The following is a 71,885-nucleotide window of genomic DNA, read 5'->3' on the forward strand; positions in this document are numbered from 1 at the left end:
GCTCGAGGAGTCTTCTGTCGCCACGGAGGGGGACTACGCGGAATTCCAGTCCTTCCTGTCAAGCGAGCACAACGAGCATGGCCCGACGAAGATCCTAGTCGGGTCGGCTACTGCGCCGGCCTTGACGATGACCTGCTACCCCTTCTTCCTCCACAGCATCTCCGTTGGGCTTGTGCCGCCCTTCTCTGAATTCTTCTATGCCATTTTGGACCACTACCAAGTGCACGCCCTCCATATTCAGCCTCGCTCCCTCCTCGTCTTGTCGCTGTTCGCCTTCTATTGCGAGGCGCTCGTGGGGGTGAGGCCGACTGTCGCCCTCTTTCACCACCTCTTCACCGTCCAGCTGTACAAGGAGGGCCCGTGCTCGGCGTGCATCTCCTTCGTCTTTCAGCGCAAGGGCTGCCGGTTGATGAAGGCGGGGAAGAAGATAGACACCCATCGGAAGAGATGGGTCTATTTGGATGCTCAGCGCATGCACCCGTTGCTGGCGCTGCCTACCGCCTGTCCGCGGAAGCGCGCCTGCTGGAGCCATGTGAAGATTACTGATCCCGAGGCTGGGCCCGTCTTGGCGAGGATCGAGGCCGATATGGCCTCGAGGCTCGAGGGGGGACAGATCGTGAAGGAGTTCCTGAGGCAGCGCCTGGCGCCACTCCAGGCGCACTCGCGTCCCATGTGGGAGCTGATGGGGGATGACGGCAAGCTCCGACTACGCTCGGGGATGCTGCCCTCTTCTGATCTGGACCTCACTTCAAGCATTCTCCTGGAGACGATCCCTGCGGACCTTCCGGTGGCCCACCTGCTGCTGTACCGTCGTCCTGACAAGGCCGAGCAGTTGGAGGCCGTGTCGGGCTATGTCGAGGTGGCCGCGCCTGCTCTGGCCACGGTTGATGTGTCTTCTAGTGGCGAAGAGGAGAGAGAGGAGGAGGAGGAAGACTCTGAGAAAGCCCTCGGGGACCTGGACCTGAATCTTGATGACGCCTCCTCCGCAGAATCCGTTGAGGAGCTGCCGCCGAGGGCTGGAGTCATTGGGCAGCCCAAGGCCGTCACCCCGCATCGATCTGGACGCTCTTCGTCCGGAGGGGGCGACGCAGTGACTCCCGGGCAGAGCTCTGCCCCGGCAAGGCCAGCGGCCACTGTTGTGCCCAAATCTTTGGCCTCGCGTCTTGCCAATGTTCGGGGCAGCGGCGTGCCCCCGGCGAAGGAAGCCGCCGCCGATCTGCTGGCGAAGAGGAGGGCGCGCCAGGCCTCTGACGCGGGAGTGCAGGTTCTTCCGTTGTTCTATTGCCCGTTGCGCTTCTGACGCGTGTTTCTTGATGCAGTAGCATTGTCGGCGTGCTGAAGAAGATGAAGGGAGGGGCCACTTCTCGAAGTCCCACCCCTCCTGCTGCTGCTGCCGCTCCCGCCGTGGTGCCACACGCGTCAGCCAGCCAAACTGCTGAGCGCGTGGTGGCGACGCCTCAAGTGGACTCCGCTGTAGCCCCTCGCGAGGGCCGGGTGACCCCTACTCCCGCCGTGCCAGCGAAGGGACCGGGAGCCCCCAAGCCCTCAGCCGAGCGGGCGATCGTGGTGGCGCCTCCTCGTCAGCAGGTGAGGTCTGGTCCCAAGGCCTTGGAGGCGGCCTTCGCTTCGCTGAACCAGCTCCGCGTTGTCTTTCGGGACGGTGATGCCCGTGCGGTGGATGCCCACTTGGGCCTACTCTCGGGGTGGCTGCAAGCGGAGGAGTCCGTGCAGGCCACCTGGAGTCAGGCTTCGGCGGCCATCGCCGAGGGTCGGGAGGAGGCTGCCTCGGCTGCACGGGCGCGGGAGACCACGGAAGCCTAGGAAGCATCCTCCGAGAAGCGTCGTCAGGAGGCAGAAGACGAACTTAAGACCCTCCATGAGGAGAGCGCGAAGCACGCCCTAGAGCTTGAGAGGTTGGAGAAGGAGCTCCAGGGCGAGAAGGCCGAGACATCGCGGTTGCAGAAGGAGCAGCTCGTGAACCGCGCGAGCCTGGAGAAGCTGAAGACAGAGGCCGAGGAAGCCAAGGCGTCTCAAGCCAAGCGCGAGGGCGAGCTGAAGGCCAGGGAGGACGCCCTCGCAGCCTCGGAGAAGATGGCAATGGTGGGCCGTGAGGCCCTCGCCGCCTTCAAGCTCGAGGCCCGCTGGCTGCTGCAGATCGCCTACGGGGAGGGGTTCGAAGAGCCGCTGGCCACCCTGAAGGATGGCGCCACCGGGCTCCTAGCTGCGCTCGTGAAGGCCCTGGGTGACGTGGCATCTGCAATCGGTCAGTTAGCTGATACCGAGGGCCGATCGCTTCTTGCCTCTACCTTGGCGCAGGTGTGCGGCCATCTCTTCCTTCGTGACCCCAGCTTCGACCTGGCCACGCTATCCCAGCCGCTGGCCGCAAGCCTGGGGGACGCGGCTGCTGAGTGTGTGGCGGAGAAGGTCAAAGAGCTGTTGGAGGCGTTCCTTCCGGCTGCTGCTGATGCGTCTGAAGAGGCGGAAGCTGATGCCGGCGTGTCCGGCGATGTCTGACCTGTTCCTGCTGAGGAGAATGCGAGTGCCTCGGGGAGGCGTGAGACTTGTTTGAGTTTGATGAACTTGAGCTTATTGTAATAGCTAGGCTTTGAATTCTGTGATTTCCGTGCTTGCTTCCATTCATGTTTGCTTAAGTGCTCTGTGTCGGCAGGTCCCAGCCCCGCGCATACCTCGATCGCCATTGAGCCCTCCGGGTCACCAGGGCAGGCTCAAGGAATGAGGGGCTACGTGACTAGTGAGGCCCCTGGGTTGCGATGCCCAGGGGTCCCCCTTAACGCTCAAGCGACCCGTTTGCGTTCTGCGTCGGCAGGGCCCAGCCCCGCGCATACCTCGACCGCCGTTGAGCACCGGGCCCAAGGAGTGAGGGGCTACGTGACTAGTGAGGTCCCTGGGTCGCGATGCCCAGGGGTCCCCCTTGACGTACGAATGACTCTCATGAGGGAGAACGAGCACCATACCTTGCTCACGAGCCTTCACCTAGGATGGGGGCGCGAGAAAGCCAGGTGTCTGGGCACCTGGTAGGGTGGCGTCTGCCAGGCGTGACCTGAGCATAGCCCCCGTGCCTAGCCCCCCTCGCGATACCCTTCCAAGGAGAAGCTGTGAGCGTCGTGAGCTGAAAAGCTCCCTAAGGTTGGTGTGACTGCTGGGGGCCGCCCTCAGTTGTTTATAACTAGCACGGAGCATAGAGCTACCACACTTGCACGGAGTGTGGGCATAACCGCTCCTCGGTCGTATCGGCCAGCACGGAGCTTGGTGCTTCCACTGGTTCGTGGGCACAACCGCTCCTCGGTCTTGCCAGCGCAGAGCTAAGCATTTCCACTGGATCGTGGGAGGGGAGCCTCCCACCGGGAGAGACTCCCGGGCGTGTACAGCCCATCCAGACACGTGGCTTGCATGGCGGGACAGCCAGGGTGTATATGGGCCCTCCTCTAGACGAGCTGAACGACTCTGAGGAAGTTCTCGCGAGCTTACGCATCACTCACGAGACCCTACCCTGAAGTGGGTTGCGCCTAAGTCTTCTTCTGCAAAATGTGAAAAGAGATGGGTTGCCTAGACCTGCGCGGAATGCATCTCCAGAGGGCATTGCATGAGAAGGCCGCAGCACCAACAATCCCAGGAGGTGAGGTTAGCGGGACCGACCCGTAAGACAGAGCTCAGCCGCTGGATTTATCGACGCTGCAGGGACGGACCCGAGCACAGACGCCGTGCCCAGTCTTCTCATGCTATAGTCCAAAAGATAAACAACCAGCGCGCGGTTCCCGCGGGAGCGAGGCACCTGCCACGGGCCCCTACTTACCCACCAACGATTAGCCCATGCGAGAACAAGTCACCAAGGACCACGGGAGGTGACGTCACGGGAATGGCTCGCGAGACAAAGCTCAGCCCTTGGGTTTAGCGACGCTGCAGGCACGGACCCGAGCACAGATGTCGTGCCAGTCCTTAATCATGGGGCGGTCGCAGATGGGCTCACAAGGGCTCATGACCTTAGTGGCGGTGAGGGTGCCAACCATATAGATAATGCGAAAGGAAGCAACCAGTTCTGATTCATGCACAAAAAGAGACAGCTATGGGGGTAAGCCCCCAGCCGCTCGAGGATGATGCAGCCCGAGGCGTGCCATCGACGGAATACCTGAGACATCACCTGGTACTTGCCACTGAAGAGGAGTTGAGGTAGCTAGAGACGCGAGCCATGCGGGTTGCTCCTGAGGAGAGCCAAGCTCCCAAGGCCCAGGGGCTCCGGAGGCCCTCAACGGTCGCGGGGGTCCTGGTCCTGCTCCGTCAGGACCGCCTGCCGCTGAGCCTCCTGAGCCCTCACGGCCTGTTGTACGAAGTGTTGGTATGTGGCGGCCGTGTTGCGGAGGCCGGAGGGGAAGACCCTCCAGCCGACCGCCATCGGCTAGAAGAGGCCTTGGGCGACAGCCCTGTTGAGGCTCGGGATGTCGATGCAAACGCGAAACTGGTTGCTTGGGTCTTGAGTAGGTGGGTAAGGTTCCTTGGTAGCTTGGTCGATGGGTTCCTGAGCCCCCAGCGTTATGAGGCTCATGCTGGGCTCATGACGACGCACGGCGGGGCGCGCCCGCGAGTGGTGCCCGGGCACCTCCCTCACGACCAGGTCCGGGGTCCCCCTGAGGGGAGCCCTCGAGCCCGTCCTGAGAGGGGCGCCGGGCGCGCCTCCCTATGCGAGGGTGGAGGGTGCCTCGTCAGCAGGCGTGGAGCTTGAGGTGGTGCCGTCGGGATCCCCCGAGGCCTGAGAGTCGGGCAGTTGCTTCTTCTTCTTGGGGGCGGTCATCAGGGCGAAGACGGCTCCGTCTCCGTCGGAGCTCTCGATCGCCGCAGTCTGGTAGGCGCGCTCCAGAGAACGTACTGCTTCCTTCTCGTCGCAGGCGATCGTGATGACTCCGCCGCTTCCAGGCATCTTGAGGACGTTGTAGCCGTGATGGGTCGCTGCCATAAACTTGGAGAGGGCCGGATACCCTAGGATGGCGTTGTACGGGAGGTTGATGTTGGCGACGTCGAAGTCGATGAGCTCGGTGTGGTAGTTGTCGCGGTCGCCGAAGGTAACGGGGAGGCGGACCTGCCCCATCGGGAGGGTGGAGCCATCTATGACTCCGTAAAATGGCTTGGTCGGGTGCAGCTGATCATAGGGTACTTGAAGAGTCTCGAAGATATGGACGGAGAGGACGTTGAGCCCTGCCCCACCGTCGATGAGGGTCTTGGTCACGCGGACGTTACTGATGGTCGGGGTGCAGAGCATCGGGAGAGTGCCTGGCGCGGCGGTGCACTTGAGCTGATCCTTGGGGTCGAAGGCGATGATCTGCTTGGCCCACCTGAGGTTGCGCACGGCGTCAGGCCTGGGGAGCGCCATGTTCACCTCACGAGCGAACTGCTTGAAGATGCGGTGAGAAGCCGGAGCGTGGGCTCCTCCCAGGATGCTCGCGACCCCGTGTGGCTCCTGGAAGCCCCCCGCTTCGTCTCCCCGGCGGTCGCCGTTGTTCCTTCTTGGCGGTGGTGACAGCGGAGGCAGGCCCGCGTTGCCCTGAGGGCGACCCTCACGAGGCTGGTCGCGCCAGCGGGCGTCACGAGGCTGCTCCTGCCAGCGGTCTTCACAAGGCTGATCACGCCATCCTTGGCGCGAGTTCCTGCCGTCACAGCGTCCTCTGCCACGGCCTCCTCCGCGGCTGTAGCCATGGTTGTCGCCCTGAGCTCTTGGCAGTCGTTGGTGTTATGGCTATGGACATCATGGACGATGCAGTACGGACGGTTGTCTCTTGGAGGGTCGTTGTAGCCGCAGCCGCGCTTCACTTATGGCTCCACGACCAGCACGGCAGGTCCCTTGCGCTTTGCTTCATTGGCCTTGGTCTTATTGTCATCGGCTTCCTCCTCAGGCAGTTCCAGGAGGGAGAGGCAGCCTTCCTCTGCCCTGGCGCACTTTGCCGCGAGATTGAACATCTCGAGGGCCGTGCACAGGTCCTCGTGGATAGCAAGCTCCTCCTTCATCCTGACGTCACGGACACCGTCGGAGAACGCCGAGATGATGGCCTCGTCGGAGACCCTGGGGATCTTGAGGCGCACGGTGTTGAAGCGTTGGATGTACTTCTGCAGGGTCTCCCCAGGCTGCTGCTTCACGCGGCGCAGGTCTGCGGCCGCTGGAGCTCGGTCACGGGTACCTTGGAAGTTGGCGATGAAGCTCTCGCGAAGCTCCTCCCAAGAAGAGATGGATCCTGGAGGAAGGTTCAGGAGCCAGGAGCGTGCACCGTCCTTGAGGGCCATGGGGAACCAGTTCGCCATGACCTGCTCAGTGCCGTTCGCCGCCTCGATGCTGAGCTCGTAGAGCTAGAGGAACTCCGCCTGGTCGATGGTGCCGTCGTAATGCGGAGGCAGGTCCGACTTGAACTTGCCGGGCCATACGAGGCGCCGTAGCTTAGGAGCTAGGGCGCGGCATCCAGCCACGCTCATGATTGCTAGCGCCCCCTGCGCCTGCGGTGCTGGATCTTGGGGTGCGGGCGCCACCACCTCCTGTGGGGCGCGGTTCTCGTGCTGCTGAGTGGGGAGCACGCGCGCTTCTGCCTGGGGGCGCGGGACCACCTGGCAGCTCTCCTCGTCGCGCGTAGGGGCCCCGCGGGGCTGTTCACGCCGTGGAGCCTCGCGCCTGAGCCCCTAGCCGGCGCCGCGCGGTGGAGGTGGGGGCGGAGCGCCGTGGTCTTCGTTCCCCGCCATAGGCCACGGAGGGCGAGAGGAATGGGTTGGTGCGGGCGCCTCGCCGGTGGCGTTGACGAGCTCGGTGATGCGATGGAGCCACTCGTCGTAGAGGTCGTCCGCCGGACGGTAGCGTAGGAGCTCCCGCACCATCAGTAGCGCAGGCTGCTGGTAGACCGGCGCGCGGCGGACCAGCGAGGACGACACCGCGGCCGGCGAAGGTGACGGGGTCGCCGTGCGGCCTTCGCGCCACACAGACAGCGGCAGTGACGAGTCCTGCTGCTCGTGAACGGCCGGGTCCGTGGCCACGTTGGCGACCGGCGAGTTGGGGCGGAGTGGTGTGTCGTTACCCGCGGGCGCCGTCTGAGCGACGTTGGCGGCACGTGCTCGGCGAGTGTCCACCATGGCGGTGAAACGAGGTCGACGGAGAAGAGCGGAGCGAGGTCATCGGAGAAGCGAGATTTCGACACGCCCCCTACCTGGCCCGCCAAGTGTCGGATTTCGAGCTCCGCAAAACCCTTAAGATTCGAACACAGGGGCGTGACAAAGATCTCTCCCACTACACGTCTACCTAGCACCTCCCTCTTCTCCTGGTGGTGGGAATGGAATGCAAGCAAGCAAACAAGTAGAGCACACAAGAGTTTACCCAGGTTCGGGCCACCTTGCGGTGTAAAACCCTACGTCCAGGGCTCGAGTATGAACAAGTACAGTGGTTTCCTGAGCTCAGGAGGCGAGCTCAAAGAAGGGTGAGGAGGCGGATGTTCTTGCTCCTTTGCTATGCTAAGTCCCGATGAGTCGATCCCTCCTCTATGATGGGAACCCTAACTACTTATATAGGCAGCCAGGGTCCTCTTCCCCCGAAATGTTTAGGCGGGAAGGAAATCCCACAACGGCCATTTGAGCAGGAACACAAGGATGCTCACATCCTGACAAAAGGTGGTCTTCGCCTGCAAAGAAGGCAAGCGGTGACGCGGTGGTGGGCTCGGCGATGACATCCTTCCTGCCGTCCTTGCGGTATTTGGTCTTGTTGCACCAAAGGGAAAACCTTTGTCTCGCCCCTCGGGAACCTGTGCTTGTGCGGTCTCCTTTGCACCAATATGGAAACTGCGCCCGCTGGCGCGCGCTGGCGCCCGCTGGCATGGTTCGTCATGGCTTGCGTCACTGCCTCCTCCTGAGGCAGCCCTTGCCTTGAGATCTCCGCCCTCCCGAAGCAGCCCAGCTGAGGCCACTCTTGGGAGAGGTCTTGGTCGCCCCTCCGGAGCAGCCTAGGTGAGGCCGCTCCCTGAGGAGGTCTTGGTCGTTCTCCTCGCTAGGGCTGGCCCCCTCGAGAGGGTCTTGAGCAGCTGGTCGATCAGCTGGGCCCTATCGGGCCGTACCAGGAACGCGATGTGGGCCGCAGACAGGCAAGTCTGCATACCCTGGTTCCCACTACGCTGACACCGGCACGTTTACTTTGATGAGCATGTGTTTCCGTTTCACCAGGTACCCCCGGCTGTTCCTCCCGCCACTGATGATGCGGGCTCCTTGACGCCTCTCCAAGGGCGCTCGGGCGTCTTTCTTGGCCCGCCCTGGCTTTGAGGCGCGCCCCCCGCATGCGGCGCCTCCTACAGCCACGACACTAGCACCCTCGGCGCCCCCGACGTTGGCGCCCGCGGCCCCCGTGGTGCCCCTGACGCCCCCGGTGCCTGCGACGCCCCCGACGTTGGCGCCCGCAGCTCCCGCGGCCCCCTCGGCGCCTGTGGCCGGTCCGGTCACCCGCGCCCGTACGGGTGTTTTTCGCCCGAGCTTGCGCTACGCCTCGGCTGACTACATCCATGCGGCATCCACCTCTGAGTCGTCGCCATTGCTGTCCTCCGTTCGAGCCGCTCTTCGTGACCCGCTCTGGATTTCTGCGATGCAAGAGGAGTTTGACGCCATGTTACGCAACCAGACGTGGCAGCTTGTTCCCCGTCCCCGGCACGCCAACGTGATTACCGGGAAGTGGGTCTTTAAACACAAGCTCCGTCCTGATGGTACCCTTGATCACTACAAAGCGCGCTGGGTCGTTTGTGGCTTCCGACAGCGTGCTGGCATCAACTTCACCGACACCTTCGCTCTGGTCGTCAAGCCCGACACGATACGCATGGTTCTCCACCTTGCGGTCTCCCGTGCTTGGCCAGTGCACCAGATGGACGTCTCCAACGCCTTCCTCCATGGTCACCTCGAGGAGCAGGTCTTCTGCCAGCAGCCCACTGGGTTTGTTGACCCGGCGCTTCCCGACCACGTGTGCCTGCTTTCGCGGTCCTTATACGGACTCAAGCAGGCTCCACGCGCTTGGTACCAGCGCATCGCGGCGTTTCTCCACCAGCTTGGGTTCCGCTCTACCTGCTCGGACGCCTCTCTCTTCGTCTATCATCAGGGCTCTGACACGGCCTACTTGCTGCTCTATGTCGACGACATCATCCTGACGGCATGTACGACTGGTCTTCTTAGTCAACTTGCGGTTCGTCTTTGCGCTGAGTTCACCATCAAGGACTTGGATCCTTTGCACTACTTCCTCAGTGTCGAGGTGGTGCGCCGTCCGGATGGATTTTTCCTTCATCAGCGGAAGTACGCTCATGAGCTCCTCGAGCGCGCCGGCATGCTTAACTGCAAGCCTGCCGCTACACCTGTTGATACGAAGGCCAAGCTTTCTGCCACGGATGGTTCTCCTGCTTCGGATGCTGCTTTCTATCGGTCTATCGTTGGTGCTCTCCAATACCTCACTCTGACTCGACCGGAGATCCAGTATGCCGTGCAGCAGGTGTGCCTTCATATGCATGCTCCTCGCGACGTTCATTGGGCTGCCGTCAAGCAGATTCTCCGCTATATCTGTGGCACTATGGATCTTGGCGTCACACTTCATGCCTCCGCCGACACCGCCCTCACCGCCTACTCCGATGCAGACTGGGCGGGCTGCCCTGACACTCGTCGCTCCACCTCAGGCTATTGTGTCTACCTTGGACCCTCACTCATCTCATGGTCGTCCAAGCGGCAGCCTACGATCTCTCGTTCCAGTGCTGAGGCTGAGTATCGTGCGGTGGCCAACGCCGTCACTGCTGTACTGGACTGCGCTTGGAGCCTCCTTGGAACGCCATAACACAGGATTCTGTAAATAAAAAAAGAACAGGGATAAAATGTAGCATTTTGAATGCCAAACCTTGTCAAATTCTATAGGAGAACCTCAAGATTTTGTAATGTGTACAGCTACACCCTAGTTGTGGTGGAGCTTGGGAGAAATTCTTGGAGGGGCGAAGTAACCAACCACTAGTATTCATCCGTGGTTGAAAAAAGCGAAGATGTAATATTAGAATGAAAATTATGCTTAAATTTGAGTAATCTTTGAAATTTAAGCCCAACAATTAAGACTATTCTAAAAGAATTTCTAGCGCCAGCTTTGGCCCTAGCCGGCAACCATAAGTAATGCTGCGACTTGGGCCAGACATGAAGCCCGAACACAAGGCATGCCTCGAAAGTGGCCCGGACGTGCTTCAATACTCCGACGAGGCATAATAGGCTGCCTGAGACCACCGGCCTGAACTCGACAGGGCCGTGTCATGTTAGCCCGACCCGACCCAAGTCTCAACACTAGCCGAAAGTCAAGAAAGCATGCAAAAAATAGGAGTAAAGCTAAAGGGTAACCATAAGGTGATGACGCCATGCCACAAGTTGATGTCCCTGATAGTATTCCAAATCCAAAAAAACGAGTCGACGGGCTCATGCTCTCCGGCCCCATCCACCAGCCGCCAACGGGATCCCTCCCGCATCACACCCTCCCCATCGACTCTCGCGTTGCCTCCTTAGGTCATCGCGCGACTGCCAGGAACGGGGGTGGCGGGGAGGTTCGCCAGGAGCAGAGGTCATGGTTGTGGAGGGAAGGTTGAAGAGTCATCACACGATTACGACCCTCTCAGTGATTGGAGTGCGATGGTTCTACATGGAGAGATGGACTACCTCAACTCATTGACTGGCCCCAAACAATGCTTTGGCATCCATGGCAACATCAACTTTCTGCATAAGGTAGCTGGAACACCTGGTTGTGCTCGTCGGGGAGCGGGCTACATGCTCCCAAAGGTGGTGTCGTCTCCCTTGCGACTATGGCTTGGGTCTTACTTCGTGCATGTTGTAGTCCGGCACATGCAGTGGTTTCAAGTCATTGTGGCTTCGGGCTCGAGCCAAGGTAGGCATAGATTTGGTCAACGGAGCCTGCATTCTAGGGAGGAGGAGGTCCGAGCGGCTTCTGTGATGGTCGCCCATGGCTCTATTTATACGTGTTTTTAGAGCTCATTTGTTGCATATTATCTTCATATATCATGCCTCACTGAGCCATCTACATGTCCATTATGCATAATTTCCCGTACTTACTCTTTTCATTGCGAGCATTGGATAACCTTTAATATTTGTTAGCTTTTATTAGTTTGTTTGTTTTTGTGTGTTGTAGGTGTTGTGGAACTCCCATGGACTTACCACCATGAAAGGGATCAAAATGGAGGATTTCCAAGCGCCAGACTTAGGCATTTTGGAGTGTCAAAATGACAAAAGATATATTCAAATGTTCAAAATGAAGATCTAGTACCACACGTGCAGCAGTGTCGTTCATACGAATCCAACGAGCCCAAAAATGTTAAAATTTGAGGTTGCTAGAAGAAATGGCAGCCATTTTACTAAATGGGTCCACAACGTTTGACGACGCACATTACGTCCGCGCTGGGTCATACCGGCGGTCATACCCTGATACGTCCATTTTGTATCATGTTTTTTTACTGTTATTTATTATGTTTTGGGTCATTATTTCACTTTATGATACTATTCTAATGCCTTTTCTTTCTTATTTTGCAACTTTCACATGAAGAGGGAGATTGCCGGCAGCTGGAATTCTGGACTTGAAAAAGCTACAACGGAGATAGATATTCTCCATAGCTCCAAATGACCTGAAAATTTACGAAGAATTATTTTAGAATATATAAAAAATACTGGAAGAAGAATTACCAGAAAGGGGGCACCGAAGAGCATCGAGCTCAGGGGGCGCGCTCACCCTCCAGGGCGCGCCGTATGAGCTCCTGGCCCCCCAGCTGGCCTCTGGTGCCCATCTTCTTCTATAGGAGGCCATTTGTCCTAGAAAAAAAGGAAAGACTTTCAGGTACGAAGCGTCACCATCTCGAAGCGGAACCTGGGCAGGAGCACTTTTGCACTACATTCATGAGACCAAGTTGCATGATGAGGAGTTTGACAAATGTGATGAAGATGAAGATTATGTTCCTGATGAGGACTTGCAAGTACGGTCACTACAAAGAGATAGTGTTTATGCGAGACTTGACATCGTCGACATGAACAGAGTTCGTGATAGGATTGGTAACTCCTTGATGAGCTCGAGTGGAGAGAGTTGTTCCATCTGCTCATGGAGGAGCTACTATTCTAATATGTGTAGAAGTGTATATAATATTTTTTGCTGCTCCTAGTAATCTAGTTGTTGGGCCGTCGTTTCTAAAAAATGCAAGGGTTTTAATGTACTGATGTATTGATCAATGATGAAATATTTGGGTCAATTGCTAGTTCATTATGTAATAACTAGTGTGCTTTTTCTATTTCTGCGCTACATGTAATGATCCTTATAAAAATGCTATCGCTATGTCAAAAATATAAAGTTGGTCATGGTATATAGTTGAATAATTATTTAATTATGTATTATTAGTGCTCCAAATCAGTATGTAATATTGTTATTATCATTAAACACCATGCAACCAATCTCTCATCTCTTAGGGGTATTTCAGACATTTATCTCCACAACCACAACTCATATAGCTGGTTTGTTAAATGGCCTACAACTTTTCCACATCAGATTTTTTACAACTTCTTTTAGAAATCCACAACTGAACCAAACACCACCATATGGCACAAGTCGGTTTATTCCCCTCAATGATAAAGAGTGAAGACGGTTATTTCCGGCGTTTCTTTTTCGATGGATTTGAGTTGTAGGAAAACTGTACTATTAAGAGGGGGTCTGCTTTGGAAAGGTTAGGTTGGAAACAACACACACATACCCATTTGCACCCACATAGCTTTCCCACAACTTTGGAGTTCCTACTATTTTCTGCCTTGGGAGTTTTTGAAGCATCCTTGCGGTAGTACCCCCTGGACAGTGGTAGTACCGCTTGTGCGGTACTTCCGCAGTCCAATGTCGCAGGCACTACCTCTTATCTTTGGGCTTCTTTGGCCATATTTTCTTCCGTGGTAGTTGGGCGGTAGTACTACGATGCCAGTACTACCCCACTACCGATGTCTTCTCTATAGACCAGAGGAATTAGCGGCTCTAGGGCGGTAGTACCGCTTGTGCGATACTTGCGTATTCTGCTACCGCACACACTACTGCTTATTTAGATACTTATGTATCCCATTTCATCTCCACGGTGAGTGGTAGTACCGGTTGATGTGGTACTTCCACCCTACCCATGTGTAACGCCCTCGATGCGGCTATATCTCCCATGTGTCGAAGCACGACTTAGAGGCATAACCGCATTGAAAGCAATGTCGCAAGTGAGGTAATCTTCGCAAACAACCCATGTAATACAATAAGGGAAAAGATACATAGTTGGCTTACAATCGCCACTTCACACAATTACATGAATAAAGCATTACATCAACCAGATACACACAAGGTCCGACTACGGAACCAAAATAAAAGAAGAACCCCAAAAGCGACAAGGTCCCCCGATCAACCCCAACTGGGCTCCACTACTGATCAACTAGAACGAAACAACACAAGGACAAGATCTTCATCGAGCTCCTCCTGAGCTTGGTTGTGTCATCTGCACGGACTCAACGGCACCTGCAAGCTGGTTTTGAAGTAAACTGTGAGCCACGGGGACTCAGCAATCTCGCACCCTCGCAATCAAGACTATTTAAGCTAATGGGTAAGGTAAAGGTATGAGGTGGAGCTGCAGCAAGCGACTAGCATATATGGTGGCTAACATACGCAAAAGAGAGCGAGAAGAGAAGGCAAAGCATGTTCGAGAAATCTATGATCAAGAAGTGATCCTAAAACAACCTACGTTAAGCACAACTCCAACATCGTGTTCACTTCCCGGACTCCGCCGGAAAGAGACCATCACGGTTACACACGCGGTTGATGCATTTTAATTAAGGTCAACTTCAGGTTTTCTACAACCGGACATTATCAAATTCCCATCTGCCCATAACCGCGGGCACGGCTTTCGAAAGTTCAAAACCCTGCATGGGTGTCCCAACTTAGCCCATCACAAGCTCTCACGGTCAACGAAGGATATTCCTTCTAGCGGGAAGACCCGATCAGACTCGGAATCCCGGTTACAAGACATTTCGACAAGGTAAAACTAAACCAGCAACACCGCCCGAATGTGCCGACAAATCCCGATAGGAGCTGCACATATCTCTTTCTCAGGGCACACCGGATTGTCCAAACTTCCGGTAGGCCAGCCTAGAGTTGCCCCTGGTGGCCACCGGCGGCTGACAAGTTGGACCAACACTCAGAGGAGCACTGGCCCGGGGGTTTAAAATAATGATGACCCTTGGGCGCGCGACCCCCAAGGGAAAAGAAAAGGCTAGGTGGCGAAAAGTAAAACCAATGTTGGGCATTGCTGGAAGAGTTTTACTCAAGGTGAACTGTCAAGGGGTTCCCATTATTACCCAACCGCGTAAGGAACGCAAAATCCGGGAACATAACACCGATATGACGGAAACTAGGGCGGCAAGAGTGGAACAAAACACCAGGAATAAGACCGAGCCTTCCACCCTTTACCAAGTATATAGATGCATTAATTAAATAAGATATATAGTGATATCCCAACAAGTAAACATGTTCCAACAAGGAACAACAACTCCATGTTCCAACAAGGAACATACTTCAATCTTCACCTGCAACTAACAACGCTATAAGAGGGGCTGAGCAAAGCGGTAACATAGCCAAACAACGGTTTGCTAGGACAAGGTGGGTTGGAGGCTTGGTTCAACAATATGGGAGGCATGATAAGCAAGTGGTAGGTATCGCAGCATAGGCATAGCAAAAGAGCGAGCAACTAGCAAGCAAAGATAGAAGTGATTTCGAGGGTATGATCATCTTGCCTGAAATCCCGCAAGGAAGAAGAACGAGTCCATGAAGAAGACAAACGGACGTAGTCGAACGGTTCCTCACAAACGCGACGTTACCGGAACCAACCCGAAGAAGCAAACACCGGAAAGAAGCACACAACATAGTAAACAACCAACACATGAACATGATATGATATGCGGGATGCGGTATGCGATGCATATGCATGATTTGACAAGAGATGAATGAACCTGGCCTCAACTTGGAAATCCAAGTGTGCCACTGGAAAGGTGAGATGAAATCGCTTGAAAACGATATAAAGAACGCCGGAATCGGAGTTACGGTTTGGGAATGGCAAGCAATTCAAATATGGCACCGGTCTGCGATTTACAGCGAGTAGCCAACTAGATGCAACAAGATGAACATGCTACAGCACTCAAACATGACAACAAAATACATGGCAGGGATCCATTCATGATGCTTAACAAAAGAGGAACACTGAGCTACGGCCAATTCATCCATTAACAGGTTCAAACAAGCATGGCAAAAGTGCAATTGATAAACAGGTTTCAGACTTAGTGAAATTAACACAAGCCTGGAATTTCAGATCAGGTAGCACACTTTGGAGCATGAAAACTATATGCTACAGGAACTTAACATGGCAAGGTAAAGCATGGCATGAAGCTACTCAAAGAGCTTAACAAAAGTCCCTTAGTGACCTTGAGCCAAAAGGGATCAGACAATACAATTGCAAGCATGTGAACATGGCAAAAACACAATCAGATCACAGACTTAGTGAAAAACTGGAGCATGCAAATCAGATATCAAGTAGGTATGTTTACGAGATCGATGCACTCACTACGGAGCAAGGCATGACAATCTAAGCATACACCCATCAAGAATACACATTATACAAGCTAGAAATGGCAAGAACAATAACATAGCATGCACGGATCAACTACAACCTCCTCGGCAAAATCGCTAACAAGTAGACAATCTGCCCAGATTCACAAAATAGCAAAAGTAGAGCTCGATTGACTCAAGCTAGGGTGCTCCATAATTGCAAACAAATACATGGATGGATAGAGCACTACAAGATTAACAAATCATCCTTACTTATCATCCTCAAAAGAGGCACGGATCACTAGGAAACAACATGAACATATGGCATATTGATAAAAACAGATCAAGGGCTTGGAGAAATTCTAAGTCCCTGAAATCAATATTAACGAATGCACCACTTTGCAAGCTTGTGCTAGTCACCACACACATCACAAAAATACATGGATAGCACCTCTGGAAAGATGGCAAAGCATATAACAAAACATATGTAGAGCTCATGGGCATATCATGCACACAATAATCATGGCAAAAATGACAAATAGCTAATTGGAGCAGCAGATCTGGCAACTATCTCAAATAGCACTCTTCCAACAGCATTTCGGGCATCAAGATGAGCTCAAATGAAATTTATGCAATGAGATGAAATGATGTGCTCTTTGAGACGAACATTTTGATATGCTATATGCACGAATCGGAGTTACGGATGCAAAGTTACGATGCGATGAACATGGGCATATGAAACATGGAAAACTCGGGGACTTAGTAGAAATTGGACCTCCAGATCTAGGGTTTGTGCACGTTCTTCGAAGTTCGTCGGGTGAGCTCGCCGGAAGATCGCCGGAAAACGCGAGGAGACGGCCAGAGCTGAGGGAGAAGGCCGGAGACGAGGGGGGGGGCTCGCCGGATCCGAGCCGGCGTCGAGGGCACGGCCGGATGGGGTCGGCGACGTCGGCTGCGCGGTGGTGGAGCGCTTCGGCAAGCGGCGGCCGGAGCAGCGGCGAGCTAGCGCGGGGCGGCGGCGCTAGGCGTCGGAGGAGCAAGGGCGGCGGCGGCGCCGTGGGTCGGAGGCGCGCGCGGCGAAGGAAGCAGACGGCGGCGCGACGAGGTTGGCAGGGCGCGGCGGAGGTCGGCGGCGAGCTTGTGGTGCGGTGGCGGCAGCCGGACGGCGAGGGTGGCGGCGGCGCACGGCGGGGCAGAGCGGGCTGGACGGCCGCGAGATCCGGGCCCGCGATGGGCTTCCCCGGGCCGCGCGGTGGAGGAGGGAGGCAGCGCCACATGGCGGCTTGCGAGTGGAGGAGGGAGGCGGTGATGACGACGTGGCGCACTCCTATTGGTCGGGCGACGTGGTAGTGCGGCGGTGGACATGTCCGGTTCCGCCCGGACGTGTCCAGCGGCACGGTGGAAAAGAGGCTAGGGTTTAGACTGCGAAAAATTCGGGGAGGCACACATATATATAGGTAGAGGGAGCTAGGAGAGTCCAAATGAGGTGCGGTTTTCGGCCACGCGATCGTGATCGAACTACCGAGATGATGGAGGAGGTTTAGGTGGGTTTTGGGCCAAATTGGAGGGGTGTTGGGATGCAACACACACGAGGCCTTTTCGGTCCCTCGGTTAACCGTTGGAGTATCAAACGAAGTCCAAATGGTATGAAACTTGACAGGCGGTCTACCGGTAGTAAACCAAGGCCGCTTGGCAAGTCTCGGTCCAATCCGGAAACGTTTAAACCCCACACACGAGAAGGAGGTAAAATGACCACCGGAGGAGAACGGAGCGCCGGAATGCAAAACGGACAACGGGGAAAATGCTCGGATGCATGAGACGAACACGTATGCAAATGAAATGCACATGATGACATGATATGCAATGCATGACACACAAGCAATGACAAGGCAACAACAGCGAATAACTAGACGACACCTGGCACATCGGTCTCGGGGCGTTACACCATGCTCTACTACCACTGCTTCCCCATGTCGACATTTAGTGGTAGTACCACTGGAGATGATGGTAGTACCGCTCCGGCGGCAACCGCTCTTGTACTTATGTACTCTCAGTGCTACACCTGGAACTACCGCACCAAGCGGTAGTACCGCCCCCTTAGAATACCTACCTCTTACCCCAAGCTCGATTGTTGCCCTAAGCTCTATTTTTGCCCGATGTCTCTCCCTAGCCGACAAAACTTATTGTTGCTCTAGGGTTTGGAGGAGAAGGCCTTGATCTATACTTCCACCTAGAGATGTTTGATTCCCCCCACTAATCCCTTGTGGATCTTATTACTCTTGGGTGTTTGGGCACCTTAGATGAAAGAGGTCACCTCAGAGCCACATTCCATTATGGTGAAGCTTCATGGTGATGTTGGGAGCCTCCAATTAAGTTATGGAGAGAGCCCCAACCTTGTTTGTAAAGGTTCAGTCATTGCCTTCAAGGGCAGCACTAGTGGAATAGGCTGTCCACCTAGTACCTATTTTGTTGCTAACCCAAATTTATTAAAAGAGCTAAAAATTGGTAGTTGCCTATGCACCCCCTAGTTAACCATATCGATCCTTTCAACTTGCAGGACATCAGTCGCATAATTTGACTGCAAGGACGGCGCGATGGCCTGCCGTGGTGGTGGCGATGCTGGATTTGGGCATAATCATCTGGATTTGCCCAAAGGATGTGGGCCCACATGGCCGATGAAGCAAACTGGTTGGAGCATAATTATAATATGGTATCAGAGCATGTTATAGCTCCAAAGGAGCATAGGGGTGAGGGGATGTTGGAGTATAATGTTCAGCACTCTACCATAGTTCGGACTGATGAATGAACTGGTTAGGTGCATACATCTTGCAACCAAGAGGGTTCGGGGTTCAAACCCTAGTAAATGTAACAAAATAATTGCAGCGTGCCTTCGCTTTCATTACCACGTCATAACTCCAAAGGAGCATCGACTTGAGGGATATTGTTGGAGTCAAATGCCCGACCCTCTCCCACAATTCAAACTTTTGGAGTACCTAGATAGAGCATGAATTCAGTAAGTACTGGCATTTTTAGCGTGTAGGAGAGTAGAAAAAATGTCGGAGAACAACATAGAAAAACAAAATTGATGTTCATCAAAAAGAATAACGAAAAGGACAAAGTTGCGAAAGTCCCAATCTTTGGAATCGATCTCAGGTTGTAACATACCAAGAGAGAAAATGGGTTGTTGAACCTCCCACACAAATGTCCTGATCGGGGTATTAAACAAACGATGGGGTTTCAATTTCAGTTCTTTTTTTTGATTAAGTATGGAATTTATTAACTCAACATGAAGCATCAAGGATATACAAATACAACGAGTATACACACTGTCTCTGCATTAATAGGATACACACAACCAACATCAACGTGCACAAACAAAAAATCACACCGGCAAATAGCAAAGTCATACAAAATTGAAGCTATACCTAGGTGGAGTTAAAAGGAACTCAGAGGTGATAAAAACAGTAAAGAAAAACCTACAATGACCATATCCACACCAACCATGTCTCGACATCAAAAGTACAACGAGTACACACATGATCTCTGCATTAATAAGATGCACACAACCAACATCAGCGCGCACAAACAAAAATCACACCGGCAAATAGCAAAGTCATATAAAATTGAAGCTATACCTAGGTGGAGTTAAAAATAACTCGGAGGCGATAAAAATAGTAAAGAACAACCTACAACGACCATATCCACATCAACCATCTCTTGATGTCAGAAGTATAATGGGGAAGGTTCTACAACGGCAAAGCCTTCGATGAGGGAACGACGCTCAAACACAACCATCGCCAGATCCAACCATCAAACGTCAGATCTTGAGTTTTCACCTAGAAGATGAGCAATACTTCAACAAGGTATGATGCAAGAAAACATTATCATTGCCATATATAACCAATTAGGGTTAGACCACGAGTTTTCACTCCAGAAATCAAAACCAGTTCTTGAGAAGCACCATCGCATCAAAGTCATCATGTGTGATCGTCACCACTTTTCATGATCCCAGCAGTTACATGATCATAATTCCAGTCCTGTAATGCTCGATAAATAAAGAAAATGACTCCCTTAGATTTTATCCAACCAAAGTTACATGATCATAATTCCAGTCCTCTAATGCCTGGTATATAAAGAAAATGACTCCCTTAGATTAGCCCCCTTGTTTCTTTTGTCATACTTTGATCATCTATATTACAAATAAATTATAAAGTATATTCTACAAAAAGTATATTGTTGGATTTGCATTTCCATGATATAATTTTTATGACACGTAGTTCATACTTTATTACTCCCTCCGATCCAAATTAATTGACGCAACTTAGTATAACTTCATGAACTACATTGACCTACTCCCTATGTCGGTGTGGAACGACTATCTATGGGGTGATCTAACCCCTTCGTGGTTTGACGAGGGGGATAGATAGAACGCAAAGCGCAGGTCCAGCAAAAGACGCAAGGACTTTTACCCAGGTTCGGGCCACCTTTGCGGTGTAACACCCTAATCCTGCTTTGGTGTATTGAGAATGTGGGGAGCACAAGTACAATGATGCGGAGCATCCATCCCAAGGTCATCCCCATGGACCTACCATCGTCTCACCAAGTGCCTAGCGGACCCATGACACGAGCACGTGCAAGAGTCCTTGAAATCGAGGTGACATCTCTCCTCTCACATTTCCACGTTGACGCACATGAGACATGGCTACTACCTCATACGGACACATTGTGCATACTCAGGTATCGTGGAGAAGCTAAGGAGCAAGGAGAAGAAGAAGAGGAAGATGGACGAGAAGACAGAGAAGAAGGAGGGCTACAGGAAAAGTCCTAGCCACCGGACGACCGGTCAGGACCGGATGTCCGGCACCTAATGCTCCAGCCGAGCCCCAGCGAGCGGACGTCCGGCCCAGACTGGACGACCGGTGTCCCTACACCCGAGCCAAACGAGCGGACGTCCGACGTCACCGGACGACCGACGACTGGACGACCGGCCCAGACCGAAAATCCGCTACACCGGCATCTGAGCCAGAACGAGCGGACGACCGGCGCTTACCGAACGTCCGGCCGCCCATGAGCCACCGGACGACCGGTCCCCAGCGGACGTCCGGTACCTGTCTGTGCACAGGATTCGGGCCCGAGGCCCATGTACCCCCCACCTCGCCCCCTTTTGCACTAAGACTATAAATAGACCTCCCATTCATCCTAGCTAGGGTTAGCAAAGGATTAGCTCATATTTCGTGTGAGAGCTTTGCTCATCCACTTGGTTACCTTCTCCTCGGAGATTGCGCCTCCTACGAAGAAGATCCCCCAAGCGGATTCAAGACCCCTTTACGGGAAGAACCTCAAGACCTCCTTTCGGAGAAGACCGACTACCTTTGTATCATCCCTAGTTGATCGTGGATCCTGTATCTCTTTGTGTTTCGAGGATCTAGCACATGTGTGATCGTTCTTGTTGGTTTGAGTGATTCTCTCATGTTTCCCCTCGTGTTCTTCGTGTTCTTCGCGGGATTCGCTCCTTTCGTGAAAGATCGGCCGATTAGGGTTCCTACCCTACATCATCTTGGTATGAAGAGCCTCGTTGATCACGATTTCGGAGCCTCCTCGTTGTGTTGCTAGCCTAGTTTTTGTTGATTTTGTCCCAAATTCGAAAATTCCCCACAAAAATAGCCCCAAATTTTTTTTGTGATTTGTTGGTGTGTTGAAATTTTGTTGGATTTGATTCATGGATTTGCTTTGTTTTGAGTGGATCTAGCTTTCCCTCCCTTTCCCCACCTTTTCCATCCACAAATCCGCCCAGATTCGACGAATTTCGAAATCTCCATCACGAACACCACCAGTTCATCCCGTGCCCGAGATTTGCCCAGGCACCGGACGTCCGACCGCCAACGGACGTCCGACGACCGGACGACCGGCCCAGACCAGACGTCCGACCAACACTGACGAAACTGAATTTTTTTAGTTTTGTCACCACCACTGCCCCACATTTTCGTCTTCGCACTCCTACCACCTATACACCATCACCACTTCCGCATTCCACCACCACTGCTTACCCGTTTCGCACTCCGACACGTGTTGCCACTTCGAGCTTTGAGAATTTGAGTTGCGGTTCCGTATCCTTTTGTGTTTCAGCTATCTAGGTATGGTTCGACATCAACATCACCACCGCTCATCTTCGCCAAGGACACGTCATCGACAACGACCATCTCGACTACATCTTGGTATTCGTGCCACCATTTTGACACCATACCGTAAGCAAGAACGGTAACCTCATCTTGGTATCGGACATATCACTCTTGCCATTACATTGATAGCCATCATAGCCTTACTCCTTTGCGTTGCTTACCCATCGAGACTAGCCATTGATTATTGCTGGCAACGAGACTTGTGCACATTAGTGATCATACTTCCCGTATCATACATACATCATTGTTGCATATCTTGGTATCATCTCTTGTGTCACAAGGTTGTCATCGCATACGCACTTGCTATCTTGGTTCGTCAAGCATTGCATGAGAAAAGAGCTCAAACATCAAAGAGCCAAACAAGCTTTTAAGCAAAAGGGAAAGATAAGCAAAGAGCTTTTAAGCAAGAACCATAGCATCATACAACATTAAGATTGTCATACTCGATCATCTTGGATCATATCATAGAAACACCGTGCATAGAGCATACTTGGGATAAAAGTCGTTGCATTTTTGCTTAGTAGGTTGTGCACAAGTCTTTGTATCCGCCTATTGTGCAATCTGCTAGCGTCTCTCTAGTGTCGTGCAACACAAGCATTTTTGTGGATTCCACATTTTGGCTCATCCTTGGTTGCCCAACCCCACTTATCTTTTTGCGTGTGTGTGTTTCCGTGTACATTACATTGCTTGGTCTACTTGTTGCATTGCAATCTTGCGAATCTTTTCCAACATTATTGACTCACTTACAATTGCATCAAATTTTGTGCCACCATCCTAACCAAGCTCCACCATAAGCTTTTACTTGTGTAGGTGTGAGAAACCGACAAGAATTGGTACCAATTGTGCTATTTCCTTGTCCACATTGGAGTGATCATTGATCCACTTTCAACTTCGGTCAAGGTACATTTGGTATTTGTTCTTCTCTTTCTACCACTCACATTTTTTATCTTGGAATGATGGATAGGCCAAGTACTTCTACCGACCCACTCTTCATTGAGCACGACGACGACATGAACTCCTATGTCACCAAGAGCCACCTCTTTGGTGCACAACGTGCTTTGCATCAAGAGCAACAAGCAATGAGTGAACGCATCGACAACCTCGCCACTGATTTGCGACTTTCTGAGCAACGTACAAGGGACTACTTCGACCACAAGCTCAACAATCACAAGCAAGAGAATGACACAAGAATGGACGAGATTCGTGCTTTGTTGCTCAACCGCTCTTCTTCCACTTCGTCTTCATCAAGAAGGAGCCGCTCAAGTCGACACTCCGACTTCACCCTCTCCGGCTCAAGTACACTGACATCGAACACTCTACGCCGTGCCGCGCGCAACGATCGTCAATCAAGCCTCAATCCTCTACGCGACACCAACTCTCAAGAGCACCGACAATGTCAAACCGAAGAGGCTTTTGCGCTAGTACGAGAATGGCAACGGCAACATCAACATGAAGAGGAAGAGCGCGCGCGCCTACACCAAGATGCACAAGACGCCGAGGCACAACGCCAAGAACAACAACTCCGTGAAGCTCAAGCACTTGAGGCGTAACAAGCCCTCCAAGATTCAAGTTGAGCTGTAGCCAACCAAGGCCGACAAGCTCGTGAACATGAAGAAGCACTTCGCGAAGAAGTTCAAGAACGAAGATTTCAAGCTCGCGTGCATCGTCAAGTTCCTCAAGTTCCTCCTCGAGCTCGACAAGCTCCTCCACAAGCTCGCCAAGAACATCAAGTTCATCAAGAGCATGACGACAATGGAAATCCTCCACGACAAGAGCAACATGAGGTTGACAACCCTCCTCACCAAGAGCAACACGAGCTTGACAATCATCGACAACATGGGCGTCATCATCCCCGACCCCAACACAATGAAGAGCAACGCTACGACAAGCTCAAGTTCACCATGCCCAAGTTCAACGGAAGCAACGATCCCGAAGAGTACCTTTCATGGGCATTGAAGGTCGACAAAATCTTTCGTTTGCACAACTTTGAAGAAGAGAAGAAGATCGCAATGGCATCCCTTGAGTTCCAAGACTATGTCCTCATTTGGTGGGAACAAGTTATCGAGCGCCGAGAGGCAAGAAGTGAACCACCCATCACTACTTGGGCGCAAATGAAGGATGTCATGAGAGCACGCTTTGTGCCTACCTACTACAACTGCGACCTCTTCAAGAAACTTCAACTACTCAAGCAAGGAACCAAGAGCGTTGAAGAGTACTACAAGGAGATGGAGATTGCCATGATACGAGCCAATGTCACAGAAGACGATGAGCAAACTATGGCACATTTCTTGAATGGACTCAACCATCCTATCAAGAAGATCGCCGACTTCCAACCATACTTGAACCTCATCGAGCTAGTGCATCAAGCTACAAAAGCGGAACATCAAGTGCAAGACGATTTCAAGTATGCCAAGTTCTCATCCAAGTCATACGGCTTCTCCAACACCCAAGCTTCAACGACTCCAACACCGTCTACCAAGCCTTTTACAAGCAACGTCGACAAGTCGAGTTCCAAGAAAGCTTCGTCAACTACAAGTCATCCTCCTACTACAAGCAACTTCAAGCCGAGAGCTTCATCATCATCCACTCCAACCGATGAGACCGTCAAGACGATTTCCTTCAAATGCTTCACATGCGGAGGTCGAGGCCACAAGTCCTACGAGTGCCCCAACAAGCGAACCATGATCCTCAACGACGACGACACTTACGACTCAATGAGTGAAGGAGAAATGGACGCCATCGAGCAAGTCGCCATGCACCGGCAAGTGAACGATGACGAGGAACAAGTCTTTTGTGATGAAGATTCAAGTCCTGCTCTTTTTGTCTCCAAGGTCTTGACTCTCCAACATCACCAAGAAGAAGACCAAAGATGCCACATATTCCACACCAAGGCCGGCATCAACGGAAGATCCGTAAAGGTCATCATCGATGGAGGGAGTTGTCATAATATCGCAAGTGAAGAACTATGATCCAAGCTCCAATTGCCCAAGACGATGCACCCACATCCATACAAAGTGCAATGGCTTAGCGACTTCGGCACTATCCAAGTTGAGCATTGAGTACAAGTATCCTTCAAAATTGGTGCCTATGAAGACACCTTAGAGTGCGACGTTGTTCCAATGACCGTTTGCCACCTTCTCCTTGGACGCCCATGGCAATTTGATAGAGGAGTCATCCACAACGGTCGAACGAACCACTACATCTTCAAGATGAAGGGCAAGGAGTACGTACTTCATCCCATGTCCCCAAGCCAAGTTGTCTCCGACAAGCAAGCCACCCATCGTGGAGATAATAGTGAGAGAGCGAGCCACCAAAAAGAGAGTGAGCGCCACAAGCCCAAATCGAGCACCTCCACGATGAGCGAAAAGAAGAACTTAGTCCTAGTTGCCATCAAAAGTGAGATACGAGGAGTGTGTGAGAACCCATCTAGTGTCCTACACTATGTCCTTTTGTGCAAGGACGATGAACCACAAACTAACACCTCTCACACTCTTCCTCTAGTGTTGTCTTCTCTTTTGTAGAAATTTCACGATGTTTTCCCCGACGAGCTACCTCCGGGACTACCTCCACTACGAGGCATTGAGCACCGCATCGACCTCATCCCCGGAGCACCACTTTCGAACAAAGATCCCTACCGCGTCAACCCCGAAGAAACCAAAAAAATACAAAGGCAAGTAAATCATCTCATAGACCATGGACATGTGCGTGAAAGTTTGAGCCCTTGTGCCGTCCCGGTCATTCTTGTGCCAAAACGAGACGGTAGCTTTCGCATGTGCTCCGATTGTAGACCTATCAATGCTATCACCGTTCGTTATAGGTATCCCATTCCACGCCTTGACGATATGCTTGATGAACTTAGTGGTGCCACTATCTTTTCAAAAATTGATCTTAAGAGTGGTTACTATCAAATCCGCATACAAGAGGGTGATGAATGGAAAACCGCTTTCAAAACCAAGTTTGGGTTGTATGAGTGGTTGGTCATGCCTATGGATCTATCGGAAGCACCGGGTACTTTTATGCGTCTTATGAATCATGTCTTTCGCCCTTACTTTGGTGTGTTTGTTGTGGTCAACTTCGATGATATCCTTGTTTTTAGCAAGTCTCTCAAAGAGCATGTCACCCATGTCCGAACCGTTTTACAAACTCTTCGAAAAGAGCATCTCTATGCTAATATGAAGAAATGCCTTTTTGGCGTTGACAAGCTCGTTTTCTTGGGTTTTGTTGTATCTTCTAAGGGTGTTCATGTTGATGAGTCCAAGATCAATGCTATTAAGACTTGGCCACAACCAACCAACTTGCAACAAGTGCGTAGCTTTCTTGGCCTTGCGGGTTTCTATCGTCACTTTGTGAAATATTTTAGCACCATTGCTTCGCCTTTGCATGCTTTGAGCAAGAAGAATGCACCTTTTGTTTGGGGACCATCCCAAGATACCACTTTCAATGAGCTTAAGAATTTGCTTACTCATGCTCCCGTGCTCGCTTTACCCAACTTTGACAAACCCTTTGAGATTCATTGCGATGCTAGCGGTAATGGCATAGGAGGTGTGTTAATGCAAGAGAAGCGCCCCATAGCTTACTTTAGTGAAAAACTTTCCGGAGCGCAACTCAAATACCCCATATATGACAAAGAGCTATATGCTTTAGTCCGCATTTTGCATGAATGGGAACACTATCTTCGCCCTCATGAATTCATCATTCATACCGATCATGAAACACTCAAGTATCTTAAGGGCCAAACCAAGTTGAACAAGCGTCATGCTAAATGGAGTGAATTTATTGAGTCTTTTCCTTATATCATCAAGTACATAAAAGGTAAGGAAAACATTGTGGCGGATGACCTTTCCCGCATATGCATGCTTGTTACTCAACTTGAATTGGATGACATTGGTTTTGAGCATAGAAAAGACTTGTATGAGCATGATCCTACTTTTGCTACTCCTTATGCCAAGTGTTTGACGCACACCTCTTGGGAACGCTATTACATCAAAGATGGATATCTTATGAGAGCTAACAAGCTTTGCATCCCCGAGTCTTCTCTTCGTTTGTTGCTTTTGTAGGAATCTCATGGAGGAGGCTTAATGAGACATTTTGGACGCGGAAAGAATTTCGCCACGCTCTCCAAGAACTATTTTTGGCCCAAGATGTTTCGCGACGTCAACCGCTTCACCAACCGATGCTCTACATGTCGCAAAGCTAAGTCCAAAGCTTAATCCCATGGCCTTTACATGCCTCTCCCAATTCCATATCAACCATGGGAAGACATTAGCATGGATTTCGTACTTGGATTGCCTAGGATTAGAAATGGAAAGGATTCGGTATTTGTCGTTGTGGACCGTTTGTCTAAGATGGCACATTTTATTCCTTGCAACAAGATAGACGATGCTTCACATGTTGCTAATCTCTTTTGTAGGGAAATATTGCGTCTACATGGAGTGCCAAAGACGATCGTCTTGGACCGCGACGTCAAGTTCCTTAGCTACGTTTGGAAGATCCTATGCGCCAAGCTCGGAATCAAGCTACTCTTCTCCACGGCGTATCACCCACAAACCGACGGCCAAACGGAGGTGACCAACCGCACACTCTCAGCTCTACTTCGAGTACTCATCAAGAAGAACATCAAGGAGTGGGAGGAGTGTCTACCTATCGCCGAGTTCGCCTACAACCGAGCAAGACACTCAACAACCGACAAGTCCCCCTTCGAGGTCGTCTACGGATTCAACCCATTGTCACCATTGGACATTCTTCCTCTACCACTCCAAGAGCGCACCAATTTGGACGCAAGTGCACGCGTGACACATCTCAAGAAGGTGCATGAAGATACAAGAAACACCATCGAGCGCCAAGTTCAACGCCTTGCGACCAAGCTCAACTTCAACAAGCAACCTATGGTATTCAACACCGGAGATCTCGTGCGGCTACACCTTCGCAAGGACCGCTTTCCCCAAGAACGCAAGTCCAAACTTCGACCACGAGCGGAAGGACCCTTCAAGGTGCTTGCACGCTACAACGACAACACCTACAAGATCGACATTCCACGCGACAAGTACTCCGTGAGCGACATCTTCAACGTCAAAGATCTCTCTCCCTACCATGGTGATGAAGAATTTGGTCCGAGGGCGGATCTTCCCCAAGGGAGGGGAGATGATGCGGAGCATCCCAAGGTCATCCCCATGGACCTACCATCATCTCACCAAGTGCCTAGCGGACCCATGACACGAGCACGTGCAAGAGCTCTTGAAACCAAGGTGACATCTCTCCTCTCACATTTTCACGTTGATGCACATGAGACATGGCTACTACCTCATACGGAGACATTGTGCATACTCAGGTATCATGGAGAAGCTAAGGAGTAAGGAGAAGAAGAAGAGGAAGATGGACGAGAAGACGGAGAAGAAGGAGGGTTGCAGGAAAAGTCCCAGCCATCGGACGACCAGTCAGGACCGGATGTCCGGCGCCTGATGCTCCAGCCGAACCCCAGCGAGCGGACGTCCGGCCCAGACCAGACGGCCGGTGTCCTTGCATCTGAGCCAAACGAGCGGACGCCCGACGCCACCGGACGACCGACGACCGGACGACTGGCCCAGACTGGAAATCCGCTACACCAGCATCCTAGCCAGAACGAGCGGACGACCAGCGCTTACCGGACGTCCGGTACCTGTCTGTGCATAGGATTCGGGCCCGAGGCCCATGTACCCCCACTTCGCCACCTTTTGCACTAAGACTATAAATAGACCTTCCATTCATCCTAGCTAGGTTAGCAAAGGATTAGCTCATATTTTGTGTGAGAGCTTTGCTCATCCACTTGGTTACCTTCTCCTCGGAGATTCAGCCTCCTATGGAGAAGGTCCCCCAAGCGGATTCAAGACCCCTTTATGGGAAGAACCTCAAGACCTCCTTTCAGAGAAGACCGGCTACCTTTGTATCGTCCCTAGTTGATCGTGGATCGTGTATCTCTTTGTGTTTCGAGGATCTAGCACATGTGTGATCGTTCTTGTTGGTTTGAGTGGTTCTCTCATGTTTCCCCTCGTGTTCTCCATGTTCTTCGCGGGATCCGCTCCTTTCATGAAAGATCGGCCAATTAGGGTTCCTACCCTACATCATACAAGGAGCGCTCTCCCCCACAAGGTGCAAGGAGGAGGCAGCTACACGAGCAAGTGTGTGTGGAGTTTGAATGGGTTCGAACCCTTTGTAAAGGTTGGCATGGGCCTCCCTTTATAGCTCAAGGTGTTACCACAGTGGCAAATAGGTATTTACACGATGATTAGATAGCAACAGTGCTATCATACCCAACTCTGCTAGTTGGTACAAAAAGCATTAAATGCACTGTGAGGTGTCGCGAGGAGGAGGAGCCCCGGCAAGGATATAACACCGCTTGTCCAGCTAACTCCTATTAGCTTGACATCATTTGGACGGGTGTCGATAAAGGTAATTTTCCTTCCAGTGTGCCAACACGTGCCGGCAAACTCCACCTAACTGTCTGCGGGCTCAACACCTCACCGTTCAGCGACCAGCTGGCTGGTGAGGTGGAGCGCTGGTAGTTGGCGGGGGTTTGCTAGGCGCGGGCTTTGCCGGGCCTTTGCCTTGCCGGCTCGGCCGACTGCTGGTGGCTGTTTCTGTAGTTGGTGGCTGCTTCTGTAGTTGATCTTCATGCTTGTCTTGAACCTTGGTCTTCTTAATGCGCTCCTTGATCTCTCAAAGAGCAATTCTCTTGATTTATAGGATCTGCTGGTACCTCGACAGTCCTTCATAGGTTCTCCGGCCAGCATAGGAGCTGCTACTTGTCTGTGCATAAGTAAGGGTGTAAAACCCCATGTTTTATACACCGACACACTCCGCTTAAAAAATGTAAGGTATATTTTATCAAATATCTATGTTTGACCAAGTTTATAAAAAATATTAAACATGTATAATAATAAATAAATAAAATATGAACATGTATTATATGATGAATCTAATGATATTAATTTGGTATTTGTAGAAAATTTCAGAATTTGCAGTCTCGTCTATTGAAGCGAATCATTGCATGGGGGGACACACTTGCAGGAAAGGAAGCCATGATTAAAGCCATTGCCCAAGCCATTCCAACTTGTATAATGGGGGTCTTCAAACTACCCATGTCAGTCTGCGACGACTTGAACAGAATGGTACGGAATTTCTGGTGGGGCTCGGCGGAGGGCAAGAGGAAAACGCATTGGTTGGCATGGCCGAAAATTTTAGCACATAAGACCAAGGGAGGCTTGGGCTTCAAAGATTTCCGTCTCTTCAACCAAGCTGTCCTTGCTCGACAGGCGTGGCGCCTCTTAATTAAGCTTAACAGTCTATGTGCGCAGGTACTAAAAGCTCGGTACTATCCAGATGGTCGCCTTGAGGATACAGTGTTCTCCGGGAACGCATCCTCGACCTGGCAGGCCATACAGTATGGCCTCGAGCTCTTGAAAAAGGGCATCATATGGCGTGTTGGAGACGGCCAAAACATCCGGATATGGCGTGACCGATGGGTGCCGAGGGAACCCTCGCGCCAACCTATCACGCGGCAAGGCACCTGCCGGCTGAGGAGAGTGGCGGAGCTTCACGCGGCGGATGGGTCCTGGCGTATGGATCTTCTCCGCCGACACTTCCTCCCGGCGGACGTCGATGCGATATCCAACATTCGCACCTCGCCCCGCTGCACTGACGACATCATCGCCTGGGCGCCGGAGAAGAACGGTATCTTCACCGTTTGTTCCGCCTATCGGTTTGCCATGGACGAGCGCGAGCGTCCATTGGCCACCGCCATGAGCAGGGCACCAGATGGTCGTCGCGCCATCTGGAAGACCATATGGGGGTGCCCTGCTCCCCCGAAGGTACGCGTGTTTGCTTGGCGGATTGTGACCAACTCTCTAGCTACTTGGGCAAATAAATTCTCACGTCATCTTGAGCTTTCTGACATATGCCCCATTTGTGGTGTGGAACGAGAGGATGGGTTCTATGCGATGTGCAGGTGCCCCCTTGCGAAGGAACTTTGGCATGCCATGGCGCTAGATTGGGTCATCCCGAGGGTTGAATCCGTTCGCAACACGGGGCCAGAATGGTTGTTCACCCTCCTTGAGCCTTTGGACGAGACGACGCGTATGATCGTACTGATGATCATGTGGAGGACTTAGCACGTGCGGAATGAGATCACACATGAAAAACGGCCACCTCCAACTGAGTCCTCTCGGCGGTTCCTACATGGATATATCAGCTCTTTATTATGCCTCAAGCAGTACCCCAATGGTGATGTTATGAAGGGGAAAATGGTGATCAATGCTGCGCCACCAACACATACAGCCAGCGCCCTAGCTAAAGAGGAGCTGAGCTGGGTTGCTCCTACTACAGGATGGACCAAGTTGAACACGGACGTAAGCTTCATACCGGCTACAGGTATGGCAGGAGGTGGGATGATCCTCCGGGACACTCAGGGAAACATCATTTTTAGCGCTTGCCATGAACTCCGTACTTGTGGTAACGTGCTGGGCGCCGAGCTCGCGGCGTGTAGGGAGGGGCTGGAGCTAGCCCTCCACCGGACGATGCTGCCAATTTTGGTAGAACTAGATAGTTCTGAGGCAGTGTCGCTGATCATAGCAAATTCCGATAATAGATCAGTACATCGCTTCGTGATCCAGGAGATTAAAAGCTTGGCCTCAACTGAGGATAGAGAGATTTCTTTTACTTTTTGTCGTCGTTCGCAGAATAAGGTTAGCCATGAACTTGCTGCTTATGGCCGTAGTACCCCCCGAACCGCAGTGTGGTTGTACTCGGGGTTAGACTTCATTGTAAACTTGGTTGTGGCTGAGAGGCCCCGTGAGTAATGAAAATCTCCTTTACGTCCCGTCCACCCCCCCCCCCCCCCCCCCCCCCGAAAAAAAGATATCGATAGTTCTCTATAAAATTGGTCAAACATACAGAAAATTAACTTCAAAAAAATACACATTATAGAGTACTTTGTAATAAATGGTGCTAATTCAAACAAGAACTACATCTGTTCTTCGAAATTAAATCGTGCTAGTACAAACAAGTCATAACATACCATGCAGCTTAAAAACACACTAGCAGCTCGTACAACATAAATGATGATTCAAAAGAGAGCTTCAGATAGATGTTATAACAAATCAAATTCTAGAAGTGCATTACAAATTTGATAAGCATCAGCAACTCATCAACCATGATGTGTTTACTGAACTCGGTGCCAACTGTGCACATAGGATGAAATAACCAGGTGGAAGTTTTGCGTCATTGAGTATCACATCACTAACATGAATCCTGCCGTAGGCCCCGCTTCTCCTCCCAGGACACAGTTAGACGAATCAGATCATCGTATCAACCGCAGAAAGGTCAACCACCATGCCAACAGCAGGCCTTTGCTCATGAACCTGCGGAATTTTTGGTTAATAAGCAATTGCATCAAGAAGCTGCCAAAAAATTATGCATGTAAAACTTACAGTAGCACAACTGTTGCCTAGTGATTTTGACATTTGTGGCTTTAAAGGCTGGAGCTGAAAATCACAATTCGCACTGCTACATTCCACTTTATCGCATACTCGAACCTTCTGAGTCAAAGAGATACCAAAGATTTTGCAGCCATTTGTGTGAACATCCTTGTCATTTGGTTCATGCTCTGCACTGCCGATGGAGGGCAACTTTTTAGTTCCAGCACAACTAGCTACTGCTTTGCCTGAAACAAGACGAGGCCAGAGAGGTAATGTATGACTGGTTCTTCCCATATCTTGAGTGGCGTTGATAGTAACATGTCTAATATTATCATCCTTATCCAGGCTTCTGCATACGTATTCAAAGCCATGTATCTTGGAACTAGTTTGAGGGAACATTAGCACAGATAATGGAGAGGATGCTTGAGGCATTGCTGGTGTTACTGGCCCACGATAATCGCATCCCTGTGACATAAGCCATTTATATGTTGCACCAGATGTATAGTTGCCATCAGGTTGACAGAAGCTAGAACCTCTTATAACAGCATCAGACAAAGTTCCTCCATAAGGACGAAACACTTCTTGACCTTGCAAGACCTTTTGGAATCTTTGAGACTCCCCAAAGCCTGAGCAGTGGTAGGAAAATCCATGGTTTTCAGGCGGGGTTCTAGCACCAAGTCCTGGAACCCCTGGAATGTTACACATGTTGATAGAGCAATTCCGATCATCACTGTACTGAAAATTTCTTGCTTCAGACGCCTGAGAAGCCTCAGAAGCTGAATTAACAGTACCATCATGGGCTTTAGAACCCAATAATTCTTGACCTTGCAAGACCTTGTGGAATCTGGCAGATTCCGCAAAATCCGAAGAAACACTTCCACCTGCCAAAATGGCTAAAAAAAGTTCAGTAGGGCACAACAGTGTATCAAATGATTATCTCTTCACTTACAACCCAACCTACTTGGAAGCAACATGTCTGGATTAACTTGGGGGAGGCATGGCTTCAGCCGTTTTGAATGGGGAGAGGACAGATGAGATCCCGAAACCGATCCAGCAAGTTCAATCTCCCAAGGAGATACCCTATTAGGGCGACGGCACTCTACATCATCATCCCATCTCACCTGTCAAGTTTTCCATCAGTCATGATTTAAGGACAAGGAATCTAATGAGAACAGATAAAGTAAATGACTAAGATTCCTTGTTCAACACGGCATGCAAAATATGGTTTTAAATTACATCCTATGCAATCCTGGAAACCAACTAGCACAATGCTAAACTCCAGGGTTCACATATCCTTGACTCCTTGTGAGAACTTTGCCATGGGACATTATAGTATATTGCAAGGTTTCAAACCTTGTTCCACCATCGGGAATTTCCAATCACATTAACTTGAAAAAAGTAAAACTGCTGATTTCATCTATGACAAAGAATTTCAGCGAATATTTTATGGAAGCTCGGTTTCGGCTAAATTAGATGCATCCTACCCGATTAATAGCATATATACAAATGTTTGGCAGTCGTTATATGGACATTCAGAAATCTTTCTACTTTGATCTATTATAGCATGGTTCAAACCCAGTAATCCACAGATGAGCCCAGGCTCATCAACTCCCGATGAACAGTAAATTCCAAAAACTCTAAAAAAATTTGGCATCCAAGACGCTAGAGTGCACTAGTAGCATGCAAATTTTCATGGTAAAATGACATCCGAGGAGCTCTAGAAAAAAAACAGTTCTCCAAAGTGCCATTTTCCAAAACTTCTGTGAGAGCCGATTTTTTTTTGTCTAGAGCTCCTCAAACGTCATATGTTCAGGCAATTTTTGCATGCTCCTAGCGCACCCGAGTATCTTGGATGCCAAATTTTTTTTAGATTTTTTTGAATTGTTTTGCTATTTTTTACTGTACATGGGCGGGTGTAGATGGCCCTGGTTACCAAAACGCCGCCCTTGGTTTAAACCAAAGTAAAAAATACTAAGAGCACAAGCTCCAATAGTTAATCAAGGAGTAGGACAAGTATACAATTGAGTAGCTGCCGTTAGGGATGCAAGCGGATGGCGTCCACAACCATCCCCAAACAGGTAAATTAAACTAACACGATTATTAAAGTAATGAGGATTATTGCAATTTTGACTACGCGGATGCATCCGCCTGCATCCCCGGCTGCAGTATGAATTGTATCTTTGAGTGCACTATACTTCTACTCTGTTATGCTGCTCCTCTTACTAGTAAACCACAGTTGTATAGATTAGTGCAAAACATTGGAACTTAATGAGGGCATATTCTAATGTAGTAATCTTGATTAGGACAAATGGACAACGCTTCACTTTTCTTCACAGGCATTTACATTATTTTCCAGAAATGAAACGACAGGATTTCTTTGGCCCTTGATGCTTTGAAATGACCAGCATCTATTCAAAATTCAAGCTGGGCATACTGTAATTCGCCAACTGATGAAAAGTTACACATAACACAAAATGCTGAAATCGAAGACAGAGAACCACAATGCTTTTGTTGCATTTAATTAATAAAGATAGATGGTCATACACCTAGAGTACTATGCACATGCATCGATACCAACATTGGTGCAAATATGATGTGTCAAGCATGAGAAAGCAGAACATACCACCAAACATTTCCACTTCGAACCATGCGACTTCAGGTCTGACTCTCTGCTCCCAGTTATCATCCCAGTTGACCTGAAAAACAAGAATAGTTATGGCATTGTGAACCCAATCACAGAGAAATTTTTTTAACTATTGCACCATACCTTCTTTCTGAAGCATCTTCATTTTCATATTTCATTTTAAACCTCATTCCAACAGAAAAAGGTTGACTGAAGCTTCTCATGAACTTCCAATATGGTACAATGAACTCGACTCACATAACCTGTCAAGTCCAATGAACTTATTCAATACAAATGAACCGTCCAAGTTGCACAGGAGAAATGCACAAATATTATGAGAATCAAAGCAAATTATTACCAATCTGAATTATCTATCTGAACAGGGTGCTGACGAGATTCTATTTCTTTCTTTAGTTTAATTATTATCAATAATGGGATAGAGCACTTTCAAAATAGTTGCATTGATGCTAAATGAGCATAATGAAAACGTCCACAAGTAATAAACAGAACATGTCAATTCCCAAATATCAAATTCAGACATGACCAAACAAATCTGAATGGCTGCCCCAAATGTGTAGTATGCCACAATTAAATGACCTTTGAGAATAACATGTAATGTGATAATTTAGCATTTACGAGGAAACATAGATGGCCAGACCAATGAGATGAGATACAAAATGTTGGATTGGGGGAAGCAACAAAGAACAAGAAGCAACTCAAAACTGTCTTCACCAGGGAACTGAACCTGACTGCTGAATAAAAAATGAGTCGTACGGTATTAAGAACGAGTATTCAAAATAGTTAGCACAGGACTGACAGGTCGTAAAGTTTAAGATACCATAGCCGACAAGTATAATTTGTTCTAGGAAGACACTATAACTGATTCGCCCAACCTTTTCTTATTATGGTCGCCAACATGTACAACTTGTTCAAGGAAAACACTAGAACTGTGTATTCATCCAACCTTTTCTTATTATGGTTGCCGACGTGTCTAACTTTTTCTAGGAGAACACTATAACTGTGCATTAGTCGAACATTTTCTTATTATGGTTGAGATAAGGAGAGGAAGCGACTTGTACGACCTTAATTAATACAGGCAATTGAGACGGTTATGAAAACAATCAGCAAAGTACCTGGGATTGTAGTAGATGTGAAAAATACTTTTCATAGCCACAGCATGGGCAACATTACCGAGACTACGAAGACTTGAATCCTGGTTAAAAAGTGCAGGAAAAGGAGATACATTTTTTAGCTGAGCAGCTCGGCGCACTCCCAATTGGAGCACTCCATCTTCACCTCTGGACGAGAATAAGAAATCATTGCCGAAGGGAAGCTAGAGTAAGTTCCAATGAAGGCATCGTGAGTTATAAATCGTTACCGGAGGAACAGCACTGCATCCCCAGAGACAAGCTTCTTTTTGTTGACGAATGCACTCCATCCAGTGGTTAAAAGGTGCCTCCGTGGCTGGCCTGTAACAGTTGGGAGCAGACCTGTTAGCCACTCGGGACCACAAATTTTCTCAGGGTTTCTTCAAATCCCAATGGTCTTCGTATTAACAATGGTTGTAACGGTAAATTATAGCCAAAAGACCACCTCATGAAAGAAAGCAAATGCAGATGACCAACAATCTTCACTGTTGTCTGGTTATACACATCTAAATAAGCCATCTCTGTAACACCTCATGATATGTCATAGCATTCTATATATCTCAGGTGGGCAGCCTAACAAATACGCTGAACCTGAGCTATAAGCAATAATAAGCCAGTGAATCGCTCTTGCAGTACCTCGATAGATATGTCGGAACCTCCACTCGGTGCCGTGCAGATCCTTGGCCACAAGCTCCTGGGACGGCCTCTGCAGGTTGTAATCCTGCAGACGCCAAGCAAAAAAGTCACTACTACCAGTACCAAGTCACCTCGAGGCGACAAAATCACTTCATCACCAACGCCATGTACCAGAGGCGGGAAGCAGTCCTCAGCGGCACGGCGCGGCACGGAGAAGCCCCCGTGCGTGCTGGTGTCGGAAGCCGTGAGCGTCTTGCAGAACATGTGGGGCATGCGCGCTCGGCGCTTCGCGGCACCGGTGTCCTCGCCGTCACCGTCGCAAGCTTCCTCGCTCTCCCCTTGGCGCATCCGCCTCTTGGCTTCCTGCAACCATCACCGACGCGCAGAGCTTTGATCGTTCAGCTCACATTGACCATGTCCGATGCTATCATTACTGGCATATTCAGATCAGTGGTAGTGGTAGTGGTACCTCGTTGTCGACCACGAGAGAAACTTGCGCGTAAACCTCGTCCGTAGCTGGGTCCGCCTGCAGGGAGCACGCTCTCTCAGTTAATACCTCGAACACATTGTGGACACCGTACAGCACGAGCAGCAGGCCGCGCGCGCGCGCACGCACCTGGAGATTGACATCGACAACTCGGCAGAACACATGGGGCGGCACCGCGGCCACCGCCTCCCGGGTGTGCTCGAGGTGGCCCTCCGGCAGGTACACGACGGCGCTGCCCTTCCGAGGCAGCGGCCCCACGGGGCCGGCGCACGCGTGCCACAGCTCTAGGCACACCGTGCCCCTCGGGGGCTCAGCCGAGGGACCGCCCTCCTCCTCGTCCTCCACGGTGTTGAGGTCGATGCCTATCATGGCCGCCGTCAGGTGAGGACGCAGCGCCTCTCCGCGGACACGGAGCAACGGTCGAGGAGGAGTGATGGAGACGGAGCACGTCGCCCGGTGGTGGGTAGGGGATCGCGTGCTAGCTCACGGGCGTTTAATGGGGGGCCGGGAAGCGGAGTGGGTGGGAAGTGGGGAGTGGAGGTGGGGTGGCGACACATGGTGGTGATGGCCATGGGTGGCTATAGGAGGTGGTGGTGGGGAGCTAGCTAGGGGGAGCTCGTAGGGTAGGAGGCAGAGGGGGAGCCAGGGCTACGGACTAGGAGTTGGATAAAGCCGCGCGGGGCTTTCACACTTGTTCCGTCTGTGACTCTGCTATGTTGACTGTCGAGGACGAAGAGAACTGCTCCCTATCATACAGTGCTGCGCTGCTGGAAAAGAAAAGAGGACGAAAGAGAGCGAAAGGCACGGGAACCGCGCAGCGAGGACGGACGGCGTCGCAGATGCGAGATCCGTCCGCATTCATTTGGGAGCAAACGAATAAAACAGGCCTCCCAACGCGTGGCCACAAGCAGACCGTCGTCCGTTTTCTGTCCGCTTTCGACCTATTTCATGTCTAAGTTTAGGCTGAGTTTGCGGCCGAACGGACACACGGACGTGTGCCCTTGTCCTGCCATGGCCCGTCCGTCGGTGAGACAGACCCCTCTTTCTCTTTCTCTACCCGCCCCACCGCCCCTCCCCACTGCCCCCTCACCGCCATCGCTGTCGCCATCGCCACCCCTGGTCGCATTGTGTTCCACCAGGGTCGTCCCAGCCACCACCGCGTTATGCCATAGCTGTCTCCGCACCGGCCTCCCGAAAAAGAATTTGGCAGGCGTTCTCTGTGTTGCCGGTGGGAGACAAATTACGGCCGTCGTTGTCGCTCGTCGTCCCCAACCTCTTCCGGTCGGCCGTTCGGTGATGCAGGGCGCCCTCCACCACCACCGACCCCAAAACCTTGCTTTGCTGCCTGCGAGGGGAGCAGGTCGTGCACTATCCGGCCGCTTTCCGACCACGACCGCAAGGCGTTCGACGGATTGCTCACAAGGTACAATGGACAGTGGTGATGAGTTTTTCTTTCACAATTTCATTTGCTCATCGGATGATGAAGAGCTGGCAGCTGCGTTGGTCGTACATGAACACATCACTAGGAAGCGGCCTCGGTACAGGGGATCAATCCCCGACCATGCTCCCGCCTTGGACAGCAATAGAGAGAAAGGGCACACCCTTCTCTATGTCGATTACTTTAAGGATGGTCCACTCTTTAGGCCACATCAATTTCGTCGCCGATTCCGAATGAGAAGGCATGTGTTCAATCATATTCGCGAGGGAGTGGTCGCGCATGACCCATACTTTGAGTGCAAAGTGGATGCCCTAGGCAAGCTTGGTTTCTCTTCATACCAGAAATGCACTGCGGCTATCCGCGGAATCCCTGGTGATCTTTGTGGATGAGTATGTTCGTATGAGTGAGTCCACATGTCTCATCTCATTGTATAGTTTTTGCACGGCCGTGGTGAAAGTGTTTGGCCCGGAGTACCTTAGAGAGCCAAATGCCGCTGATACAGAGAGGTTGTTGGCGATCAATGCCGAGAGGGCTTTCCGGGCATGCTTGGTAGTATAGACTGTATGCACTAAAAATGGATGAACTGTCAATTTTCTTGGCAGGGACAGTACAAGGGGCATGTGAAAGGTGCCACTGTTATACTTGAAGATGTAGCTTCACAAGATCTCTGGATATGGCATTCTTTCTTCGGCATGGCTGGTTCTCAGAATGATATTAGTGTTCTTCAGCGGTTTCCTGTGTTTGCAAGGCTTGCGGAAGGGCACTCCCCGGAGGTGAACTTTGAGGTCAATGGCCACCATTACAACAAGGGATATTACCTAGCTAATGGCATCTATCCTCAGTGGTCCACTCTTATGAAGACCATACCCAATCCGTAAGGAGAGAAGAGATAGAGGTTTGCCCAAATGCAAGAGAATGCTATGAAGGATGTGGAGCGTGCTTTCTGAAGGAAATATGCCCTAAAGGCAAAAATAAAGTTGTTATTTATATTTCCTTATATCATGATAAATATTTATTATTCATGCTAGAATTGTATTAACCGAAAACTTAGTACATGTGTGAATACATAGACAAAACAGAGTGTCCCTAATATGCCTCTACTTGACTAGCTCATTAATCAAAGATGGTTAAGTTTCCTAATCATAGACATGTGTTGTCATTTGATGAATGGGATCACATCATTAGAAGAATTATGTGATGGACAAGACCCATCCGTTAGCTTAGCACTATGATCGTTTAGTTTATTGCTATTGCTTTCTTCATGACTTATACATGTTGCTATGACTATGAGATTATGCAACTCCCGAATACCGAAGGAACACTTAGTGTTCTATCAAACGTCACAACGTAACTAGGTGATTATAAAGATGCTCTACAGGTGTCTCCGATGGTGTTTGTTGAGTTGGCATAGATCGAGATTAGGATTTGTCACTCCGAATGTCGGAGAGGTATCTCTGGGCCCTCTCGGTAATGCACATCACTATAAGCCTTGCAAGCAATGTGACTAATGAGTTAGTCACGGGATGATGCATTACGGAACGAGTAAAGAGACTTGCCAGTAATGAGATTGAACTAGGTATGATGATATCGATGACCGAATCTCGGGCAAGTAATATACCGGTGACAAAGGGAACAACGTATGTTGTTATGCGGTTTGATCGATAAAGATCTTCATAGAATATGTAGGATCCAATATGAGCATCCAGGTTTCTCTATTGTTTATTGACCAGAGATGTGTCTCGGTCATGTCTACATAGTTCTCGAACCCGTAGGGTCCGCATGCTTAATGTTCGATGACAATTTGTATTATGAGTTATGTGATTTGATGACCGAAGCTTCTTCGGAGTCCCGGATGAGATCACAGACATGACGAGGAGTCTCGAAATGGTCGAGAGGTAAAGATTCATATGTTGGAAGGTTGAATTTGGACATCGGAATGGTTCCGAGTGGTTCGGGCATTTTTCTGGAGTACCGGGAGGTTACCGGAACCCCCGGGGAGAAGTTATGGGCCTTATGGGCCATAAGAGGGAAGCACACCAGCCCACAAGGGGCTGGTGCGCCCCCCTTGGGCAGGAGGCCGATTAGGACTAGGAGAAGGGGGTTGCCCCCCTTTCCTTCTCCTTCTCTCTTCCCCTTTCCTACTCTGTGTGGGAGGTGGAATCCTACTAGGACTAGGGAGTCCTAGTAGGACTCCACACCTTGGCGCGTCCTCCTAGGGTCGGCGGCCTCTCCCTCTCCCCCCTTTATATACGGAGGCAGGGGCACCCCATAGACACAGAAGTTGATCTTTAGCCATGTGCGGTGCCCCATTCCACAGTTTTACACCCCGGCCATATTTGTTGTAGTGCTTAGGCGAATGAGGGAGTCCTGGACTAATGGGTCCTCGGACGTCCGGCCTGTTAGCCATCGGCCGGACTGATGAGCTGTGAAGATTTGAAGACTGAAGACTGCACTCGTGTCCGGATGGGACTCTCCTTGGCGTGGAAGGCAAGCTTGGCGACCGACTATGTAGATTCCTTTCCTTTGTAACCGACGTTGTGTAACCCTAGATCCTCCCGGTATCTATATAAACCGGAGGACTTAGTCCGGAAGGGAGACTCATGACCATAGCCATACAAGCTAGGCCTCTAGGGTTTAGCCATTACGATCTCGAGGTAGATCAACTCTTGTAATACTCGTATTCATCAATATCAATCAAGCAGGACGTCGGGTATTACCTCCATAGAGAGGGCCCGAACCTGGGTAAATATCGTGTCCCCTGTCTCCTGTTACCATCGACCTTAGACGCACAGTTCGGGACCCCCTACCCGAGATCCGCCGGTTTTGACACCGACATTGGTGCTTTCATTGAGAGTTCCACTGTGCCATCCTCAAAAGGTTCGATGGCCCCTTCAATCGTCAACAATGACACCGTCCAAGGAGAAACCTTCCTCCCCGGACAGATTTTCGTGTTCGACGGCTTTGCACTGTGGGCCAACTCGTTTGGCCATCTAGAGCAGATCGATAGCTACGCCCGTGGCCACCATGTCAGATTTGGGAGCTTGAACTACGTCGCGGACATCCGTGGAGATCTGATCTTAGCTGGATTCAAGACCGCGGCGATCGCTCCTGGTCACCTCGATGAACATGACCTAAAACTATCATCGGACCATATCCAGGAGATAGCTCCTGTAACTGCTCTGGCCTTAGATCCGGAGCATACGACGCCATCTAAGGACTGGAGGTTCAACCCCACCACGGAGGCCACAGATTCCCCGGCTTTGGAGCCGCACATGGACTTAAACTCACACAATATTCTTGTCACCGGAACCCCGGACTCGTCTCCGGATGTAAGTTCCGAACCATGTGAGTCCACGGATGCCGAACTTGATTGTTTATCGATCTTCGAGTTCAGCGTCGCACACATCTTCCAGCACTCACCCCTGGGCGACGTGCTAAGCTCATTAAAGAACCTGTCCTTGGCGGGGGACTCACAGCCGAACTATATCCGGTTCGAACTAGAAGCTGATGATAGGGAATTTCGCTCCCCACCCGCCACCCACTTTATAGCCACTGTCGAAGACTTAACCGACATGCTCGATTACGGCTCCGATGACATCGGTGGTATGGACGACGATGCCGGAGAAGAAGAGGCCCAGGACCCGCCATTCACCGGACGCTGGACGGCCACTTCCTCGTACGATGTGTACATGGTGGATGCACCAAAGGAGAATAGCGGCAATGACAAAGAAGACCCAGTTGAGGATAAACCTCCTGAGATACAATCGAAATGCCGACGTCAGTGGCGCCACTCTAAGTCACGCCGCAATAAAGATAGCAACACCGACACATGAGAAGATAACACTCCGAAAGGTGCCAAAGACAACAAAGACCCTGTTGACGCAGCTACCGAACGGGATGAACGGGAAGATGGGCAGGTTAGCCCTGGTAGACAGGCCACACACGAGGACTCGGAGGACAGTAATTATCTTCCACTCTCCGAGGATGAGGCGAGCCTCGGCACCGAGGATTTCATCGTGCCTGAAGAACCTCTTGAGCAGGAGCGCTTAAAGTGCCAGCTAATAGCCACTGCAAGGAGCCTAAAAAAGAAGCAGCAGCAGCTTCAAGCTGACCAAGATCTGCTCAATGCTAAATGGACCGACGTCCTAGCAGCCGAAGAATACGACCTCAAGCGCCTGGCCAAAATCTACCCGAAATGCAAATTACTACCTCAGTTCAACGACGAGGCACCAGTACACATACCACCATTGCGCAATGCGGCTGACCGACCACCACGTGGACGGGACAAAGCGACAACTCAAGCTGAACACCAGCCAGCCCCACCTCATCGCAAAGGCAGAGGTAAATCGTCTCACGGTCATACATATGACCTTCGACATGACCTGAACAGTAGAGCAGTAAATACAAGATCAATCTACCGATCGCGAGGACGTACCTTGATACACGATGACGACTACCTATTAGGACGTGACAAACCTAGTCATGCTCGAGCCGATAACCATAGACGGACTCCGTCGGAGCTACATCGCGACACGGCTCGATATAGAGGCACCGCACACCCTCTTTGCTTCACTGATGAATTAATGGACCATGAATCCCCCGAAGGGTTTAAACCCGTCAACATTGAATCATACGACAAAACAACTGATCCCGCGGTATGGATCGAGGATTTTATTCTCCACATTCACATGGCCCGTGGAGATGACCTCCATGCTATCAAATACCTCCCACTAAAACTCAAAGGGCCAGCTCGGCACTGGTTAAACAGCCTGCCTAAAAATTCCATCGGCAGCTGGGAGAACTTGGAAGAAGCCTTTCTCGACAACTTCCAAGGTACATATGTCCGGCCGCCTGACGCCGATGACTTAAGTCACATAGTTCAACAGCCCGGGGAGTCAGCCAGGAAATTTTGGACTAGGTTCCTAACTAAAAAGAACTAGATCGTCGACTGTCCGGATGCAGAAGCCCTAGCGGCCTTTAAACACAGCATCCGCGATGAATGGCTCGCCCGCCACCTCGGCCAAGAAAAGCCGAAATCTATGGCCGCCCTCACGGCCCTCATGACCCGCTTTTGTGCGGATGAGGATAGCTGGCTGGCTCATAGTAAAAATACGTCCAAAGAGGCAGGCTCCTCCGAGGCCAAAAACAACAACAGCAAGCTCCAACGCAGCAGACACAAACGCCGAAGCAATGGCGATAACACCGATGAAACTGCTATAAACGCCAGATTCAGCGGCTCCAAGTACGGTCAGCGGAAAAAGTCGTATCAAAGAAACAATCAGGGACCATCCAGCATGGACTGCATACTTGACCATCCGTGCCAAATCCATGCCACCCTGCACAAACCAGCCAATCATACTAACAGAGATTGCTGGGTTTTTAAGCAAGCCGACAAGTTAAACGCCGAGAATAAGGAAAAGGGATAGCTGAGCGAGGACAATGACGAGGAGCCCCTGCAACCAACCACAAGGGGACATAAGAAGTTTCCCCCTCAAGTCAAAACGGTGAACATGATATATGCGACACACATCCCCAAGAGGGAGCGCAAGCGCGCACTAAGGGACGTCTATGCGATAGAGCCAGTCGCCCCAAAATTCAATCCATGGTCATCGTACCTGATCACTTTTGACCGTCGAGATCATCCGACCAGTATCCGGCACGGTGGATCAGCCGCACTAGTCCTAGACCCAATCATCGACGAATTCCACCTAACGCGAGTCCTCATGGACGGCGGCGGCAGCCTCAATCTGCTCTATGAGGACACAATATGCAAAATGGGCATGAACCCATCACGGATCAAACCCACAAGGACTACCTTTAAAGGAGTCATACTAGGCATAGAGGCCCGCTGTACGGGCTCAATCACACTAGAGGTTGTCTTCGGATCGCCAGATAACTTCCGAAGCGAGGAGTTAATCTTCGATATCGTCCCCTTTCGCAGCGGCTATCATGCACTGCTCGGAAGAACCGCATTCGCTCGATTCAATGCGGTACCTCACTACGCTTATCTCAAGCTCAAGATGCCCGGTCCACGCAGCGTCATAACAATCAATGGAAATATGGAACGCTCCCTCCATACCGAGGAGCACACAACGGCCTTAGCAGCAGAAATACAGCGTGGCCTTTTCCAGCAGAACCTTAGTTCAGCGGCCAAGCCCCTGGACACCATTAAAAGAGTCCGGACTATTCTGCAGCAAGACAACCCGGCTCATCAAGAGCTTAACTAGAAATTTGGCCTCCGTCCCAGTCCCGATCAAACAGCGGCATTCGTACCGCGCGTACATAACTACGCACTCAAAATCCCATGGGTATCGATGGAGGCATAGCTAGCTCGTGATCCACAGTGTGGCTCGGCTGACCCTAGGATTCACACACTTTTACTTTTCCTTTTCCTTTTGGGTTTTTCTCTTTTCGAGGTTTCTCCTGACAACCCGTTTGTCGGACACACCAAGGAGGCGAGGAGCTTTGGCGTACAAGGAATCCCCAGGTGGTCTCTGCTAACGATTGTTATACCTATTTTACATACCCGCACGCAACTCCCTCTTGGTCATGACATGTTAAATAGCCTTACTTGCTTATCGCATTACTTGTACAAGTACGCCTTGACGTATTAATCACATTACAAATGGTAGCGTCAGCTTATTACTTAATTTTCCCGTTTTTCCTTACCTTTATATCTATTACTCATTGCACACGTACACTCTGGTACATTTTACTTTACTATGGGCTTTCGCGCCCCGCAATACGGTAATAAAGTCTGAACACCTTTTTCAGTGCGGTTCGGCACCCCGAACTTATAGCATTATATGCATCGGCTCTGAATCATGTCTTTGGTCAATAGTTGGGTTGCCCGGCTCCTGTGCTTACTACCTTACGTTCCGCTATATTGGCTAGGGTAGTAAAGGGAGAACTACTGCGATTGTGTCCCGGTTCTTCTGGATGAGTGCCTCAGTAGGGAAAGCCGAAAAATGACTGTCATGATGCAGCGTGAGCTGGTCAGCTGTTCGAGAGGTTTCAAATCCTTAGAGATTTTTTCCGCTTTATGCGAGGAATCGGTTTCTTATCCGATCAGGTGCGTCTAGCGCCCCAAGTTCGTCCTTTCGAATACCAGGGGCTTCGCCAAAATTTTCATTGTCAAACTCCTATGGCTAAGTGAGGGTGATAAAGGCCATATAGTCTGATTTCCTTGTTCGTTGCGCTAAACACCTCCTTTAAGGACCAGAATATGGAGTAAATAGTGTTTAGATTTATCCCGAACACCCACGTACCATCTACATGGGGGCAGGAGCCGATGACTGGCCAACCCTCAGATTTCATAAACGGCCGCACAGGAGGTAAAATTTTAAAATCACAAGCATTATATTACATAACATCATTGTCCCATATTACAGGACAGGATAATACGAATGTTTTCATGGGAATATAACATCCTTCGTACATTGCTCCGCCACAAGGCGGGATCCCTCCAGGACACTATCAAAATATAGCTCGGGTCAGCGGTGCTCCTTGCCCTTAGGCGGCCCCTCGGTCATCAGCTTCTTGGCATCCATCTTCGCCCAGTGCGTCTTGGCGCGGGCAAAGGTCATCCGTGCACCTTCAATGCAGACCGACCGCTTCACGACTTCAAGCCGTGGGCAGGCACCCACAAGCCGCTTCACAAGTACGAAGTAGCTGCTGGGCATGGGCTCGGCAGGCCATAGTTGGACTATTAGGTCCTTCATGGCCAGCTCGGCCGCCTTGTGCAACTCGACCAGCTGTTTCAGCTCATCGCTGAAGGGCACCGGATGTTCTGGTCCAAGGTATTGAGACCAGAACAACTTCTCTGTAGAACTCCCTTCTTCGGCTTGATAGAACTCGACAGCATCCAATACGCTGCGCGGCAAATCCGTAAACGTCCCTGGAGAGCTCCAAATTCGGGTAAGTAAAAGGAACGTTTCCTTCGCAGACTTGCTTTGCATAACGAAAGCCTTACCCACGGCGATCTTCTTGGCCGCCTGTATTTCCTGAAGGGCGCTCTGGGCTTCGGCTCGGGCATCTTGTGCGCTCTGGCGGGCCTTTGCAAGTTCGGACCCTTGCGTCTTAGAATCATGCTCCAGGGACTCGTACTTCTTGACGACGTCCTGGAGCTCTTGCTGGACCTCGCTGATCCAGGCCTCGTGCTTCTCGGGCGCGGTGCGTTCCCTTGGCCACTTTGTCCTCGGCCTCGGCTAACGCCTTCTTGAGGGCCACCACCTCGGTCGTGGCCCCTAATAAAGTTCATGGCACTTTAATCAGCACGAACCATTCATCCTTCCTAAATATACACACAGGCTACTGCATACCTTGGGTGTCCTCTAGCTGCTTCTTCACGAGGCCGAGATCTTTCTCGGCCCGCTCCAGGTTTTGCTTCAGTCCGGAGACCTCTGCAATATGAGCGGCAGTAGCCACCAGCGATGCCTGCTTATTCACATAGACATCTTATGATTAGACTCCTGCGAAAATTATTTTGATCCTCTGTTCGGCTTTTCCTTTCCGGACACTGAACAGAGCATCAGGGGCTACTGTCTACACTGTGATATTCTTCTCTACAATTACATCACTTACCTCAAAGCTTGTTAGAAGGCTAGCATAGGCTTCGGTCAGTCCGCTTTTGGTGGACAGAACCTTCTCAATCACCGCACCCATAAGGATACGGTGTTCATCCACAATGGAAGCGCCTCGCAGCTCTTCCAGCAGATTATCTGGTGCCTTTGATTGGACAGAGCTCACCAGTGGAACAGGCACACCTCCTCCTTTCAGGGAAGGCTGCTCGCTTGACTCCGAAGCCGTGTAGGTCTCCGGAATGGTATCTGGCTGGAGGCCGAATTGAACTTGGCCCCCACCACCAGCCCCCATGGGGGCTTTTTCCCCCATGTGTACGGCGGCCAAGGAGTCATCCTTTGGCGCCACCCCGGCGATCTCTGGAACCTCTCCCTGACCTGAGAAGGTCCTTTGGGACACCACTTCGTCATCACCCTTGGCCGAGGGAGAGTGAGCAGGCGGCGGTGACACGCTGGCCATCTCCTTTGAATCTAGCGAGCCTCCTGTTGAGGATCGCGGGGAGCTGTCACGGGCCAAACTGCAATAGCATAATTTAAACATATTAATATTAAAAAGTGGAAAGGCCAGACATTTGGACGTGCATAAGGTACTTACGAGGCAGCCCGAGGCTTGGTTCGGGGGGGGGGCGCTCCAGACTGCTATCGACATCCCACGCGGAGTTATCCGCGAGGGAGCCCTTACCCCTCTTGGGCGCCTTCGCCTCCAGAGTTGGGGAGGCCCCCCTTTTCTTCCTTCCCTCCTCAGGGGGGTCGTTTTCCTCCTCCTCTTTGTCGCCGTCTTCGGTGGCTGAAGAGTGAGTCTCGTCTCCGGACATGACGTCCGAAGCACCTTTTCGGCGAAGGCCACTCCTAGCCCCTTTGGCCGTTTTCTTGGCCTTCTTATCCGGCACATCATAAGGCGCCGGAAAACAGCATCTTCATCAGAAGTGGGGTTTCTTGGTCTTCGGATAGCGGAGCCGGACAGTTAATCCGCCCCGCTATATTGATCCAGGCCTGAAAAATTGATAGGAAGGCTTAGACTCCTTCCTCAAAATATGCCAGTAGAGGGTATACCTTGAAAACATGAAAGAACTTACCGAATTGGCCTGACATTTTAAGCTGAGCCCACGATCCTCGATCGTGGGCGGTGGTGTCTCGCCGGCCTTGAAGAGCACTTTCCAGATGTCTTCGTGCATCGTGCCGAAGAGCTCTAGTAGCGTTTGGTGCTTGGCCGGATCGAACTCCCACAAATAGCAAGTACGGCGTTGGCACGAAAGGATCCGGGGAATGAGCATAACCTGGATCACGTTCACGAGTTTGATCCCCTTGGTTATCATGTTTTGGACGCACGTCTGAGCCTGGTCAGCTCGCTCGAAGAGCCCTAGATTAGGCCCTTCTCTTGGCAGGAGGTGAGCCGCATTGGAGCTCCGGATCGGAATCCGGGGGCTGCCGCCCAATTGGTGTTGCGCGGCTCGATGATGTAGAACCACCCCGACTGCCACCCCTTCACCGTCTCCACAAGGGAGCCTTCGGGCCATGTGACATTGGGCATCTTGCCCACCATGGTGCCTCCACACTCTGCTTGTTGGCCGCTCACCACCTTCGGCTTCACATTGAAGGTCTTCAGCCATAGGCCGAAGTGAGGTGGGATACGGAGAAAGGCCTCACACATGACAATAAATGCTGAGATGTTGAAGACAGAGTTGGGGGCTAGATCATAGAAGTCCAGCTCATAGTAAAACATTAATCTATGGAAAAATGGGTGGAGAGGGAATCCCAGCCCGCGGACGAAATGTGTGAGAAACACCACCCTCTCATGGGGCTCTGGGGTAGGGACGATTTGTCCCTTGGCCGGGAGTCGGTAAATGATCCCCTTGGCCAGGTATCCGGCCTCCCGAGCTCCTTGATGTCCTCCTTCTTGACGGAGGAGGCCATCCACTTGCCTCTAGCACCAGACCCGGACATGATTGGAGTGCTTTCTCAGGTGGGAAAGCTAGAGCTTGGGCGCTGGAGCTCGAGTATGGACGGGCAGAGGAAGGAGAAGGCGTGGGAGAAGAACAGGGAATCCTTATCCCCTTATAAAGGCAGTGAATATCGAACGCCTCCCCACTCGCCTTAAACCTAGCCTATTCCCAAGGGCCGTGTAAATAGGCACGGTTGGGTTACCCACGCCCGAATTGATGAAAACCCCGCAATAAGGGGACACGATCTCTGCTTTGACAAGACGTGCCAATGGCAACCGCGTCTCGAAACATGGAGTAGCAGACGAAAAACGGTTTGAAATTATGGCCGGACTGACGTGATGTCATGTTACTAAAGTGGTCAGCAGATTGGATTCTGAAATATTATACTCTCTACGGCTGTGTGTTGTAGATCCGGACACGATTGTTTCGTCCGAAGACTATCTTGGAGTTCGGAAGGAGGAACCCGCCTTGCAATGCCGAAGATAAATCTGCGCGCCGGACTCCTCGTCAGTGAAGCCAGGTTCAGGGGCTACTGAGGGAGTCCTGGACTAAGGGGTCCTCGGATGTCTGGCCTGTTAGCCATGGGCCGGAGTGATGGGATGTGAATGTGTGAAGACCGAAGACTGCACCCGTGTCCGGATGGGACTCTCCTTGGCATGGAAGGCAAGCTTGGCGACCAACTATGTAGATTCCTTTCCTTTGTAACCGGCCTTGTGTAACCCTAGATCCTCCCGGTGTCTATATAAACCGGAGGACTTAGTCCGGAAGGGAGACTCATGACCATAGCCATACAAGCTAGACCTCTAGGGTTTAGCCATTACGATCTCAAGGTAGATCAACTCTTGTAATACTCGTATTCATCAATATCAATCAAGCAGGACGTAGGGTATTACCTCCATAGAGAGGGCCCGAACCTGGGTAAACATCGTGTCCCCTGTCTCCTGTTACCATCGACCTTAGACGCACAGTTCGGAACCCCCTACCCGAGATCTGCCGGTTTTGACAGCGGTAACTTCATCATCACCGTCAACATGTCGTCATGCTGACGGAACTCACCCTCGGCCTCAGCTGGATCAAAAGTACGTGGGACGTCACCGAGCTGAATGTGTGCAGATCACGGAGGTGGCGTGCATTCGTTACTTGATCGGTTGGATCGCGAAGACGTTCGACTACATCAACCGCGTTACTAAACGCTTCCGCTTTTGGTCTACAAGGGTACGTAGACACACTCTCTCCTCTTGTTGCTATGCATCTCCTAGATAGATCTTGCGTGATCGTAGGAATTTCTTTTGAAATATTGCGTTCCCCAACAGTGGCATCCGAGCCAGGTCTTGCGTAGATGTTATATGCACGAGTAGAACACAAAGAGTTGTGGGCGATAATAGTCATACTGCTTACCAGCAACGTCTTACTTTGATTCGGCGGTATTGTTGGATGAAGCGGCCCGGACCGACATTACATGACCGCGTTCATGAGACTGGTTCTACCTACATGCTTTGCACACAGGTGGCTGGCGGGTGTCTGTTTCTCTAACTTTAGTTGAATCGAGTTTGACTAAGCCCGGTCCTTGTTGAAGGTTAAAACAACACACTTGACGAAAATCGTTGTGGTTTTGATGCGTAGGTAAGAATGGTTCTTGTTGTTGGGGAACGTAGTATTTCAAAAAAAATCCTACGATCATGCAAGATCTATCTAGGAGAAGCATAGCAACAAGCGGGAAGAGTGTGTCCACGTACCCTCGTAGACCGAAAGCGGAAGCGTTTAGTAACGCGGTTGATATAGTCGAACGTCTTCGCGATCCAACTGATCAAGTACCGAACGCATAGCACCTCCGCGATCTGCACACGTTTAGCTCGGTGGCGTCCCTCGAACTCTAGATCTAGCTGAGGCCGAGGGAGAGATTCATCAGCACGACGGTGTGGTGACGGTGATGATGAAGTTACCGACGCAGGGCTTCGCCTAAGCACTACGACAATATGACTAAGGTGGAAAAACTGTGGAGGTGGGCACCGCACACGGCTAAGAAATCAACTTATGTGTCTATGGGTGCCCCTTGCCCACGTATATAAAGGAGGGAGGAAGAGGAGGCTGGCCTAGGAGGGGCGCGCCTATAGGGGAAGTCCAATTAGGATTCCTAATCCTAGTTGGAGTCCCCTTCCTTTTCCAAGAGAGGAGAGAGGGAAGAAGTCGGAGAGGGAGAAGGAAAGAGAGGGGGGCGCCGCCCCCTCCCTAGCCCAATTCGGACTTGCCATGGGGGGGCACGGCCACCCCTTGAGGCCCTTCTCTCCTTTCCCGTATGGCCCATTAAGGCCCACTACTTCCCCCGGTGAATTCCCGTAAATCTCCGGTACTCCGAAAAGTACCTGAATCACTCGGAACCTTTTCGATGTCTGAATATAGCCTTCCAATATATCGATCTTTACGTCTCGACCATTTCGAGACTCCTCGTCATGTTCGTGATCTCATCCAGGACTCCGAACAACCTTCGGTACATCAAATCACATAACTCATAATACAAACCGTCATCGAACATTAAGTGTGCGGACCCTACGGGTTCGAGAACCATATAGACATGAACGAGACACATCTCCGGTCAATAACCAATAGCAGAACCTGGATGCTCATATTGGCTCCTACATATTCTACGAAGATCTTGATCGGTCAAACCACATAACAATATACGTTGTTCCCTTTGTCATCGATATGTTACTTGCACAAGATTCGATTGTCGGTATCCTCATACCTAGTTCAATCTCATTACCGACAAGTCCCTTTACTCATTTCGTAATGCATCATCCCGTAACTAACTATTTATTCACATTGCTTGGAAGGCTTATAGTGATGAGTATTACAGAGAGGGCCCAGAGATACCTCTCCGACAATCGGAGTGAAAAATCCTAATCTCGATCTATGCCAACTCAACAAACACCATCAGAGACACCTGTAGAGCATCTTTATAATCACCCAGTTACGTTGTGACGTTTGATAGCACACAAGTTGTTCCTCCGGTATTTGGGAGTTGCATAATCTCATAGTCATAGGAACATGTATAAGTTATGAAGAAAGCAATAGCTACAAACTAAACGATCATAGTGCTAAGCTAACGGATGGGTCTTGTCCATCACATCATTATATAATGATGTGATCCCGTTCATCAAATGACAACACATGTCTATTGCTAGGAAACTTAATCATCTTTGATTAACGAGCTAGTCAAGTAGAGGCATACTAGGGACACTCTATTTGTCTATGTATTTGTCGGATTTCGGGTTCCAGCAGACCCTTGAGGTTTGAACACTGGGGTGCGCGCGGAGATTTCGCCCCCTACCTACTTGCACCCCTCCGCCATGCTAGGATCTAAACTAAGGATAGAACAACACAAGAGACACAGGGTTTATACTGGTTCGGGCCACCGTTGTGGTGTAATACCCTACTCCAGTGTGTGGTGTGGTGGATTGCCTCTTGGGCTGATGATGATGAACAATACAAGGGAGAACAGCCTTGCGAGGGTCTGTTCTTGGCTGGGGCGATGAACTGCTCGGAGGAGTTCAGTGACCTTTCTCTCTCTCTCTCTGCTTTCCTCCAACTGACTGACCCTGATTTCGACCCTAGCTTGCTTCTGGGTTGGCTGATTCTCGATCCCCTCTACCCTGGGGGTGGCTAGTCCTATTTATAGGGGCCCTGGTCCTCTCCCCAAATATTGAGCGGGAAGGGAGCCAACAATGGCGGGCTAATTTGAAGGGGGATAGCAAGTATCAGCTATCCTGACAAAAGCAGTCTTCGCCTGTGCAAAGCTCTGGTGATGACGCCGTCTTGGGCTCCACGGTGACCTCCATCTCGTAGTCCTCCTGGTCTTGGTCTCGTTGCACCGAAATGGCAACCTTTGCCTGATGCCTCGGTACTCCGTGGCTGCGCTTGCCCCCTTGCACCAAAGAGGGAAGGAGGACGCTGCGCGGGCTGGCACCCGCCTGGCACCCTGAATCGTCATGGCTTGCGTCACGGGCACCTCGTGAGGTACCCCGCCTTGATCTCTCCGCCCCCTCGTGAGCCAGCCTGATGAGGCCGTGCCCGAGGAAGCTCCGCGTCGTCCGCCCCGCGAGGCTTGGCCCCTCGCGAGGGTCTTGGGTTTGTGTTGGTGAAGACGGGCCGTGTTGGGCCCCCCTTTGAGCCACGCCGCAGGCCGCAGGCAGGCAAGTCTGGGGACCCCCGTTCCCAGAACGCCGACAGTAGCCCCCGGGCCCAAGGCGCGCCCGGACTTGGCCGTGCAGGGAGGCGGAAGGGCAAGAGCGAAGCGCCGCGGGCCCTAACAGCCTGCGGCCTTGGGCGCCGCGTGGCGGTTGACTGGACGTGGGCGTCTCCACTTCCCCATGATGCCTCGGCAATTGCACGGATTGGACAAGTTCCTACATGCAAAAACGGGTCGTGATTACCTGCGATCGTGGAGGCCGGCGGTTGGCCTTCGCCGGCCATAAGTACGGAATGGCGCGCGCCCTTCCAGTCCACCCCTCCTTATCTTGCGCCGTGCTAGGCGGACCCGTAGTCATACACAGCCGTTCCCCTTTTATCGCTCGAGCGCCCTCTGTCCTTCCTCCGCTCGAACTCCGGTTTCTGTTTTCAACTCAATCTCGAACCTCCCTCCCCCCCTTCCCATCGCCATGGCTCCGACGAAGAAGGGGAGAGGGAAGAAACCCGTGTCTCCGCCTTGCCCGCCGCCGTCGGCGGCCCCGGCCGAGGGCTTGGGCAAGGTCAGCTTGGCTCTGGCCACCATCTTCAATGAATGCGGGAGGACACCGGCCTGGCCTGCGTCCCACTTCTCCATCGACAGGACAGCCACCGAGGTCCCGTATCTTGCCGACGCCCTGTGGGAGGGTCTGGTTCCCCCCTTTTCCGATTTCTTCAATGCCGTGCTTTCCCACTATCAGATCCACATGATGCATCTGGGTCCTGAATCCATCACCCTCCTTTCGGTCTTCGCCTTTGTTTGCGAAGCTATGGTGGGCATCCCTCCTTCGGTTGCCTTGCTGCGCCACTTCTTCTCTTGCATCTTGTCGACCCTACCCAATGCTGGGCTTGCGTGAGCTTCGTTGCCGCGCCTGAGACGGCGGCCTCTGGGATTGACTTCAAGCTCCCCCTGCCCGCGGTTGGGTTCCGCGAGCGATGGCTGTATGTGGACGCAGGGGTGCCCAGCTCCCTACTATTGGAGCCGACCTCACCTGCCGTCCCCAATTCGGGCTGGGGCCAGGAGACGCTTGAGAGCCCCCGGCTCGTCTTCGTCTGGCGCCGCTTCATGCTCTTGAGGTCGCTTGGCGTGACAGCGCCCAAGGTGGTGAAGGAGTTCCTGCTATGCTGCATTGCTCGTCTTCAACGCCACTCTCGCCGGATGTGGGCCTTCCGTGGGCGTGAGGATCGTATGAGGCTCCAGGAAGAGGACCTGACTCCCGAGGTGCTGAGGACAGCTCTCTTGACCCTGGCTGGGGACCCCAACCCCGGCAGCGTCCGGCAGGGAGGGGCCTTGCTGTACCTCTGCCAGAGCAGGGGCGACTTTGTGAAGCAGATGCCTGTCTTTGATGAGTGGGGGCCGCGCCCCGCCGGCCTTCAGGGGCCTCGCGAGAACCCAGTGGTGGTGACTGCCCTACCAGTCGGCCAAGGCGACTCATCCTCGAGTGGCGGAGCAGGGAGGCACGAGGCGCTAGAGGCCGAGGGGGCTCCCGGCGCGGTGACAGCGTCGGGCGAGACTCATGAGGAAGCAGCTCTTGGGGCCCGTGCCGCTGAGGCTGAGGGTGGCGAGTAGCTGCCCTCAGTGCCTGCGACTGGGGCCCCTGAGGCTCCAGCTGCGTCTTTTGGGGAGGCGATTGGCAGCGTACATCAGGCAGGCGCCTCTGCCGCAGATCGCCTTGACGCTCCGTCTTCGTCGAAGGTTGATCCATGCGCCCAACTCTTGGGCCGCTTCTGCGTGAACTTCGAGGCTCTCCGGAAGAGAAGGGAGGCCCTGGGCGACGATTACCCTTGTCGCCTGCTGAAGCGTAGGAAGTACTTCGCCACTGATGAGTAAGCCTTCTCCTTTCCCGGCTCCCAATCCTTCTGTTACTTGTACTGACCCTTGCTCTGCAAGCCCCTTCCAGCCGAGCTTGCGGAGACGGCTGAGGAGCCGTCCCCCTTGGCTTCGCCCCCTCCACCGTCCTCGAGCGCACCGAGCAGCGGAGCCCTTGTGGCGAGGGCGATCGAAGAGGCGAACCATCCCAAGGCGTACCGTGGCCCCGCGCACCTCGCGATCCTCCTTTGCGGACCTTCTTGTGGCATAGCCAGCCTGCCATGGGCCTCTCGCCTGGTCGTGAACTGCGATTGGCTGAGGCGCTTCCTGCGCTCTTCTCCTGAGGACAGGCTGGCCCCAGGCCGGGCTTCTGACGCGGCGTGCCTGGCCGTCACGAGGGTGCCAGCCCCCAGCCCCCAGCCGGAGGGGGAGTGCTAACTCGCGGCCCCCGGCGCTTTCTTGGGGCGGATGATGGTGTGGAAGACGTGCTCGAGCGCGCTCGGGAGCGTCGTGCTTTCCGCCAAGGATTCCTTTGAAGGGCGGCTGACGCAGTGAGCCTGCTTGGCGAGGAGCTTGCTGATGAGGACGCACGCCTTGAGGCCGAGGGCCTGCGCCTGGCTGCAGAGAGGTGCGAGCTAGAGGGCGCCATCGCCCTTGCGCGCCGTCAGCGTGATATTGATGAAGCAGAGGCCAAGGCGTCGCTTGTGGCCTCTCGGGAGGCCCGGTCTCGGGCCGCTGAGGAGGCTCGGGAAGCTGACCGGCGGTGAACGGCTGCGGAAGAGCGGGCTCGGGAGCTTCTGGCCTGGTGCCACTTGCTGGAGGAGCAGGTGGAGCTGCGCGAGGCAGCCCTCGCGTCGATGAAGGTGGCCTCTGGTGACTCAGCAGAGCTCCAGAAGCGTGAGGAGGCGCTGACACTGGAAGCCGCCGAACGTACCCGCGAGTACGAGCGTCTGGAGACGAGGGAGCGCTTCATGACGCAGGCGGAGGATGATGTTGCTGCACAGGAAGCCCGCGTCCTGGAGGAGGTCGGACGTCGAGTGGCGATGGCGCATTTGAACCTTGAGCACGAGTTTGAAGAGAAGCTGGGGTTGATCCGGGCCGAAGCTGAAGGCAGGACTGTCGCCTTGAGGGCCAAGCTGGAGGAGGCGGCGCGGCGGGCCGATGCTTCCGGGGCCGCCCTTGAGGTGGCGCGAGGTGAGTTAACCACCTCCCAGGCTGAGGTGCTCCTTCTTCGCCAGCGGGTGGAGGAGGCTGAGGCCGTCGCGCGTCAGAATACGGACGAGATACGTCAGCGGCGGATCTTGGAGCATGAGCACGGCCCCATGCTCACCACTCTCTGGGAGAGAGCCAACGCGGCCTTGGGCAACATCTGCGAGGAGGCCATCGGCGAGCCGCACGCAGTCAACTACGCGGGCAATCTCCAGTTCTTCACTGATGTGGTGACGCAGCTGGAGGCGCGGTCGACCAGGGCTGACAGGTTGGTGGAGGAGAGGAGCCGCGCCCTACTCAGGCGCGCCTTTTCCCGCGTCTTCAGTCACCTTCGGAACATGGATCCCCATTTTGATTTTGATGCCGCCATCGCCCCAGTCCCCCAGGCTGTCCGAGGTGACCTGGCGCACTGGGTGGAGGACAATGTGGACGCTCTTATCAGGGCCTTCACCTCAGACAATGATGATGCGATCGTGGTGGCCGACGAGGGCGGCGCAATGGGTGGCCCTGACGCCGCCGTCGGCGACGCGGACAACGATGGCGAGTTCAGCGGTGCCAGCAACGGCTCAGGTGGTGCTCCTGAGGACGCATTGGGGGATTCGTCCGACTGACTGTACATCGTTCCTGCTTCCTTACCCTGCATGAATAGAACTCAGGTTTTGGCCTGATGACTGTGAAAGCATTTTGGAGGGGGGCCCCTCATGTAAAACTTGTGTTTATCGTATCAGTAGAAGCTACATCGCCCATGCGCCCACGCCAAGTGGCTGGCTTAAGCGACGCGCTGGTCGGCTAGTATACCTTTGTTCCGCGCTAGCCCTGAGGCAGCCCGTGAGGGGTTGTGGTGTCCTGAGTGTCCCCTGATTGAATCCGTAGGATCTGTAGTAAAACACCCTCCTGAGAGGACGCGGCGGCGGCAGTCTGGGCTGCGCGCAAGCTAGGCCTGACCCGGCTCACGAGGGGAGGCAGCTGAGGCGAAGGGGTAACCAAAACGCGATAAATTGCTCGAACGAGACTAAGCACCCCTTCCCCGAACACATGCAAATCTCAAATTCGAATCCAACTTGAATCCAGTGGGGGAAAGCGACAACCAAGGGGATGAGCAACGAAAGCAAACAAAAGGCCGCGTCCGGCACCTAGTCTAGTCTTGGACGTCTTCTCACCAGCGCGGAGCTAAGTGCTGCCACTGGGCGTGGGAGGGAGCCCCAGGGCCTGAGGCCGGCACCCCTGAGACTCTGGGGCGTGTACAGCCCCACTCATTATTACGTGAGAGTGTCACGGGGCGGCGAGCTTCACAGGCACTGGGCCTTCTTCACAGGTACCGGCCTTGCTTCATATCGCCAGACAAGGGCCCCGCCTTGCGCCACACTCTAGTGCCATCAACGACGACCGAAAACCAGGATGCCGCCGATGGGGTAGAGCGGTCGCCAGCGGTTCCCCCGACGACCACGGGTCCTCCGCCAGGGGCAGGCCCTGAGGCACCTCCCCAGCAGAGGGCCTACCTCCTGAGAATGCCTTGCTCCGAACGCCGCGGTGGTGATGTCGGATCTCGGCCCCTCTCCTGCAGCCCCCTGCGCCCTCCTCCCAAGGGGTAGGAGACTGTGGGAGCGAGGCAGCTGCTCGCTGTGGCGACCTGCACCTCCTACGATCCATGATTAGCGTATGCCTGCTCCTGAGGAATTAGTGGTACCCAATAATCGCTGCCTCCAGCGTGGCCGGTGGGACCGTCCTGGGGCTCCTAGAAGAGCTCAGCTTCTGGCGCCTCGTCCCCCCAGCTTGGGCTGAGGAGCGAGCCTTGTTCGCCCTCGTGAGGGTGCCCTTGGTCCATCATGTGGGGCACATATTCTTCTGGCGCCGTCATCCTGAAGGCCGCGCCGTAGTGCTCCGCGTGCCATGCAGTTCTGCTTGACGCGCCCACCGTGGGGTGGTAGCGCGGCTATCCACTGGGGCCGTGGGTCACGTCGAGTCCTTCTTCTTCGCGGACCGGGAGCGGGGGCAGCGCCGCCGCCGGTCCGGTGCCGACAGCTTCGCTGGCGTTGGAGTAGCCTTGGAGCCCGCGGGCGCGCGCGGAGCCCCCGCGCGGGCCGCCCTGGGCTTGAGACGGGAGCTGGGTGCAGAAGGGGTGAGCCCCCAAGGCGGCGAAGCCCAGGAGCTCTGCCACCCGCTCCAGCAGCACGTCGCGGCCGCCCTCCAGCAGCCTGCACTGCAGCAGCTCTCGGGCCACCGTGAGCGCGGCCCTCGAGTTCGCCTGCTCCCGGCGGGTGTACGGTGTCGTGGTCGCGGCGTGATTGGAGGCCCTTGCTGCCGACCGCGCCTGCCGCGGTGTGAGAGCTGTCGAAGCCTGTCCGCTTCGCCCGCGGCCCGCAGCGCCCTGCGGACCGCGAGCTGCCTGGGGCATGGGGTCGCCCGAGGCGAGCGGCTCTGCACTGGCGGGCCACACCGCCCAAGGATCTAGGTTGCCTACCTGGTCGCCGGACATGGTGATGACAACGCGACGGGACACGAAGCGGTAGAAGGTGGATTCCGGCGCACCCCTACCTGGCGCGCCAAATGTCGGATTCCGGGTTCCGGCAGACCCTTGAGGTTCGAACACTGGGGTGCGCGTGGAGATTTCGCCCCTACCTACCTGCGCCCCGCCGCCATGCTAAGGTCTAAGCTATGGAAAGAACAACACAAGAGACACAGGGTTTATACTGGTTCGGGCCACCGTTGTGGTGTAATACCCTACTCTAGTGTGTGGTGTGGTGGATTGCCTCTTGGGCTGATGATGATGAACAATACAAGGGAGAACAGCCTCGCGAGGGTCTGTTCTTGGCTGGGGCGATGAACTGCTCGGAGGAGTTCAGTCACCTTTCTCTCTCTCTCTCTCTCTCTCTCTCTCTCTCTCTTCTTTCCTCCAACTGACCGACCCTGATTTCGACCCCAGCTTGCTTCTGGGTTGGCTGATTCTCGATCCCCTCTACCCTGGGGGTGGCTAGTCCTATTTATAGGGGCCCTGGTCCTCTCCCCAAATATTGAGCGGGAAGGGAGCCAACAATGGCGGGCTAATTTGAAGGGGGACAGCAAGTATCAGCTATCCTGACAAAAGCAGTCTTCGCCTGTGCAAAGCTCTGGTGATGACGCCATCTTGGGCTCCACGGTGACCTCCGTCTCGTAGTCCTCCTGGTCTTGGTCTCGTTGCACCGAAATGGTTTCACGACCGGTTTTCCGGACATAAATTTCCAGAAAATGGCCGTTGTGCTCACCAGCCCCAGGATTACTGTTAGCTGATGAGGCACCAACTTGTTACAGAAATTCCAAGCAAAAGTACAAAATGTGTAGTACAACACCATTGTGGCCTATGAGTACATCAAATGGTTTTCTAGTGGTCGATGGCGGAAGCGGTTTGTGAATCATCAGTGTATGGGACTCCATTTCCCACGGGAACAGTTGACCAGGTTAACTCCTATCTTCGCGAGGCTGCTATCACCGTTGCTTAGTTTCCGGGGCTGTCACCGCAACGCTCCTCTCCATGCAGAAATCTGGCCAAGACAATAGCCAGGGACAAGCCAGTGAGTACTTTGAATGTACTCGCAAACATTATGAACACTGGGATAATATAATTGATAATCATGCACTGAAATATTCTATGATCACATCGTCAGTCACAAATAAAATATCTTTTATGCATGCAAGCAGGTTATTTATATGCAACATGAATAAGCAATAATGGAGTGGGAAATAAAATGCCGTAGTCGGGCGTCTGTGCGACACCACATAAAGGGCTTACAAAGTAAATAAATAACAAGCAATGCCATAGTCGGGCGTCTGAGCGACACCACATAAAGGGCTTAAAAAGAAATGCCACAGTCGAGCGTCTAAGCGACACCACATAAAGGGCTTAAAAGAAATGCCACAGTCGGGCGTCTGAGCGACACCACATAAAGGGCTTAAAAAGAAATGCCACAGTCGGGCGTCTAAGCGACACCACATAAAGGGCTTAAAAGAAATGCCACAGTCGGGCGTCTGAGCGACACCACATAAAGGGCTTAAAAAGAAATGCCACAGTCGGGCGTCTAAGCGACACCACATAAAGGGCTTAAAAAGAAATGCCACAGTCGGGCGTCTCAGCGACGCCACATAAAGGGCTTAAAAGAAATGCCACAGTCGGGCGTCTGAGCGACACCACATAAAGGGCTTAAAAAGAAATGCCACAGTCGGGCGTCTAAGCGACACCACATAAAGGGCTTAAAAAGAAATGCCACAGTCGGGCGTCTAAGCGACGCCACATAAAGGGCTTAAAAGAAATGCCACAGTCAGGCGTCTGAGCGACACCACATAAAGGGCTTAAAAAGAAATGCCACAGTCGGGCGTCTGAGCGACACCACATAAAAGGGCTTGAGAATAAATAATCACAATGAATATCCAGGAGGTAGAACCATCCCAGGGATACTCGATAATACAATAATGCAATGGGTTAGTCCATCATAAAATAATAATCATGGTTCTCACAAGTCACCGGTCGGTATCCAAGTTTGGTTTAACAATTTCAGCTCCGAAGACCGACATTAAGACCAACACTTGACCCATCCCAGACTGTAATCCTTAACCATGGACACGGCTATTCGAATAGGTTTAATCTCTGCAGAGGGTGTACTCTTTACCCACGAGTAACGGATTCCTTTAGTCCATCGGGACTAATTCCGTCTACGGCCTTTTAGTTGAAAACACGCCTAACTTGCACACACCAGCTTAACTCATCGGTGTCTGGAATCACCCACGACACTTGTTAAGCAAAACTCTAAGTGGGGAGGCTACAACCTCGCGTAGCATGGGATCAAATTTATATCGCGCGCTCTAAGGGGTGGCCTCCCCTCTCGGTCCCAACCGGAAACACCCATGCCCCCTGACCAGGTAGCATGCCTACCGGCTACAACCGATATCTTCCACCATGGCCTCTCTGTACGGTGTGTGTTGGAAAGGGGTTGACGACTTACTGAACCGTACCCTACCTGCGGCAGGGATGAGTGGTAGTACGAGGCAAGTATGGGGGTTACCGGAACAAGACTCGATCTGCGGTCGACTCAGGAGGTTTATAAGTTCCCTGCATGACATGTATATCAAATATATTTCAACCGAAGAAATCACCACTCAATGTACCTTACCATGCCATACCGGACATAACCGTCCCGACGGGGACCGGCGACAAGCTCACGCCTACCCAAGGCCGAGGCTTTCCCGGATTCCTTTCCGGCATGCATGCAAGGCACATGAGGATGATTACCATCACAATAATATTCATTTCCAACAGCAAGGAAATCACTGATATGCTTCCATGCAAATGATCATGTCACATGAAATAACAAGTCCTCCGAAGTAAGGTGGTGTTATAAACGTGTCAAATAACACACCAAAAACATTATGCCAGGGTTCAGAATGCTTGCCTTTAAGTTGTGGAGGGGTGAGGTGCTCTCCAAAACTTTTGAAAGTTTCTTCTCTCTCTCCAAAATCCTATTTTAAAATATATTTGAATTAACACACATTTCAAAAACAGTACAAAAAGTTGTTTGGAAAATTTTCAAATATATCTTAAAATAAACTAGACCAAATTTGAGGAAGGTAGGAAAAAGAATCAACTCATTTGGAGTTATAATTAAAAAGTTATAGCCAGTCAAAGTTCTGGTCAAATCTGTTTTTAAATTAAATGTATAAAAGAAAATGCTTCAGATAGAATACGCTTTCGGTGCAGGGTAAACGTACTCGCGAGTTTTACGCTTCCACTTATCCAGCATGGACGGCGCGCGTCTCACTGACAGTGGGCCCGCCTGGCCCACTGGTCAGGTTTGACGGGTCTATTTCTCCCTCCTCTTCCTTTGGCCGAATGGAGGCGGGGCAACGGAGGTCGTCGCCGGCGAACGGTGGCTCCCCGCGGGTTCTAGAGGGTCTGGATGGATCCGCGACTCCAGCGCGGTCCTCCAGGTGGTCGCCAGGCCGGTGGGGACGGAGGGAGCTGCCGGCGGCGAGCTTCGCGGCGGAGGAGGCTTCGGGTGGATAGTGAGTTTGGGGCTGCGGTGGTCTCTGACCAAAATCAAGCGTGGGGTTGTACTCACGAGAGGGAGGGAGAGCTCTTGGTGGATAGAATGGAGAGGGGGAGGCACTAGTGGCGACGGAATCGGCCGGAACTTGGCGGCGGCCGAACCGGCCGGACTCGGGGAAGAAGGCCTTCCTTGGTCGATTGGCTGCCACTGGGGCTTCCTGGAGACCGCTTGAGGCTACCTTCGTGCGGAGACGAGCTCGGGGCTCCTTAAATAGGCGAGGCAAGGCGGTTCCGCGGCGGCCGTGGATAAGCTCTCCGGCGAACCGCCTCTCTGTAGCTAGGGCGACGTGGCGGCGACGGGGGCTAGCAGACACGCTTGCGGATGAGCTCGCACTGCTCCAGGGGCCAGGTGGCGAGCGGGAGAGGCTTGGGCGGCGCTGCCCGTGGCAGAGGCGCACTGCCGACGCCGGCGTGCCGCCAAAAGTGCTCTGGCGGTGGCGCTGTAGGGCGCCAGGGCGGGCTGTCGTGTTGTCGCGAGGCGGGGAGTGCGTGGCGAGGTCCTGCCGTGTGGGCCAAGACAGGGGCGCGACGCGGCGGCTCGTGTGCGCGGCTGCAATTTGCGCGCTCTGGGCGCGCCCAGCGCACGCCCACCAGATGCTCGGCGAAATGCCATGGCATGCTAGGTGGCTCGGTTGGATCTGGGGGTTAGCAGGTCTAGGTTTGGGCTTGCAAGGGGATCAGTGGACAAGCTGGTTTGGTCAGGAGATCAGGTTCACAGTGCAAACCAAAAATTCATGCCAAAACAGATCATGCCCATAAGGTGTTTGACAAAATGCCAAGGGCACTTAGGCAAGTCTTGGAGTGGTCAAAAACTCCAGATCAGTGTCTCCTTAGATGCAAGAGAGAGTGGTAGGGTTAGTTTGGCAAAAGGAGAAACTTGTTAGTGCAAGTTTTACAAAACTTCAATTCTGGACAGGAAATAAATGGCATCATTTCATGAACCAAAAATGACCCAAAGGGTGCATGCTCCTGGACTTAAGGGTTTAACATGGAGGACTATAAGTAGGATAAAGAATTAAGGGCTAAAGAGCAAGCAAAAATATGGTTTCTGTACAATCCATCATGTTGGACCAGAATGAAGATGAGGTTGAATCACTTAAAATTTGCAAAGAACAACACCAGGTTTTTTGCATAAAGTGGAATCATAGGCTATTACCATCATCCCATAATTTTGGTGGAGGCTAGAAAGAATTATTTAAATGAGTTGTAGTGCAAAATTGCCCACTGGACCAGAGAACAAAATTGGTTGTAGAGCTCAAAATATTTCATAAAATAAAGATGTTTTTGCACAAAAGTTATTGAATAACATCACATGACATCTCCAAATTTTTGTGGGAATTTTAAGTGAATCTATCAAATGGTTGTAGTTCAAATATGGCCATTTAACCTTGAAAAACCATGTTCAAGAAAGTAAAGATCAAGCAACTTAATTATTTAATTAGTTATATTAAATAAGGGAAAGTTTCTCTTGAGAGATTAAATATGTCCAATGACATATTTGAAAAGTTTTCTCTTTGGGAAAAACTCATCATAACAGGGAAGGAAATGATTTAAAAATCAAAATGGAGCTCAGAAATTCAAAGTTTTAATTCCTGGCAAAAATTTTAATTCATTAAAACAAGACCAAATTTTTGGGGTGTCACAACACTACCCCCCTTGAGAAAAATCTCGTCCTCGAGATTTGTTAAAAGTTGTGTTAAGAAAGTATCACGCAATAAAGATGTGGCTATAGTGAGAGGGCAATAAGTGGTGAAAAACCATAGTGTGAATACTGGTGCTGCGTGGAAAAATCTACGGTTCGGGACAAAAACGTGGGATTCTACGCTAGATATAAATTTAGAATAATTTCTAAATTTAAATATACGCTGGTCGTACCCGAGAGCACAGTGCTCTCTCTGGCTGACAGGTGGACCTGGGGCCCACAGTCAGCCTCTTCTTCTCCCTCTGGCTCTTTCTTCTCCCTCTCTCCCGCGCTTTCTCTACCGGCGACGCCTAGCGCGTAGGGCATTTAGGCCGTACCGCGGTAGTGCGCGGCGTGCTAGCTGCCGGGGCAGTGTGCACTCACCTCGCGGGCCAGCATGATGTCGGCACTGCTTGCGGATTTGACTCCGAACACCGGCGATCGAGCGACGAGCGGCGTTGGTGGACTTCGCCCACCGTACACCGAGCTCGAGCTATAAAAACGGTCGAGGTGTCCCTCTCTTCTTCCTCACACCTGGCCTCACTTCTCCTCCTCCTTCTTTCTCCATTACTGCTTACAGAAGCTCAGGTGAGGCTCTAATGGCGGAGGTGATGCCGGACTGGTTTGTGATCCTGATATTTGGAGGGCTGGCGACACTACTGGGGCTCTCTGTGCTCCTGTGCGCGATGATCCTCGACGATCGTCGCGACGCTGCTGCTCGGGTGTTGGCTCTCCGCGGTGGTGGTGATCATGAGGAGTAGATGGGGTGTGCCGGGTGCTAACTGTTGTTAGGGGGGGTGATTAGCTGGATGTAACACCGTTGCAAAGTTTTGCAAACAGTGTATGTGTTTGAATGGTAATGGTTGTGAGTCTGCTGCGTGGTGCTGTGTGAAATTAAATAATCCACGTCGTGAGAAGGGGCAGATGTAGCAACTCAGGGAAAAGAAATCTCACTCCAGGATTTTGCGAGGGAAAAACAGTTAATTTAAAGGAGCATAAACCACAACAAAAACTACGCACATTAGTAGAAGCCAATTAATTGACTTGTCGTACAAACTCAGGGTATCACGCATAAGTCACACACATAAATAAATGTCGCAATAATGAACACCGCAGCAACGTCTAAAATGGAAACGGTAACTGGATGGGGTCCCTAGAAAACGTCTCTGGTACTGGGATACACTCCTCTTCTATCGGGGAAAGTGGATTGACCAGTCGATGCACGTGTCTCTCCTGGTCGGGCCTTAGTGCTCTGCCGATGGCGATCTGAGGATTTAAATCTGCGAGGCTCTGGAGATAACCCATCACACGTTGGGTTAAACGCTCTTGAGCGATGACGTACTGGACAAGGTTGGCCAGGACCGGGTCTCTCTCAATTCGTCCACCGGGAAAAGATGTCACTCCTCCGGGCGCTGCACGGCTCGGGAAGTAATAATACCCTCGTTCGCTGGCATAGGGTACCGCGAATCAAAGGCGAGCAAGCGCTTCGTATGCAACAGCTTCTATGGCCATCTGTGAGGTTGGCATAGATTTCCCCACGAAGGAGACCTCTGTTGGGTCTTGGTTTGAGTTTACGGGAGGGATGTGCACTGCTGCCCAATATCTTGAGGTGGAAGAGGTGATCCTCGACTTGAACAGCTCGTACTGGGGTGGCTGGGTAGCGCCCATGGTACTGCAGGTAAAATCCCGCAATATCTTGACAAAACTTCCTGGGGTTGCATCTGGGGTTCTCAGATAAATGCTAGGGCTCGGCATGGCTAGGAAATGGTTGTGAGGGTGGTGCACAAGGTGAGAGGTGCTTGGCAAGGTCACGCGGTGGCCTTTTATAGCACTGGAGCTGGGTCATTTTTACCGTGGTGAATGGTAAAGAAAATTTTCAGCTCTGTTCCAAGGGTCAAGGTCAAGCCACAGATTCACACATTTCACTATAGTGATGTGTTACTGTGGGGGTTGTCGAGGAGGGTTTTGGTAACTGTGCCTGGGATAGAAATCTTATACTGCATACTGGCACATCCAGGCAAGGCTACTATTAAAACAGAGGCACGACAACAGGCGGCGCTTACTTACAAGGTCACACGATAACAAAGTGAGGGTACACTGGGACTCGACACTACTCGAGTGACTTAGTCTACCTCGTTTATATCCAAGCGGGCGTGCCTTGTGGATGTCGAGGCTTCTCTTCGGGTCTCGTCGTCTGAATTAGCTGGAGTGGGTTGAGGGGCTGCAGGCTCGGGGTAGCGATGAGGACCATCTCGGGGATTGTTGGCCACAATCCCGTTGGAGTGTGCTCCCAATATGCGACGAAGCACCTCTGGGGTTATCGCAGCACCTTGGCCTATGGCTGGGGCAGGCCTCAGGGACTCGATCGGGTGTCCAAACAGCACGACTGGGTTGTCGGCGTTGGGCTCGTTTTCTTCTCTCGCCGGGGCTCGACGAACCAGCTCTCCACGAGCGGCAATTAGATCAATAGTGATTTGATCGCATAGTTCCTCTAGTGCACTTACATAGCGCACTAGGTGCAACAATGCAGGATCTGTCTCGTGATCTCCGTTGGCAACTTGGGGTGGCCTACCATACCCTTCACGTCTGGGGTAGTAGTGGAACGAGCGACAGTTAACTCTGGGCGACAAGTGCCGGAGATGAACTATAGCCTCTCGAGCAGCTAGTTGGATGGCTTGAAGCTCAAAGGAAGTTGTTCTTCCGGTGAACCTGTAGGGGCGCTCAGGCTCTAGACCCCTACCATAGAGGTGTACAGCGGCCCAGAATTGACGGTTCTCACTGCTCATGGTTCCTTGGTACACAACATATTCTGGGGGCTCTTCTAACGCATAGGCACGACGGGTGAGGTTTGCGAGTATGGTCACAAAGCCTCCAAGGTTGGTTGCTGTGGTCTCATTGTGTACGACAGGTCCAGGCATTGTGGCTCGGTTTCGGGTAGAGGCTGTGCTGTGCTGTGTTGGGGCTAGCGTGCCCCTTTTTATAGGAAAAAGGGGACGGAGTCTTCCTTCGCACGCTTGCGAGGAAGGACTATTTAGGATTCGATCACTAGCGCATGAGTGACAGGTTAGGTTGATAGGTTGGGCACCGACTGCCAAAAAGTGTTGGGTCACTGTGTGGCTATCTTGCACGAGAAGCTTGGCTGGGGTTTGGTTATGGTTTGGTGGGTTGGTTTGCCTAAGTTTATAGACCCGGCTAAGATAGGATTAGCCAATGGTCAGCCTGGCTCTGATACCAAGTCTGTCACAACCGGTTTTCCGGAAATAAATTTCCAGAAAATGGCCGTTGTGCTCACCAGCCCCAGGATTACTGTTAGCTGATGAGGCACCAACTTGTTACAGAAATTCCAAGCAAAAGTACAAAATGTGTAGTACAAGACCATTGTGGCCTATGAGTACATCAAATGGTTTTCTAGTGGTCGATGGCGGAAGCGGTTTGTGAATCATGAGTGTATGGGACTCCATTTCCCACGGGAACAGCTGACCAGGTTAACTCCTATCTTCGCGAGGCTGCTATCACCGTTGCTTAGTTTCCGGGGCTGTCACCGCAACGCTCCTCTCCATGCAGAAATCTGGCCAAGACAATAGCCAGGGACAAGCCAGTGAGTACTTTGAATGTACTCGCAAACATTATGAACACTGGGATAATATAATTGATAATCATGCACTAAAATATTCTATGATCACATCGTCAGTCACAAATAAAATATTTTTTATGCATGCAAGCAGGTTATTTATATGCAACATGAATAAGCAATAATGGAGTGGGAAATAAAATGCCGCAGTCGGGCGTCTGTGTGACACCACATAAAGGGCTTACAAAGTAAATAAATAACAAGCAATGCCATAGTTGGGCGTCTGAGCGACACCACATAAAGGGCTTAAAAAGAAATGCCACAGTCGGGCGTCTAAGCGACACCACATAAAGGGCTTAAAAGAAATGCCACAGTCGGGCGTCTCAGAGACACCACATAAAGGGCTTAAAAAGAAATGCCATAGTCGGGCGTCTAAGCGACACCACATAAAGGGCTTAAAAGAAATGCCACAGTCGGGCGTCTGAGCGACACCACATAAAGGGCTTAAAAAGAAATGCCATAGTCGGGCGTCTAAGCGACACCACATAAAGGGCTTAAAAAGAAATGCCACAGTCGGGCGTCTAAGCGACGCCACATAAAGGGCTTAAAAGAAATGCCACAGTCGGGCGTCTGAGCGACACCACATAAAGGGCTTAAAAAGAAATGCCACAGTCGGGCGTCTAAGCGACACCACATAAAGGGCTTAAAAAGAAATGCCACAGTCGGGCATCTAAGCGACGCCACATAAAGGGCTTAAAAGAAATGCCACAGTCGGGCGTCTGAGCGACACCACATAAAGGGCTTAAAAAGAAATGCCACAGTCGGACGTCTGAGCGACACCACATAAAAGGGCTTGAGAATAAATAATCACAATGAATATCCAGGAGGTAGAACCATCCCAGGGATACTCGATAATACAATAATGCAACGGGTTAGTCCGTCATAAAATAATAATCATGGTTCTCACAAGTCACCAGTCGGTATCCAAGTTTGGTTTAACAATTTCAGCTCCGAAGACCGACATTAAGACCAACACTTGACCCATCCCAGACTGTAATCCTTAACCATGGACACGACTATTCGAATAGGTTTAATCTCCACAGAGGGTGTACTCTTTACCCACGAGTAACAGATTCCTTTAGTCCATCGGGACTAATTCCGTCTACGGCCTTTTAGTTGAAAACACGCCTAACTTGCACACACCAGTTTAACTCATCGGTGTCTGGAATCACCCACGACACTTGTTAAGCAAAACTCTAAGTGGGGAGGCTACAACCTCGCGTAGCATGGGATCAAATTTATATCGCGCGCTCTAAGGGGTGGCCTCCCCTCTCGGTCCCAACCGGAAACACCCATGCCCCCTGACCAGGTAGCATGCCTACCGGCTACAACCGATATCTTCCACCATGGCCTCTCTGTACGGTGTGTGCTGGAAAGGGGTTGACGACTTACTGAACCATACCCTACCTGCGGCAGGGACGAGTGGTAGTACGAGGCAAGTATGGGGGTTACCGGAACAAGACTCGATCTGCGGTCGACTCAGGAGGTTTATAAGTTCCCTGCATGACATGTATATCAAATATATTTCAACCGAAGAAATCACCACTCAATGTACCTTACCATGCCATACCGGACATAACCGTCCCGACGGGGACCGGCGACAAGCTCACGCCTACCCAAGGCCGAGGCTTTCCCGGATTCCTTTCCGGCATGCATGCAAGGCACATGAGGATGATTACCATCACAATAATATTCATTTCCAACAGCAAGGAAATCACTGATATGCTTCCATGCAAATGATCATGTCACATGAAATAACAAGTCCTCCGAAGTAAGGTGGTGTTATAAACGTGTCAAATAACACACCAAAAACATTATGCCAGGGTTCAGAATGCTTGCCTTTAAGTTGTGGAGGGGTGAGGTGCTCTCCAAAACTTTTCAAAGTTTCTTCTCTCTCTCCAAAATCCTATTTTAAAATATATTTGAATTAACACACATTTCAAAAACAGTACAAAAAAGTTGTTTGGACAATTTTCAAATAAATCTTAAAATAAACTAGACCAAATTTGAGGAAGGTAGGAAAAAGAATCAACTCATTTGGAGTTATAATTAAAAAGTTATAGCCAGTCAAAGTTCTGGTCAAATCTGTTTTTAAATTAAATGTATAAAAGAAAACGCTTCAGATAGAATACGCTTTCGGTGTAGGGTAAAAGTACTCGCGAGTTTTACGCTTCCACTTATCCAGCGTGGACGGCGCGTGTCTCACTGACAGTGGGCCCGCCTGGCCCACTGGTCAGGTTTGACGGGTCTATTTCTCCCTCCTCTTCCTTTGGCCGAATGGAGGCGGGGCAACGGCGGTCGTCGCCGGCGAACGGTGGCTCCCCGCGGGTTCCAGAGGGTCTGGATGGATCCGCGACTCCAGCGCAGTCCTCCAGGTGGTCGCCAGGCCGGTGGGGACGGAGGGAGCTGCCGGCGGCGAGCTTCGCGGCGGAGGAGGCTTCGGGTGGATAGTGAGTTTGGGGTTGCGGTGGTCTCTGACCAAAATCGAGCGTGGGGTTGTACTCACGAGAGGGAGGGAGAGCTCTTGGTGGATAGAGTGGAGAGGGGGAGGCACTGGTGGTGACGGAATCGGCCGGAACTTGGCGGCGGCCGAACCGGCCGGACTCGGGGAAGAAGGCCTTCCTTGGTCGATTGGCTGCCACTGGGGCTTCCTGGAGACCGCTTGAGGCTACCTTCGTGCGGAGACGAGCTCGGGGCTCCTTAAATAGGCGAGGCAAGGCGGTTCCGCGGCGGCCGTGGATAAGCTCTCCGGCGAACCGCCTCTCTGTAGCTAGGGCGACGTGGCGGCGACGAGGGCTAGCAGACACGCTTGCGGATGAGCTCGCACTGCTCCAGGGGCCAGGTGGCGAGCGGGAGAGGCTTGGGCGGCGCTGCCCGTGGCAGAGGCGCACTGCCGACGCTGGCGTGCCGCCAAAAGTGCTCTGGCGGTGGCGCTGTAGGGCGCCAGGGCGGGCTGTCGTGTTGTGGCGAGGCGGGGAGTGCGTGGCGAGGTCCTGCCGTGTGGGCCAAGACAGGGGCGCGACGCGGCGGCTCATGTGCGCGGCTGCAATTTGCGCGCTCTGGGCGCGCCCAGCGCACGCCCACCAGATGCTCGGCGAAATGCCATGGCATGCTAGGTGGCTCGGTTGGATCTGGGGGTTAGCAGGTCTAGGTTTGGGCTTGCAAGGGGATCAGTGGACAAGCTGGTTTGGTCAGGAGATCAGGTTCACAGTGCAAACCAAAAATTCATGCCAAAACATATCATGCCCATAAGGTGTTTGACAAAATGCCAAGGGCACTTAGGCAAGTCTTGGAGTGGTCAAAAACTCCAGATCAGTGTCTCCTTAGATGTAGGAGAGAGTGGTAGGGTTAGTTTGGCAAAAGGAGAAACTTGTTAGTGCAAGTTTTACAAAACTTCAATTCTGGACAGGAAATAAATGGCATCATTTCATGAACCAAAAATGACCCAAAGGGTGCATGCTCCTGGACTTAAGGGTTTAACATGGAGGACTATAAGTAGGAGAAAGAATTAAGGGCTAAAGAGCAAGCAAAAATATGGTTTCTGTACAATCCATCATGTTGGACCAGAATGAAGATGAGGTTGAATCACTTAAAATTTGCAAAGAACAACACCAGGTTTTTTGCATAAAGTGGAATCATAGGCTATTACCATCATCCCATAATTTTGGTGGAGGCTAGAAAGAATTATTTAAATGAGTTGTAGTGCAAAATTGCCCACTGGACCAGAGAACAAAATTGGTTGTAGAGCTCAAAATATTTCATAAAATAAAGATGTTTTTGCACAAAAGTTATTGAATAACATCACATGACATCTCCAAATTTTTGTGGGAATTTTAAGTGAATCTATCAAATGGTTGTAGTTCAAATATGGCCATTTAACCTTGAAAAACCATTTTCAAGAAAGTAAAGATCAAGCAACTTAATTATTTAATTAGTTATATTAAATAAGGGAAAGTTTCTCTTGAGAGATTAAATATGTCCAATGACATATTTGAAAAGTTTTCTCTTTGGGAAAAACTCATCATAACAGGGAAGGAAATGATTTAAAAATCAAAATGGAGCTCAGAAATTCAAAGTTTTAATTCCTGGCAAATTTTTTAATTCATTAAAACAAGGCCAAATTTTTGGGGTGTCACAAATGG

General features: G+C 51.7%; 1 protein-coding gene across 2 annotated transcripts; it reads right to left on the bottom strand.

Annotated features, from left to right (window-relative positions):
• Positions 1-31,778: 31,778 nt before the first annotated feature.
• LOC125537814 (auxin response factor 2) lies at positions 31,779-37,882 on the bottom strand. 2 transcript variants are annotated; one of them, XM_087547349.1, is made up of 11 exons: positions 37,288-37,882; positions 37,141-37,197; positions 36,843-37,034; positions 36,672-36,756; positions 36,266-36,356; positions 36,007-36,185; positions 35,032-35,140; positions 34,888-34,960; positions 33,226-33,385; positions 32,277-33,157; positions 31,779-32,207 (listed from the first exon to the last, which is right to left on the bottom strand). In XM_087547349.1, exons 1-11 carry the CDS (start codon positions 37,525-37,527, stop codon positions 32,142-32,144), a joined length of 2,133 nt encoding a protein of 710 aa, XP_087403475.1. In that variant the 5' UTR covers positions 37,528-37,882; the 3' UTR covers positions 31,779-32,141. The 2 variants fall into 2 exon arrangements, with proteins under 2 accessions (XP_087403475.1, XP_087403476.1); XM_087547350.1 differs by having other exon boundaries at positions 32,277-33,145; positions 37,288-37,880.
• Positions 37,883-71,885: the final 34,003 nt, after the last annotated feature.

This window comes from Triticum urartu, chromosome 3A (genome assembly GCF_056163025.1).
Source record: "Triticum urartu cultivar PI428250 chromosome 3A, HENAU_Tu73, whole genome shotgun sequence".
Lineage (NCBI taxonomy): Eukaryota > Viridiplantae > Streptophyta > Magnoliopsida > Poales > Poaceae > Triticum > Triticum urartu.

What these genes read in the sequence shown, in the direction of transcription:
- LOC125537814 (XM_087547349.1), bottom strand. Translation starts at nt 37,527, where the DNA reads ATGATAGGCATCGACCTCAACACCGTGGAGGACGAGGAGGAGGGCGGT. An exon ending in CTCTCGTGGTCGACAACGAG is followed by an intron (nt 37,035 to 37,140) that starts GTACCACTACCA and finishes TGATGGTTGCAG; the next exon opens with GAAGCCAAGAGGCGGATGCG. An exon ending in TCCCAGGTACTTTGCTGATT is followed by an intron (nt 35,141 to 36,006) that starts GTTTTCATAACC and finishes AGGTTATGTGAG; the next exon opens with TCGAGTTCATTGTACCATAT.